The following is a 72,089-nucleotide window of genomic DNA, read 5'->3' on the forward strand; positions in this document are numbered from 1 at the left end:
GGTGAAAGACGACCCATAAAATAAACTGTGCAGCATCCCATGCTGATCCAGCTCCTCTGGTTCTCCTTCCCTCCCTGTGCACACATTGCACCTCCGAGGCCTTTCAGAGAGACAAATCAGCAGAAATTTAACCTCTTTTTTGGGTAGAGGGAAAGAGTTGAGGACAAGAAGAGGCTGAGACCGGCTGTTAGTTTGATTTATGTTGCGACAGACCACGGATTTAAGATCTTGGACCACACAACATTGAAGCCAACCTGCATCCCTCCCAAAAGCAGCAGTCCAGTCCTCCCTCCCAACTTCTCATTTAGCCCCCTTGCCCCAGCACAGCTTTCACAGAGCAACATGACCGGGGTGAGATCTGATCACTTTTATCTCATGGTGCTTTTTTCTAAGCTCATTTCCAGACAGGCTCGTGCCCATTTTGCTGCACAGGCAAAGATGTGCTGTCCCAGTGCTCTGGGTCATGGATCACCCTCTGCTTCTGGGTGTCCCGGTCCTTGTCACCCACACCCGAGGAACAGCACAAGCTTTGGCAGGATTCAGTCCTGAATACAAGAAGCAAAATTCCAGCTGTCTCCCAGACATCCTTGGAATGCCCCAGCTGGAGAGACACTCAACCTCCCTTTTATTTTCCCTCAGTGAGGGATAGCTTGGGTGGTTTGGGGGAGGGTAACAATTAGCAGAGATTCAAACTGCGAACCGGGGTGAATGACAGCCGTAAGACTTCATATTACTCAGTATTAGTTTAATTAAGTCTACAGCCCCACAGTGCACAGATTTTGGCCCTAAGATGAGTTTAAAGGCTCCCCCCTCCCATCTGCTGTGGCTCAGCAAACTGCCCCTTCAAAAACCTCACGCTAAGAGAGATGACAAGCTACGTGACTTCAAAAATATCCCTTAAAAACCCCAGCTTCTTGTCCGCAGGTTATTTTTAACGTGTGTTATCAAACAAGGGGCTTAGATATGGTGAAGCTGGCAAACAGGCTAGGAAAAAAATCAGTATTACAGTCCTTTCGATCCCAATCTATATGCAAAAAATATAGCACAGATGCCTGTACTATGAAGTCGCACTGCTTGAGATTATTTTTTTTTTCCCCCCCCAAATACTATTTGCAGAAAGACACCCTGCATTGCAAATGGCTCTTGCTAACCAGGCTTGTGCTTATTTATTTGGCTGTGCTGACCCCCAGAGTCCATCACTCTGTACGGCACATCCCAACACCGAAACCCGTCGGGTTGCTGACACGCTTCCCACCCGCTGCCGCTGGTTCAGAGAGGTTTTGCTGAAGTGATTGCTCCCACGGGCCGGGGATGATTGCACCCTGACAGCGTGAGGGAAAACAGACATTTACCCCGTGTCGACTCAAATTGCTGCATGCATAAGAAACTGCAGAATTAACCGGATAAGTTAAAAAAACCAAAACCATAGGCATTACAATAAAACCATGTAGAGAAACTCATGGGGAAGCTGTCTGATTATATCTAGTATCTCCAGCCACACACCTGGCAAAACCCAAATTATCCTAGGTAAGCACCAGCTGTGGCAGAAGGGAATCCTATGTTTCTGCAACTGGAGTCAGGAGGAAGCTGATGGTATTTTCCATTTTATATCACACATTTTTAGGACTCTCCATTTTTCTGAAATAATTGTTTACCATATAACAATTATCAAACATACTAATCAACCATTATTAAACACACAGAAAACAGAGATGGATAAATTTGGTTAATTATTCTTAGGTGGTTCCTGCATAAGAGAATTATTGTTTAGATGACAGTTGCAATGTGAAAACCCCTGTAATGGAGACAAAAACTATTCCGGCACAGGAAGACACTGGAAGCCAAGTGACTCTTTTTTTTTTTGAGAAAAAAAAAATTTCTCAATTTCAGAACTCAAGCCAATAAAGCACATACATTAAAGCTCAAAATCCCCAAAAACCAGATGTGATTACAAGATTTACAGGAAGGACAAGGGCAGAGAAAAGGACACACTCAGTGCAGTCCCCACGTGGATGCCACCGAGGCAGCACCGGCTGGCTGAGCCAGCACAGGACACCCCGAGGAGCCCCGTATGTATCTGCAAGACAGTGACCTCCACATCCCGCAGCACTGTCTTCTCCCAACACGTCCTCTCCATCAAGGATTCACCTCGATTCCTCTCGCTGAGCCCTTTCCAGGCTGCCCAGAACAACGTACTGCAGATTCCAGCTGGCAGCGTGGGGCTCCCTGCTCACCTACCAGGGCTCCTACTCGCTGGGTCCCTGCCAGGCTTCATCTACCCAAGTCATGCCAGCCATGAAGAAATACGAGATCCAGCTGGTAAACAGTGACAAGAGAAGTGGGGTAGATGTGCATACAGCCCTATAAAAATTAAACAAACACCAAAAACACCAAAACAAAACCAAGGAGATCATCACATTCCCACCCAGGTAGTCACGGGATGGGGTGGAGTATCTACTCCACCTACAAAGAGGCCAGATGTCTGGGGGGGGAACCGGTGTTCTTTCTGACTCCTGGACAAGTTTGCAGAGGCTGTCACTTTATCTTGTAGAGAAAGGGGAAACTAAAGTGATCTACTCCCTCTGCATTTTTTAATCTTTAAGTTTGACACATCTAGCTCTTTGTATTGTTCAGGAAAGAAATGCTGATTTCGGATCCACTTTGTAAAGTACCAAACAAAACCCAATAATCCTAAGGCTCCAAATAAAGACTTTGTGAATCAATAGTCCCTCTAAACGAAAATAATTGTCAGACTAACACATCTGCAATTTTTGCTTTGGATTTTTGTTTTGGTTTAATTCACTTCCTCCACGCCCTCTCCTTGGTTGGCTTAGGACAAGCCTGAAACTTGGGAAGAGCAATGGAAGTATGTCAAGACCTCACTGATAAGAACTTTCTTCAACCAGCATAGGCTAATTTCATTCTGAGGACTTCAACATCCCTTACGACTGGGACTCCATGCCTCCATGGTGCTACATGCTCCTTAAAACCCCAAGACTATCAAAGATGGGCAAAACACCCTGCTTTACTCCCCTGCAAAGTTATTACCATAATTAACATTCCTGTCTCTCTCCCATCCTGCACAGTGCTTGGGCTGCTTTGGAATTGAAGATACATGGACCTACTTCATGCACAGATTAATGCATCACAAGACCTTCTACCTATATTTCCATAAACTTCATCATGAATGTAAGGTGCAGTCATAATAAATTGGCAATGAATGGTGGATGGCATTCCAGAGTGCAGCTGAGCTGTGAATGGGCAATTATGTCTCTCAGTCTTTGGAAATGGAGTAAAAATTGATATTTCATAAAATATATTATTTACTAAAAATCAAACGAGCCATTAGTCAGTAACATTCGCTCTCTGGGGAGCAGGGAGGGGAGAAAGAGAAGAAAAGGGATGAAAGAAATCTTCAAATCAGTCAAGATATTTGAAGCAAAACAAAATTACGTGGGAAGAGCTGTGCTCCATGAAAACCACCTTAGCTCTAGCGCTTCACCAAGCCTTCTCTCACCCTTGATGCTGAGCTCTTATTGTATTTAGACCTCAGTCACGCGATCTTTTTACTAAAAATTCACAAGGAACTAAGCACTAAATTCAGGAAAGCGAGAAAACAAAGGCAGACTACTAGCTGCCAGGACTGTTTCCTATCCAGTGCTCCCCACATACAGTAACCAGACACATGCCTTGCAGCCACCATTTGCTCTGCATTCCCTATATATCAGTCTGGGAGGGCACATCGTCACAGGTGCAGGCATCTTCACTGCAATACATATTTTCTGCAAACACATATTAATGGCGTGGGTTTGGTTCACAGCACTTATACTGAAAACTGTGGATACACGTAAGTAAAAAAACAACAGAAAAACCTGCCAGACTGGAAGTACTGTTTTGACTCTGTACTTCTTAAGGGGGGGAACAATATTTTGCCCTTTGTTAGCATCAGATTCTTGCCTTGTTCCTTCTTTGATCTAGGATCTAACCGAAGTGTCCTTCTCTTACACATAGCACCAAAAAGATGATACAGTTTTTCTCTTACCCACATATAAGTCTCCTCATGGATGAGGGTTTAAGGCTTGTTTTCTGCACAAGTTTAATATACCTATATACTTTAACTTTTAAAGCTCAATGCCACCTTCAGCCTAAAAAAAAACAAAAGAAAAAAATATTGAAGTTCGTCTTCAGGTAAGAGACATTTTTTACAACCCAGATGGGAATTATCTTCCCTCTCCTCCTAGCACAAGTGGCAACCTGATAAATCTCTTAAAACGTCTACATATCCTCCTGTGAGGGTAGAATCTTTGTTCTTGACTGTACTTCCCAACCTCCACCTTTTTTCTGCACCACCCTTTAGACTGACTCTTGTCTCCTCAGCCACTGCTTGATGAAGCCGTCAGGCTCAGGGGTCAGTGAACAAAGACATCCCCCCCAAATCCTCCCCTGTCACCGGTGTGCTGGACACCTGGTTGGAGCTGCAGTGTGCTCCCCAGCTGCAGGGCTGGTTTTCATTGACACCACGTGCACACAGGGGACAAAGGGAAAGTGCTGAAGCAGGAAAAAAATAAAGAAAAAAAGGAATAATAAATAGCATCCTGGAAATAAAACAGAAGAGTGGTGTTGCTTGATGTATCATTCAGGACCATGTACTAGTCAGAAACCCTGTCTCAGCAAACAGGTGCTATAGCACCAATACATCACCCACGCTGGGACAGCCCCACGGGAGCCAGAACAAGGGCTCCCACCTGCCAACCAGCTGCAGCCCCTCAGCAGCAGCACCTCGGCTGCATCCAGTGCCCCAAAGCATCCCACGGCCAGCGAGATCACAGCATGGAGCCCTACGCTCCTTCACCCCGCACCAGAGGCTGCAATATTTTGCCATTAAACAAGCGTGTTAAACACTGGAACTAGTTAAATGTAAAATAACTATTCAGAAAAATATCCAACTCCAAGGACAGGTTAAGCCAAGAGAAAGTCTGCAATACTGTATCCACAAGGCATCATCTCCTCGGAGGAAAACAGCCTCTACGCTTCAGGGAGAGATCCCTGCGCTTTTTCTTCTTCCAACATAAGTGATTAGGGATGTAGAGAAAAGGCACAACAGAGAAAATGTAAAGACTTCACTGTGACCTTGCACAAATACCACTCTCACCTCTGACACTAGGCTCGTTTGCAGCAAGAGGAGCTGGCATTCACCTCTAGCCAAGCAACAAGCCACTGGTGCAACATGCAGAGCTAAGAGTTTCCATTCCTTTTGTACTTACCATTTCCCCCACAGCTTTGCCGTCACTTAACACGCCCTCTCCTCTGGCTGCAGGCTGTACAACATCCCCTGGAACTGGCTCCAATACATCCCCCTCACAGTCAGCACCAGTTTCCATCACTTCCCCTGCAGCAGTTTTCACAGAAACTACTCTCCTGTCTTCACCTGGTGGAACAAGTTGGTTGGGACTGAAGAGGAGTGTAAGGCATTCCTTGCAATAAAAAAAACAGAAAAAAAAATCCAGAAAAGTGATTCAACTTCCCCAGTGCAAAGCAGCCAGGGAAGGAGTGGAGAGATTCATGCAAGTGAAGGAGCCAACACCTGCAGCTTGAACCAATTATCACAATTAAGGTCTAAGTCATCAAGCAGGTGTTCCTGATTTAAGTAATTGATTCCACCTGGTTTCCCACTTTTTTTAAGGTCGCTCCATGACTCAGCAAACCAGTCACTGCTTGTTCCCAATAGCCACCAGGACCAATTATAGCCATTTTAACAGGTCCATTACCAACACTCTCCTCACGTCACGCTGAACGACTCATATCAGTGACAATGAGATCTTTTGCTCTTGGAATATGCGTCCACCTCTATATGACTAAACATTGGATTTAACTAAGAATATAAAAATAACAGATTAGTTTGTTAGATAAGCCAAACTATTTCCTGTATCTCATTCTTTTGAAAAAGCAGCAAGTTTCACCTTCAAGACACAGCACCTAAAAACGTCCGTAACTAGTAACCAGATTGATTTTTGAAATGTACTGCTTCTTTGGGACAGGCAGCCCACGAGTCCATTCCCACCCCAGGCTCTTGTAAACCACAAACCTTTCAAACCTCCTTTTTCTTCATCTATTGGGTTAAGCTCGGACCATGGGGCACCAGGGCAGATACAGACCAAGGCATGGCCTGTAGCCTTTGTTCTTTGCTAAGCCTGAGCTAAAGGCGGGGTTTAAGAATCGTGGAGGAGAAAACAAAGCCTGTGAGTCACAAACCAACTATCTCATAGGACGCTGCCAGGTGTTTTAGCAGGATGTGGTCGGACTAGAGGATAAAGGGAGAAGCAGTTCTGGGAGTCACAGCCAGCAACTGGTTTCCTAAGATCACATCGGGTGGTAGAGATAGGTCCTAAAATCTTAGCAACTCATTTAGCATAAGACCCTCCAGCCAACTAAACCTTCAAACCTGGTCTGATCTTGGAAGGTCAATTTAGATAAAATCTAACACTCCTGGGACGATTTCATCACGTTCACCTTCCCAGGTAATCACAAATTAAGTGTCCCGGGCTGTTTTCCATTAGTCCACAAATTAGCTGCAACTTATCTACAGCATTTTTTCCACCGAGATGTGTTATCACTTCAGGTCTGTGCAGCTGCCTCAGGGATTTCTGGGCACTGGGACAAAGCTCCAGTGCTCTGGCACATGATGCGTGCCCTGGGATGCTGCAGCAATGTATTAAAGCAGAAGTGATTACATACTTCATATATATGATTGCATTTAAAACTGAACTGATAACATGCAAATGGATAGTTCATGAAACTTTCTTTACACTGGTATGAGGTATTATCCAATTCTCAATTAAATTAGAGCTGTCTGAAGACTGTAGCTCTGTAAATGCTGTAGTTTCCATAAGAGAAAATTCTGTCATGGAAAAAACCAAACCCAAACCCCAGAGTAACTTGGCAGGAGTTCCAGCCTAGGAGGAGGAGCTGCATGCAACGTTTCCCAGTCATTAAGACCTGAGCTCTAATTTGGCTCAGGTGCCTGTAGCTCCAGCTGGAAGGGCGGCTGGCTGAGCTCCCCCGACATGTCACCAAGGTGACTTTGCAAGTACAGGAGCCCTGCAAGGCTGGAAGCTTCATGCTGTTTGCATGGGAGCTGCGTGGTGTTTACAATACACAGAATAGGCAAGATGTGCCAGGTAGGAAAGCTGCAGGGAGGTGGAACGAGGCACCAAGAAGAGATTCGGTTGTGAGTAGAGCATAAAGTAAACCAAAACTTTCTGTTTGTGTCCCAGATCTGCGTGACTTTCCCTTGCTCCTCTGGCAGAAAAGCAGAGCCTAGTAATTTCTTTAGGTAGATTCAGGAAAGCTGAGCTTTGTAGAACAAAGTGCAGGGCAGAAAGAGATGCCCCTTCCCAGGTTAAAACAAGAAAGAAGCAGACAGCATATATACCCAGCTGGAATGCAATTTAAAATGTCCTATGAGCAAGGGCAGTTTTTCTGATGTTGCCTGCACAGGTCTGGCAGCTGGGACTCATCAGGAGAAACGGCTTGTGCTTAAAAATCCGGAATAAATATCAAATAAAGTCTTAGGGTTCATTTCTGTTCCAACACAATTCTGACTTGAAGCACATGATTTAAATTATACTTCAGCATTTGTCCAGTGGGACAAACTCACCATTGGGTGAGATAACATTGTAGGAAGAGTCTAATGTATAGAAGTATGAGGAGGACATTCAAAAATAACCCTTAAATCTCTTATGCTTTAGAGAAGAAGCACAGAATCTTTAGGACAGGCATTGTACAACTTTTAAAGGGCCACTTTAGAAGTTTTACTGATTGAAAAAAAGAGACTGTAACATTTTAAGACTTGTAATTTACCAAGCAATATGCTTAGCAGAATCTGTGGAGGTTCACAATGAAAGAAAGAGAAGGAGAAGACTCGTGATCACATAGTTTGTAAATCGGGGCCAAATCAAATGCATTGAGTGTCAGCAGCTGTGCCAATTAAATCTCATTCAATTTGCTGAACAAGAACATTAACATTAATCACTTTGGCAAATTTCTTAGAATATTTCGTGTCACTAAGTAGTTAAGTGATTTTGTGGTTGTTTACAGTGCAGAATAACATTACATGAAGCAGTATCATTAATCACTGAGCAACTGCAGGATGCTCCAGGAACCACTGTGTGGTTTGTGGCAGTGTTTCCGTAGGGGTCCTGTGCCTCCTACAGGCTACTTTTTTACAGAAGTATCCAAAAGATTTCATTTTTTGAAACTGCAATTATACTTTGCCGTCACACAGCACCCTCAGCACGGCCAAAGAACAAGCCACCAGCCAGGAGAGAAGCAGTTTTGCCTTCTGAAGCCATCACATCCATGTCCCATCTTCAGGCCAGACCATCACTGCTTGGAAAAAGGAGGTCCTATGCAAAATCCCCACTGCAGTTCAGAGCATGGGGATGCAGGGAATCCCTCTTTGGCCATATTTATTCATTTGGGCCTACAGCTAAATAGGTTCATCTTTTGTCAGATGTTTGCAATTTCCACAGCTGAGGTTGTTTTCTGCCCTAGCTCTGATTCTGTTTCCACATGACTCATGTACCAAATTATACAGTATGGTTGTTGCAGAAGAGGCATGTCTCATCCTGGGTTACTTCAAAATGCCTGCTACCCAGCAATAAAAAGGGGAGCTGTTTTTCTGAGCTTGGCATCAGCAACCCAGGCTGCGGTACCCAGCCTGAGAAACACATGGGTGCAGGAGAGTCTGCAGGAGAACAGCAGGAGGGAGCATCACCTGTGAGGGGAAGTGCAGGTGATCAGCTTGTTAGAGAGCATTTATGGGGGAACAGAGCAACTGCCTTCCAGCAGGAAAAGTCTCAACATCAGTGATACTCCCTGGAAACAGCTCCCCTGCACACCAGAGAACCGTGTGGTGTGCTGGCAGAGACAGGGCAGGACCTGAAGAGGCTGATCTCACACAGGACAGCAGTGTGGGGAGATGCCCAGTTCAGTCAGGGATCAGAGCTGCTCTGCTGTACGACCCTGCTGGGTGAGCTTTCCCTATATTTCCTTTCCTCACTGCAAAAGTACTCGCCCTTCTGAGGTGGATGAGGCAAGGTGGGAGCTACTACTGTGTGGTTCTTGCCCTGCCAAGGGGGAAATCTAGGGTGCAACACATGCCAAAAGATTAAAATGTAGGATGCAACAATAATAATAAAAAAAATTCAGGCAGGAAAATGAAGGTAGTGAGATTTCTTGCAGTATGGCAAAGGATTTTCTTTAGCTGCAGCTTCATAGATTTATCAGTTTAAACATGAATAAAAAGGGGCCAACTGTGCAGGAGACAAGTAATTTTGAAATACAATAAGGAATCGTTGCCAAGTCCCCCAGCTGCGTAGAACAACCCACAACATGTCATTTACCTGTTCATCAGATAATTAAATTTCAGGATCTCACATGGTAAATTTGACATCATAGATTGCTGGTAACAGACAAGGCACGAGGAGCATTTCTGGAAAACTAGAGAGGGGACGTGTATCGTAAGCGGAAGACAAAATGCTACTTGTTAAATGTGTTGCCCTTTCCAGTGGTGTAGGAAATGTGTTACTTTATGGTGTTATTAAGAAATATTGAGCCCAGGGGGGTAAATTGTGCTTTTTGTGTTTTCTCTCTTCCCAATCTCATTCACTAAAATTCTCTGACTTCTGCCATCAATGCCCCTAACCACAGGTTTTCCCACCCCCAAGAGAAATGCTCTTCTCCTGCACCCCAGCAGCCAAAAAAAAGCCTTAAACTTCCCTTGGAAAAGGAGCAGCACAAACCGCAGGAAAGCTTCAGAGCCAGGTGTCAGGGCAGCATCTCCTCCAGCAGTTGGACCCCTCAGCATCAGCATGTGTGAGTACCACTGCCCCACTCCAAAGGACACAGGATTTGCTGTAATTGAAGAGGGGGAAAAAAAGCCACATGGAGCAATGAGATTGTTCCTTGCTGTTAGAAGCCAACAAAATCAAAACAGACCCAGAAGAGTTTCATTAGTCCAGTTTTTATTCAAATTAACAGATGGGGAACTACAACGTGATTTTCTTTTATAATATAAATATATATGTTTCTTGAGTCGTTCGTCGCACTGGACAAGAGAATTACTTTGCAAAGTCCTTGGTCCTTCACATTCATGCAGAAAATCTTCAATTTAAAAAATGAGCTTAAACAGTCAACCAACTCATTACGGTATACTGTCAGCTACTGAACCAACAAAGTCTGTTTTACAAAAACAAAGAATTTCACACCCAGGTAAATTATTTCACAATTGTCCATTACTTTTAAGGTTGGTTTTTTTAATACATAAAATTTACAAATTAATATTCTTGATATTTATTTATTGTCACTGTAGAGGAAAATAATTTATAAACCCATAAACAAAGATAAGGGCAGAGGAAAAAAAGTGAATTAACTTATTTCCAGCCTATAATGTCTAATGCACTCCCAAACACTGTAGCTTTGAGCAACAAATCATGCTCCTGTGAATGTGATTTGTGGGCATGATGTTAAGCCAAGGGGCAACTGCTTTGATACTACATTTTACTAGTAATGAATCCCAAAGGTTAAAAACGAGCTGCATTTATCAGTTGAACCATCCTGTTAGCTTGATGAATAAGCATCGCACGTTGCTGGCTATTAAGGATTTTGGTCTCCAAACACTGCAAACGAGAGAACAGTATTAAAGCTTTCATGGTGGTGTCATGCAAATGCTGCCAAATATATTTATGGTAATTACAGTGCTGTATACATCTGTACAAAAAAAGTATTTGGATAAACTGAATGAATGGAAAATTGGTTTTAATCACCCCCAATTTATCTATTAGGCACAAATGGAAAAGATGGACTTGATTCAAACTTGTTTAAACAACAGATTGCTTCAGGCAAATTTATCCTGCTTTACATATGCCTGCCTGTTTGGCCAGCCCAGCAGCCTGCGTACCCACAGGAGATGCCGGTGGCTTTTGTGGGTGCACAACCCCAGGGATGCTCAAGTCACCTTTGGGAAACCCACGGCCAGAATCCCACAGGGGATCAGCACATGGGGGACCCCCAAAAAGAACCAACGACAGGGGAGAGCTGAGGAAAACCTTCATATTTACAAAGGGCCACGGTGAGGGAGTAGCCTGAGTTGGGTTTGTAAAGCTTTTACAAAACCTCCTGCTGTAATTTCAGTGGTTCTGGCAGTCCGGCGGGGGGGGTTGCACGTGCACGCTGTTGTGTGCATGGCATCCTCCTCCTCCAAGCAGCGCCGTGCTCATGCAGGAGCAGAGAAATGAAACTGCTGAGAGACAGCTTGTCCACCAAGCTGACTAGGAAGCAAACACATGGCACAAGAAAATTAAATCAGAGTTTGAAACTGTTGTAAAATTACTAATAATCTAAGAGCGTACTGGTGACTGAGGTAATGAATTTTAATTTATCTCATAATGTTGAGCCCAGTGCTGTCCTTCTAATATGTTGGAATCAACATACGAGCTATTCCAGATCTTAGTTACAACATGTAATATCTTCTGCTGAAAACATAGATTCACACCTACATCACGGCCAGCAAAACCTGCACTGGAGTGTAAGAATTAGATTCAGAATTTAACAGAAGCGTCATTGACGACCATAAAAAGCAATCCAAAAAATTTAAAATTGTCTTATAAAAATATTTACAGTAAAATTTGTTAGCGCTAATGCTACGTTTTCAGTCCTAGAAAAAGGCAATCTTTAAAGGATCTGGCTCAGGTGCTCAGAATTAACAATACAAACACGAAACCACACGCCAAAGATGGACAAATTCAAAAAGCGCTTCAAGGAGGGGGGGATACAGCTGGTTCATCACGTGTTACTGTTATTCATATTGCATAGCTGGAAAACGAGGTCACTTGACTTGCATAACACTGCAACGTTTGAGAAGGAAAGAAAGGAAGGTGTCATTTGCCATTGAGAACTGGCTGCAGCCAGGAACAGCATGGCTTATCCCTGGCAAGGGCTGCGAGTCCTAGCCCTGTCCAGCAAGCTGCAGGCCTAGGCCAGCAGAAATGCCATTTTACAATAGCAGGAAAACACCAAAAACTGTTTTCCTTATAAGCAAGGAAGCTTTATAAAAAGACGTATAGCAGGGGGAAAATTCTCCAACCTTCAAGTACATCCACCTTCCACATCTGACAAACACGGCGAATTTCAAACTTGCATCTCTCTAGCACTAATTACTAGATTTTTATCTCCAGCCCCACAAAAAGTCAGTCTCCAGATAATATTTGCCATTGCTCCTGTGATGCCATGAGTGTGGGGTTAGCTGGTAACCGCTCCCAACTACTGGGCTATAGAGTAGCTCTTTAGCTTTACGTTCCCTGTGTCTATACCAGACCTAAAGAGGGACCAAATGCTTGCCCACCCATCTCAGTCTCGCCAGAGATGCCAACTCTGACCAAAATGCTGTGCCTGTCCCATTTTATCCTCTGTTCCCACCGGCTGCATAAAAGGAAAACACCTTTCAGGGCAGTGAATTTGAGTCAGTGCAACCCAAGGCATCATCTTGTTTCTGTCACTCTGAAGATGCATCTCAGGACTCCGATCTGAAGGCAGCTGCAGACACGGATACATTCCTCAATAGCTTTTACAGTAAGCAACACCTTGGAAAAGAGCAGCATGTCATACCACTATTCTGGCACGTTTCACTGCAGATTGTAGAACTCAAAGCAAAGGGTTTAAAGGGTATTATAAAAAGACTTGATATTTTTTATTCTTTTCAAGACTTCCGAGCTGACATATGGTGGAAGGGTAGGCTTCAAAAACAATACTGCCATGTCTTCGGGCAGTTTGCTTTTCTCAAAACAAGAATTTCCAAAGAGGAGTGGGTGCTACTTCATGTTCCCCATGAAGGTCAGCCCTCTCTGTGGGAGGCACACAGCAAAGGTAGGTGCTGCTTCCCCCCCAGTGAACAGGCACCCACCTTACACAGACCACGTCAGCTCCAACATTTATCTACTTATTTACAGAAGTAGCCCACTCCTCTACAAAAGCTGCACAAGGTGTGATGTAGCCTTAGATCTCTCTGAAATAAATTTTTAAGTATCTTTCTTTTCTACTGTAGAAGGTCACATGGAGTCTTTTTGACAGGAGACCTATGGAAAAGAAGCCAGCAGAAGAGCAGTTAGTGTTGGAGCTCGATAGTAACACAGGCAGATTCTGTCCTGCAGGCCACCTGCCCACTATAAAAAGCCTCAGCTGATCTACAGAGGGGGGAAAAAAAAAAAAGAGAAAAAAAAGAGATAAAATATTTATCTTCATTAGTTCTCTTTAGCTGGGGAGGTTTTTTGGGAGTCCAGCCCTGTATGCAGAAACATTCCAGAGCTCACAAGGACACAAAAAGGTATTTTAAGGTCAAACATCATCTTAAACAGAAAGTGTTAAGAATTTGGGATGTAAGCAAGACAGCTACATTACAGCTGGATCTAGATTTGTCTGTTTTGAATAATCTTATGAATTCTTCATACTAATAGAGGAACACCTTCAGTACAGGCAAAATTAAAATAGCAATTACAGTGACAGTGATTAGCTAATCTCCGTGCTCTGGAAGCATTAAAACACTGCAAGTATTTTACCTTGCTCATTAATCACTGCTTGCGTGACAGAGGGTTCTCACTGTATGTAACGTCTCTACATGAATGGCACCACAAGGTATTTCTTTTAACATCTAAACACGCTATTATGAAATGGCATCGAGACGCTGGACAGAGCTAGAACTGGGGCTTTCAGCACAGCTGAAATGCAGGGGCTGGGAATACTTTCTGTTCAAGCAACAATCGTTTCACAGGAGCAATAAACCCCATCGGTGCAGCACACGTCTTGTGGGGTTGCGAAGTTCTGCGTGGTTCAGGTGCTGAGACTTCAGCCCCAGGGAAGGCACTGCCCAGCAGGTCCCATCACGTACAGCAAACAGCATTCATGGCAAGTAGAAAAAAAAAAAAAATCATCACATGGTATTTATTTCCGCCATACAACAAGCATTTCAGGGATACATACAGCAGTCCAGTGGCATGTACAAACGGATGACTGAGACAGCGTCACACTCAAGCCAGAGCACCCTGTTCCAGTCCGTTTCTGCTGACTGCTTTTCTCAGTTGGTACTCACAAGTTTTTACTGCCAGTAGTAAAGTCCACCCTCCAGGCACAGTGAGTAAATAGTTCAACCGACAATGCGCACCGAGCATCAGTAGTGAAGAAATCCAGAAGGGTTCGTTTTTACTCACAGGCCCAAACGTAGCAGTTTTGTTTCACACAAGAAATTCAGTGCCTGCAGTTCAAGCACAGTGTTTATCTCGGGACACAAGCCATTGAGAAGAACAGTTGATTGCACCACAGATAACAAGCAACACCTCGCGTCTAGCATGGAACATGTCCCCGGAGGGATTTTCGCTTTGCTATGCAATCCACCGCAGAGCAGATGATGTTTTTGACGTATCACTTGTCATGCTAAGACGTTAACAGCGATGAGATGGGTCAAGTCGGAGGTCAGTCATCTTCCCAACACCACCACGGATCCACTGCACTTCTGCTCCTCGCGTTGGCTTGCTCGTGTGTCACAACGGTTTGTGAATCACAGCCACACCTGTGGTAAGAACGGACAGACACAGTTAGCACAGGAGCAGCTCCTGGGCTGAGATGTGACTAAGATCATCCTGCAAAGCCCAAGTCCAGCAACAGGCTAGCAGAGCGCGAGCTGTCTACTATTTCTGTGACTGTTTCTTCTACTGAAAGCAACATAAAACATACAAAAAAGCGAGATTAAAGCTTCAGGAGGCAGAGCCCTCACGTTTAATGACCCCAGCTGCTGCCAGCTCTCCCACTGTTTACCTGCGTAACTTCTCCCCGTGCTCATGCTGGTCGGTAGTAACATCCACTTGTCTGTGATGGGGTTGTAGTATTCCACCGAAGCCAAATTGCAGGAGCCATCATCTCCTCCCACCACGTAGAGGAGACCATTCACCGCACACACACCTCAAAGCAGAGCACAGATGGTTAGACAGGCTAACTCATCCCCCACGACACATCGCCTGCCACATTCTGGTTCGTTCCCAAGCAGAAACCTCATCTTCCATTTTTATCACTTTCTTACAATACTGATGGCTGACATCACTAGCACGTTACTTGAATTAAAAACTACACAGACAACTGCAACCAAACACCATAAAAAGGCTTATTGTGGTTACCTGCATTTCTTCTACACATGTTCATGTCTGCTACTTGTTTCCAGGTGTTTGTTCCTGGATCATAGACTTCCACACTCTTCCTCACTAAGGGACCGTCGTGCCCCCCAGTAGCGTACAGCAGCCCGCTGAGAACACCAACCCCTGCCAAACAGAGCCCAGCGTTAGCCAAACGTACAGGGGAAAGGGCTGCATGTCCCTGGGTCTTCTGCTGGGTATTGCCTTGGCCTCTCCAAGGCATTTCCAAAACAGGGGCCACATGCCTCAAGACCACCTGGGACACGGTCAACTCTCCGCCCAACCATCACATGGCAGTAGAGCAGGCCTGTGCAGTAACACCTGGCTGACGTCCTATCCTACAGGGCTGTGCCCCTTCTCAGGTAGATGTTTGTCAGAGCTCAACAGTCTAGTCCTACAACATTCATCTGCCTTTATTCAATCTCTTTGGACTGATTTGTTTCCTCTTCCCTTTGCTTCCCTCACTGCTGCATCCTACCCCACCTTGTTTTCATCTGCCTGATCTTTTCAGCCATGGAGTCCTTTGCTTTTAGCCTGATTGCATTCAAAGAGCTTTTTTATTTTCTTGCTGCCTTTGTGCCCATGACTTCATCCCTTGGACACTTTTCCTCTTCTCAACAACTTATAGGCTCCGGTTCTTGAAGCTGTTGCTGAGTTCCTCTCCCCCCAACTCCTGCCCCCAAACATGGCAGCAGCCCTTGGCACAGATAAGGTGCCTCCAGTGCCACCTTCCCAGCCACTTTTGCAGGCCCCTGGCTCAATCTCTGGGATCTGAAGGGTGCTTCTGCCTAATACTAAGTAAATTAATTAATTTAAATGTTCACCAATCCATGAGAGTTAAAAGTTCCAGCAACATATCTTTGTTAATTTTAATAGAGGCTTTTGAACTTAACAAGGTGGGATGTTAGTAAAACAGAAACACAGATCCCAATTGCATCATTTCAACCACGGGCATTAACCAACAGGATGGCCCCTGCGCCCTGAAGATGGACTCGTGCTGACGACTGAGGGAAAGGCCCAGAGCCAGAAAGGTGTGTGCAGGGAGGAGAGGGGCTCTACCAGTGTAAACCTGACAGGTTTTCAAGTTTGCCCCTGTGCAAAGATCTTTCCTGTTTGCCACGTGCAGCAGAGGGGAAGGAGAGCACAGGAGCAGCGCAGCGACGGTGAGCTCTCGGAGAGCAGGCACCACCCGGCTCGGCAGCTCCTGTGCCACAGGAACATCTCCCAGTTGTGTGTCACATCCCCAAAACACGATGTGTCACGTTGCTCCGAGCCTTGCCACGGTCAGCAGGAGCACAGACCACAGCAGCCACTGTGCTCCGCTCACAGGACACCAACATGAGGCAGGGAGAGAAACCATCTGCGCGTTATTGTACTTCCCCCACCCAACAACCAGCCAGCACCTGAGACCAATAGACGAATTAAAGATCTGGCAGACACACCACTGTCTGGGGGATGCTGCTGCACATCTACCACCGTCACCTCTCTCTCCTCCAGGTTTTCTTAACTTGCTACTGGCTGGGTTTGGCTTTGACCAGCCGTCTCTCATCCCAAGAGGTGCTACAATCCCAACATGACATTGGGATTCATGGTTCATCTCTGGCAAACGCTGGTTAATTAATCTCTGTCATAAATATCCACCTTACTGGGCCAGTCTGGGTGAGGTACTCCAATACGCACCACTTTGGAAGAGCTGAACACATCCCAGTGTACATCCTGGCCCCAGAGCTGTACAGGGTGCCTCCCAGTTGCCCGGGGAATGGGAATTCACTCAACTGGTGAGGAAAGCCTACTGCATCTGAGCCCAGCAGCCTGGCTTTGCAGCACCTTAGCATTTAACTATATCCAGCCATTAGCAAAAAAATTTAAGAAATCATTTAATCAGTAAAACTAATTTAAGTGGGAAGGTAAAAAAGTAGGAAACAATCTAAGGCTTTTCGACTTACAACTGCCTCTCCCTGCGACGAGACAGACAGGGCCCGCACGGACGGGACATCCCTGCCAGGAGGGGAAAGGGAACCCCCAGCTGGTCCCGCAAATGCGGGCAGCACCCACACATCCACCCAGCACCACTGCCTGGACTGGGGTCCCCCGGGGACTTGGGGACACCCGTCCTCACCTCCACTAGATGTCAGCAGCAGGACGGCAATGCCGGCAGCTCAGCACCGAGTCACTTGGGGAGCTGTCTGACAGGTCCATGGATCTCGCTGCAGCGCCACTGGGATGAGTGGCACGGGGCTGTCCCCTCCCCGGGGGCTGCTGGAGGGGCATCTGGGGGACAACCAGAACTGGAGGAGATCAGCTTTCAGGTTGGGAACAGTAAATCGCAAGGGTATTTGGCAGGCAAGTAAGAGCACTCATTCCTAAAACTGGACTTGCCGTGTGGAGACCTACTTGCAAAGCAGCACTCAGTGTTTCAGACAAAGAACACTCACTAAAATCCATCTCCACGGGCACAAATTGTTTTGGGGTGTTTCAACATGCTGTCAACAACACGAGATACTGTTCTTCTATAAGGTTGCACTGGGCTAGATTAAAGCATCAAGCAGATGCTAAAAACCTCTTCAACTGATTTCAAACCAACAGTGTGTGACCATATTTACCTCACCTGGAGTTATGGAAAAGGTATTAGAGTGAGGAAAGAAAGATGGGATGGAGAGAGCAGCCTCTCAACTACCCAGCTCAGAAGAAATTCCCACCACAGCTTAACCTGCAGGGTCATTTCAGCCCCCACGCAAAGGGCAGCCTCCAGGCTTGGCTACCTCTGGGTAAGTGCCACTTGGGCTACTGCACAATGAGAACTGCACAGCTGGACATCAGGAGGACCCACCGCACACCCGGAGCAGTAGGACCAGTGCTGACACATTCCCTTTCATCTGAAGATGATTTTAAATGGAATGGATAAGAACTTTTATCTCTTTTAGAGAGGAACAGCCCCAGAGAAGACAAGTGCCCACGCGGCCTAACATCACATCATAAACTAGAAACCATCAAGACTAGAATATAATAATATGTCCTTTCCTCTAATCCTCCAGATCACCAACTCCTGTCAGCAAAAGATACACTAAAAAATAACTAGCTTAGCTTGGCCAATCTGAGATGAATTTTCCTTCCTTGACTTGGTCTGCGCATCACGCAGTGAAGATGTGCTTTGTGCTGCAAATCACCCACTGGATGCTTGAAGAAAAGACCCAAAAAGAAAATCCATCTGACAACCCCCAAATGATAGGAGAGGAGGTGCAGCTTGGCTTTCCAGTGCCTGCCTGAGCCTACAGCTGGAGATTTAGAAAGATAACTCTGCTTACAAGAGAGATGCGTCTGTTAGCGAGGCTACTTAGAAACACTGAACATTATTTCATTAATCCAGAAATTAATTTCAGTTTGGCAGATTTTAACCAAGTCAGGAGAGCTGCTAAGAGCTTCCAAGCAATTATGGTTCTTCCCCTCATGGGAAAGCGGGGGGAAATAACAAGTTGTGCTTGCCAGCTCAGCAATGCCCAAACACGCTTTTCCTTCCCTGCCACGAGCAGAGGAGAATCCAGTGACCACCAGCTCTGAAGAACACATCTCGGGGTCTGTACCTGCACCGCTGCGCCGAGTGCTCATGTCGGCTACGTAGGTCCATTCGTTCGTGGCTGGGTTATACTGCTCGACGGTACTAAGGCACTGACGGGACGCTCCATCGTAACCCCCCACGGCATAGAGCTTACCTGGAAGAGACACACATTGGCATCAGCATTACAGCTACGACTGATTTATGTTACCATCACGCCCGACGGCCCCAGGTGAGGATGGATTTTGGCTGAGGAAGGCCCTGGGAGATGTGCCTAAACCCGCTGGAATGTCTGGGGGGAAAATCCTAACAAAAGGGTCTGAAGTAGACTCGCAGACAGGCGGGACTGTTTTTAAAGCTGTTAAAGCTGTCAACTAAGACACGGAAACAACACGACACAACAGCTTAATTAGAAGCCAAAAGCCCGGAGGGTTTTCCAAATGACTTGTTGGCCCAGGAGAAGAGGTAACATCAAAGTGTGTTCTGCTGATCGAGCATTTCCTCCTGTTCAGGTGCCAGAAGGCAAGGTGTGCTGTCAAAGGTCGATACTGTACATTAATTACAATATCACACGAGCAATAAATATGCAATAGCCTGTTGCGTTAATATAATACCTGCATGGAAACCTAGACCTGATTCTGAACAACCTGGGCCAAACCAAAACCAAGCAATGCTGCTAGCACAGCTGCGGCCAGCCTGTTCATTCATGCCAAGTGATCACAACACAGAAGAGACTCCACGGGAGACCCTCAGAGCATGGGATGTCTGTCCCTCCCTACCTCAACTCAGTGCAAGTCTAACACACACCTAGTGAGACCAGGGAAGCACAGTCAGACGTCACAGGACTACACCCTACACGAAACAAGGCTGATGTTCCACCACGTCCTCAGTTCACAGGCCTGACTGATACTCTCTCCTTGTCTCCCTGTATCATCTACCAGCTTGTTTTGCATTTAGGCAGCAATCTCTCTGGGCAGAGAGGGTTTCTTTGTGCTTCTTTAGTACAGCACCTAGCACAAATACATTCTGGTTCAAGATGAGGCCTCTTAGATACTACAACAAACAAATATTAATAAAGCTCAACAAATACACAGGAAAATTCTAACCTAAATTCTTGTACAAAACCCATGAATAAGACCAATTTTCAATCCATAACAGCAGAGCCTGGTGATGCTATGCAATTGTTTGTATGCACATGGGAGTCCCAGCAGCAGTTATCATCTCCAGTCTTACACTTTTGCATCCTCCTGTCTCCTTGACATTTGCAAGGCTCCAAGAACAGGCCAGCTCTTTTCCTTCTCCCTCGGCTCCACTCATGGCCTCCTCAGGCTGTGATCATGAGGAGAGGTCTACAAGGACCAGGTTTACAACCGAGCTCCTTCTGCATCTTCCTGTCTCTATAAACATTTCAAACTCTTATTTGTGCTGTTGGTTCAACCCACACAGTCAGTGAATCAAGGCAAGAGTGCCAGACCAAGCAAGGCAAGATAAAGTTCCCTGGCTAGCAACAATTATTAGATATTTTCAGTACCCACAGACATCAGATCTATCTTTATCATGTTCAGATGAACACTGTGGATTAACTGCAGGCTGCAGCTTGTTCCCTACACCAATATAATCAGCTCTTCTTCCCCATCACATGCCCTCATGTTTTTTATCATGGGCTCCAACATGTGCAACGCTTACGTGCACTTTCAAACAAAGCAAAAGAAAAGGATTTCGTATGTCTCCGGTAGAAAACCTGCCCATAGAAATGCATCTCAGGTACATACCTAAGATTTAATCTGCATTCAAATGATTGCATTCAAATCACTTCAGCAAATCCCAATGACTATCAGCAACCCAGTGCTTCACAAGCATGGGCCAGTTTTGGGGGAGATGCTGCTTAAACAAATATGCAAATTTAGCACAACCACTGCTATTTATTCTAACTTTATCTCCCTCCCTCTTCTCACATAAACACATTTCAAACACCTAAACACATTTCATGCATTTCCCATTCAAACAGGTCAAACCAAACCACTTTAAAGAGCAGTTTATAACAAGGCTTGTGCCAGCAGCTGCTCCACACTGTACTAACTGCAAACTGCTACGCCACGCTGAAGACGAGCTCAAATAAAACCTTTCACTTGCTTCAGAATTGATTTTGCTAAAGAAAAAAAAAAGTTTTCTATTTAAACGGCTCTTCCTCCTGGATCCAAACCAAGCTGCTCAGTTCCAGCTCACTCAAGTTTGGGGCTGACACATCGGTGCCAACCACTGCCACGATCCCTCCGAGCACCCTCTGCACCCACCTCGCTCCCGAGCTGCCGCAGCACCAGCGTTTGCTCTCACCAGTCCTCGCTCCTTTACGAACCAGAGCAAAGCATGCTGTGCATGCCAGTAAGCCTGATGTCAAGAAACATAGGTTTTAGTATTCCTGCCAAACCACCAGCTTGGGGCTGTGGGATGAACTGTGCTCCTGTTTCTCTCTCTGAGCAGATTTTCTGTGATGGGTACTCCATCCACGCAGTGTCTGCTGATAGCAACAGCATTCACTGCACAATACTATGTGTTTTCACTGGCCAGGAGCAGCCCAGGAAGAATAAGGATTCCAAGAAGCCTGCACACACCTAATGGCATTCACAGGCAGGAGGCATGGGCTGGTCTGATACGGGTCTGAGGCTCTTGGAAAGCTACATATGATTTTTCACTAAGATAAAGAGAAGAATAGAAAAAGCTGCAGCAATTACATCATATAAAATAAATCTTTACCAACTAGTCAAGAGAACAGTTCCTACAGTTCCCGCCTATTGCACTTAACCATTCAGGCTTCTGTTTGACACAGTATCATTTGTTTGACGGAAATAGCTGCTGATTTTCTTACCCTCCACAACTCCGACTCCAACACTGCTTCTTCTTGTGTTCATGGGAGCCACAAAAAACCACTCATTGGTTTTATAGCTATAGGCCTCAACTGATGCCAGACCTAGTTAAAAAGGGGATACACAGGTTTTCTAATTAAAAAAAAAGAGAAGAAAAAAAGATTGGTGTTGCACTTTCATCTGCCTTCCACCTCCTCCCAAGCCCATAATTCCCCCCACACTCCTGCAACCCAATTTCCTAGTCCCATGCCTTTCAGGATGGGACCAGCGCGTCAACGCCACCACTTCAGCAGATGGAAAAATTGTTACCCCATCGCCCCTGCCCTGGGACTACTGCCCCTCTGATGTGCTGGGAACACCAAGGTGGAGCAGAGTCCTGATTCCAAGCCCAAAAGTCCCACATCCTTTCAAGTATTTCAAAATATCCATACAAAGGTTTAAAATCTCCCCCAGACCCTCCTGCATTGTACACACCACCACCTGAAATACTTAGTTTAGGACTTAATCAAGTGGCAAAGCTCTACAGCAGAGGCAGAGCTGTGAATCTAAACATGCAGTTATGCCAAGATAAATCCCAGACTCACATACCCCATAAGATGCCTCGCTGGCATTTTATTCATGTTGCTATGAAAAATTTAACTAAAACAAGAAGAAAAAAAATCCCTTTTCAGTCCAGAAAAAGCATATTCATACAGAGAATGAGACTGAAAGAACTGTATTACTAAAGGAAAAAAATAGAGCGAGATTCTCTGCAATTACTGATTGGTCAGAACACGCACGTAGTTAGTTACAACACAGAGTAAACCCAAGCTCTGGCTCTTTCTCTACAATATCACAGAGGAAGGGCGCAGGGATTTTCACTAAAGCTCTTCAGGCTTTGCAGGGGTCTCTGAAAACATTTTTTCAGGTCAGGCACTGCCTGGTTTTTGCTCAGTCACCTACCAGTGCTGCCATCAAAGCCGCCCACTGCGTACAGGAGATCATTGAGCACAGCTGCGCCTAAAGTGCTTCGCCTTTCCTGCATGCTGGCTATGGATGTCCACTGGTCCTTCACACCATCGTACACATCAACCGTCCGTACCCTCAAAGATCCGTTAAAGCCCCCGACAGCATAAACATTGCCAGCCATAAATACCACACCTGATAAAAGGAGGAGAGAGATTTTACGGAGGTTTTACACACAGTTTGGGAAGCGAGTATCATCAGACGTCTGCCAGGGTATATAAGACAGCAGGGAAGAGCAGAACGTGGGCAAGTCTCCGGCATTTTCTGCAGGTTAAGAGCATTAGAGGCAAGTATGATAAAACATACGTGTCGTACGGAAGGTGAAAGGCACATAAATACACGACAACATAAGGCACAGATGGATTTCACACCTGAATGAGTAATTTTCTGAGCCAGAGAGAACACCAAATGGTGATCTACATTCACAGCCTTTCAGATGTCTTCAGAGGAACACTCCCAACTTACTGATCTGCTCTTCATCACCCACGCCTCAGCACTGAGAGGGACTGACTCAGCTCCTTTGATTTTTTCACTAGGAAGCCAGCAAGGAAAATTGGATCCCTGTGAGCTGTCAGGCCAGTGGGATGGGAGAAGGAAGAGAAACACTGATGGAGGAGGAGCCAGAAGAGAGAGATGATGAAGGGGAGACAGTGGCTATGGAGGGCAGACAGGCAGGAACACCCCTCTAGAGAGCAGGGTGTCCACCTGAATGAGAACAATGCATGTCTGTAGAGAAAGAAAAGGAGGGAATGGTAAAAAGAAAGAGCTGCTTGAGGCCAGAGGCACAGAGGAAGGCTGAGGCGTGGGTGATGACTGAGGTCATCCACCCAGCACTGAAGAGCTGCACTAGGAAAACAAAGAAGGTTGCAGCGAAAGTTCCTGTTACCTGCTCTGCATCTCCGGGAGGGAAGCTCAGCAACCTGATCCCACCGCTCCTCCTCAAAATCATAGCACTCCACACTGCGAATGGCTTTGGGCGCTTGCCCACCCACCACAATCATCACCTGGAGAGGGAAGACAAGAGGTAGAAAACCTCAGACACCAGCCCGGGCAGCTGCTCTCTGCAAAGAAACCATCACCACAACCTGGTCAAGAGTAGCTACCAAAACCATGCTGTAAAAGCCTTTGCAGAGACACTTATTTCAGTCAGTTAGATTCCAAGGTGGAAAAGTTATCTCCAATTTAATGCATGCTAAATATGGCAGCCCCATTAACCCTTCCTCATCATTTCCGAGGTGGGCAACCTGCCCTATTTTCCCATGAAACACAAAACCGCTTGGCACCACGGCATATGCAAGACTCACTGCAGAAGTATTTTTAAGTGAAGAAGATCCCAGCGTAATTTCCACAGCCAGCCCACTGTTTAGTCATTATCTCCATGGTGGTGCTAAAAATAATCAATGGCACTTAGCAAATAAAACCTGACAGCTGTGTTGCCACCTGCGGGGAATATGACACTCGGGGAAATCACCAGGACTATTAAAACCCAGGGTGCTGGGCTGCTGAAGGAAGTGATTTGTCAGCTTCATTAAGGCTTCTGGCTGCAATGTGTATGGATGCAAATCTAGTGATTAAACCCTAAATTCCTTAGAGGAGGGAAGATCTACATAAAGGTGATCAGGGGCAATCTCAGGAGTCCAAGAACCGCTCTGCTGGGTCAGGCTAAAGGTCCGCCCAGCCCCAGGCTCCATTCCCACCAATAGCAAGCGGTGGACACTGGTGGAAAAGTGAGAAGTCCTGGATGGTGTGCGGTGTGGTACTTCCCAAATCTGCTCTGTCTGCCACCAGAAGACAAACTCCCCACGGACTTGCTGCCTTGCCCAGGGCCACTGGTCCCAGGAGCCTGCAGCTCAGCACTCGAGGCCTGCCCATCGCTGCTGAGCCCCCGCTGAGCACTGCAAACCAACACGTGCACAGGCAGCATCCAACCCACCTGCACCTACAAACAGCTTGGCCTGCACTTTGTTCCAAACACGTTACCTTCGACCCTCCACAGCTATCAAGAGGGGGATTTGCTCCCCTTATCGCAGCAAATCAGAAGGAGCAAACACTACCCAAGGCAATCTGATTTTTTACAAGGCCAAGGAGATAGAAGCAAGGTAACGGGACTTCAAATATAGTCAAAGAGTAGATGGGAAACTGGTTTTTGCCTCTACAAGGCAGATGTGAGTAGCTGAGAGGATCAGATCGTCACTCAAGGTCACCCGGGTAATGAGCTCAACTCCAATCACAGTTGCTTTGAATGTACAGAGCCAGACAGCAATTTAAGGAACCTGAAGGGTATGAAAATAGTGGGCTGTTTGATCTACAAAAAATGAGAACGTGACATTAGAAAGCAAGTTGAGTCTAAACTAGCAGCCTGACTACTAGCTGTTTGAGAGTCTTCCATGGAAAGCTGCAGAGCTTCACATGATTACAGAATTAAGAGCTTTCACAGCAGACAGTAATCAATCCCTTATCAGTGGGACCAACAGACCAGATGAAAGTTTCTCAGTAACAGGATTGCTAGATCATCACCTTCTCCCCTTTCTTTACAGTTAAAAATAAGGGAGGAAAAACCTGCAGAAGATTTGGGTTTGTACTCATAGGTCATGCTATAGATGATGCCAAGCACCTCTGAACTCGCTGGTTCACCATTCATTTTATCCTTTAGTCCTTGAACAAGGGTCAGTGTCAGCCCTTCGTGACACCCCCAAAGCTACGTCCTACCAACTTCATCTCAGTGCAGGCAGAAGGGCCACAACACATCAGCACACTCTGCAGAACCACAATTTCTCGATGGATATTCTACTATCTAAACATCTGAACAGTGCCTCTCATAGCACATATCTCAGACACCATCCCACAAACCAAGCTCCCGATGATTTGTGCTTAGAAAAATAATACACTGTGGTTTTGATGTCTTACAATCGCTGAAATGCTTGTTAATAACTCCAGCAACAGGCTGGTGAGAGAGCCAAACTGCATTTATCTCCGGGGAAAACAGTTTCTGTTGTCATTTTTTTTCTTCTCTAATAAAGCAGTGGCCAGAGCATCACACCTGCAGGATAAATGCGGGGAGTAATAAAGGTTATTTACTCAGTAGCTGCTTTGAGTCTATTGTCATTTGCCTCAGACTTCCTGCCCGCAGGTCTGGGTGCCACAGCTTCCCGCTTTCCTGGCTTCCGATTATGGATCCAGGAAAAGGAAAGACCCTGAGCACTGCAGGCAGCCGCCTGCTGCTGCTCCACGGGTCCACGATTCTCCAGCCGCAGCTCCAGGGGCAACAGCCATTCACAAAAGCACCTGTAGCTGACAAAATGTTTCAAGAGCAGACCCTTGCCCCTGGGAGCAGAGATCTTGCTTCTCCTAAGGGTTTATCTAAGTTTATCCAACTTAATTATGTAGCCTTGGAGGGCACAGGCAGTACCAGAAGAGGGAGTAAAACACTTCAAAGGATGATCATAAAGTTAGTGAGAGCTAATGTGGCAAGTCCACAAACTCCTTTAAAGGACAGAAAATGCCACCAGTAATAACATGAGGTGACACGAAGCGACAAACTCAGCTTACCTTTGGCAGACTAACAGGAGTCCTTGGCTTTGTTCTGGGATTCTTTATCAGTTGCCTTTGATCCAGAGGAAGCAAATGATATTTCATGGCCTCGATAAGGAAGTCTTTACAGGTATTGTTATTCTTGATTAAAGCTTCTTCTTCAACTGTCTGAGAACACGCACACACATGAAAGATCATTTAAACTGAAGTACTCGGTGGCACAGGTCACAAGGAGCTTTGTGGAAAGAACATGAAACCTGGAATTTCTCTTCCAAAGTACCAACATTTAAAAAAAAAAACCAAAAGGAAAACACAGACTTCCAGCTCTTCCCAAAGAAACACATGCAGTAGTAACATTCAAACTTCTCACTTTTTTTCAGTATCACTCAGGAGTAGCAGTGCTCCCTCTGCCAGACACTTAACTCAGCAGAGGAGAATTCACCGGGAGTCTGGGTACAAAATAAGTAATTTCTTTTATCTGAGTCAGAATTTTCTAAGGAGAGGCAAATTTTTTTACTTGATCAGAAGATACAGTTGAGATTAAAAAAATACATGATGGGTTCATCTTGTGAATACCAATTTTATTTCAACTGCATTGATTGAACTGTATTTCAGTGGTTGGACTGGATGATCTTCAAGGTCTGTTTCAACCTAGATGATTCTGTGATCTTTTTAGACACATGATAAAAGCATAGTCAAAGAGCCCATGTGCCAACCCCTTCTTTGGGGATTCTCAGCTCATTATCGAGGCCCAGATCCCAGGCATTAACTCATGAAGAACAATCTCTAAGCCAGAGAGCATCTCACCTACCAGTCACACAGACCCATCTCTATGTGCAAAACGTATCTTAAGCCAAAATTATCACACATGGTGTGTTTTCACCAAGCTAAATTTACCTGTGTGTTAGGGGGGGAAAAAAAAACAACACATACACTTGTAACACCCCCACCTGGGGTGGTTCTGGGTGAAAAATCCAAAGATATTAACTGCTAAATGCTTCCACCAAGAGGGGCTGGAGCTCTGCTCTCAGCACAGGTCATGTTTACCAGAAAGCTTCCGCACACTCATTAATATCAGATTCCACCCAGTTTTTCTTTTTATTCCTCCATTTACAGACTCAGCAACATGTCAAAATTACCCATCGCAGACACAAACAGCCAAGCCATTGATTAAGGAGCTAACAGCAGCTTAAGTGCAAGTATTAATTACTTATTTGCAGACTAACCTGTACAAGATAATCTCTGGGCAAAAGGGGTAGGCGAACATGCTCCATCAGTTTAGCCATGTGCTCTAAGCGAGATTCCTTCTCATAATTTATCCAAGAAATAACCGCTTCGAAGACCTACACAGATAAAGTACAATTAAACGGAGAAAACTGGCTGGCAGAGTCACGTACCCAAAATCAGAAGCATTATGATTTTAAAATATTGAAGGAAGGAGGTGCAAGATCTCTATCAAACAGATGAGAAAGTCATGACTACGCAGAGCACAAGCACCATGGTAGTGAAGAGGTGAGATGACCATGCATATTAATAAGCCACTTCACATCTAGATGTGCTGTATCACTCTCAAAGCTAAGCATGTCTCCAGGACAATCATATCCCTCTTGAACATTAGTCCTGGAAGGCAGCCAGGAAGCTTCATTAGCCTGCTGACATTTGCACTGAACATTATTCATGAAATCAGCCCCAGCGATTACTCCTGGTAACAGAGATGTCCCCTCCTGAAGGAGTCTCGTCACACAGTAAGTCACTACTCTCGCCATCATATTTAATCACTGCACCAGTTCTCCCCCCTCCCCAAAACCCAACTAGTTTTCAGCACGAGTTCACCCCAGGCACAGGAAAAGCCTTGCCTGCAGCCGCGGAGCCTCTGCACTGTGTGCATTTCACCGCTAAAATCACTCGGATATTCCAGCTGGGAAACAAGGACACACTGGACTTTGAGTCTGAACCAAAATCTAGTTTTACTCCCAGATCCAACCGGTTCAGATAAGCATCCAAACTTTGACTCTGTGACAAACTCCTCGCAAACAACCCCATGCAGCAGGAGCCACGCAGAGCCCTGCGCAATGAACAGACGCGGGCAGAAGCGTCCTATGTGGGCTCCAGCATGAATATGTATGTGCTTATATAACCGTGAGCCTCACTCCTCCCAGAAGAAAGGCTTGAAAATGTCACCGGGAGCGGGAAAGTCTTCCTGAGACACCCAGGAAGGCTAGGAGAGGGGCTGGTGCAGTCTCAGATGCTGCACAGCAGGATCTGGATCACTGCAGTGGAGTTTCCCCACAGAGTCAGAAATAAATTCTGACCCTTAACTCACATCTACTGGCAAAATTCCCCAACTGCTCTCGCTACCCAATTACTCACGGGGGGCTGAGCACAGCCCTCTCCCACAGACCCCAGCCGTCCTGTGCTGCCCCCGAAAAGCATCGCTGGCCCTTTGCCCCAGCACACTCGGCGAGTGCCCTTGGTTTCAACTCCCCTCGGGTCACCAAATGGTCAGGCCAATTTGCACAGATATTTTTTTCTTTCTTTCCATCCCTCCCATCCCTCCCCAAGAAACCATTTTGTTTGGTCCAAGGTCACTAATTTGACAAGATCAACCAGAACTGAGGCCACCATCTCTCTCAGTCCCCAATTGTTGCTGGCAAATGTATTTTTGCAGGAGGCACCGGGCAGACACGTCCTCCCACAAAGGAGAGGCAGAGTGCAAAGGGGTTTCTTCCTCTTAGGCAGAACCATATACTTACTTAAAAAAAAAAAAAAAAAAAAAGCAGTAAAGCACCAGCCTTATTTCCCATGCCAACAAATGCTCCTGCTGAACCGTTTGGAATTCAGGATGCTGCAATGAGGATTTAAGCAACGCAACAGGGAGCCACGTAATCAAGCCCCAGCAAACCCAGATGAAGATAACCACTGCAGAACCTTTGACTATTTTGAAATGAAAATATCTAAATAAACAAACAATTTCACTTTGGCTACAGGGCATTTAAAGTGGAAACTAGGTTGTTGTGAGATTTTCAATTGCAAATGAGTGTGGAAGGAGCATAAAGCAAATGTTTAGCCAAACATGCTTCTCATTAACCTCTTCTGCACAAATGCTGAGCTACAGAACATGTCACAGGACTGGGACATACCCAGGTACAGACCAAGATGACAGCTAACAAGTCTCAAAGGAAGGTAAAGCAAATGTGCACAAGGAATAAACTGCTTCCTTGGTGCTGGAGACTGCTCCTCAGTTAGGCATACACTGAGGCTACCCTGCTGTGCCTATTCTAAAAAAAATAAGAAGAATTTTTTCAAAAATCAGTTTCTGGCACCTTTTGTTGGTGTTGATTCCTAATTTTATGAGGAGGAGAAAAAAAAAACCAAAAAAACACCTTAATCCATAACAGCAATATGTCTATTTAAAGGCCACATCTGTTTCCACTAGTGCCATGCCCTCGCTTCGCAGGCTGTGCCCACCACAGACCTCGAGCAGCTGCTGCTGCTCCCCCAGGAGACCCCCAGGTTTTTCCAGCCGTGCATGACCTGTCACCAGGGTGTGATGAAATGAAGCAGTTACCCACACAGCTTTATTTAGAGCAGAGGCACAGGCTGAGTTAGCAGCTGGCACCTGCCTGGCTATTAAGAGCAGCCCTGAGCTTGGGAGGAGCAGATTTCCCACTGTACGGAGCAAAAGGGGGAAAGCCTGGAATATCCCTTCCACTCACTACCTAAGCAAAGAGCAAGGCCAGATGTCTTCCCAGTCTCTTCAGCCAAAAATCCAGTTGTTAGATACTCTCAGGAGTGAGGACTAAACTGTACATCAGTTTCTACTTAATGTCAGTGGTATGAGACGATGAGCCCATTACTGGACTGTTTAAAATCCTCAAATCAAAATCCCAAACCCTTTAAAAAATTTCTTTTGTCACTGTTCTGAGTTGGCAGGAGCCCCTTCTCAAGGGCTGGAAGCCCCTCCATTTCACAAATCATATATAACTATGAATAAACGTGACTTTTTAGAGTTTTTCCTTGCTTGCACACACTTCTATAATTAAAGAGCTAATTAGGTCAGGTACAGAAAGCATTGATAAAACTGTCTTCAAAGTACTCAGCTATAACAAAAAGAGCATGAAGGGCCTAAAACAAACATTTGCTGTAGGCTGAAAGGGCCCGTGCGACTGCGGAGTCTGGCAACAGCAAGGGGGAAAGGGAGAGAAAGGAGCATAATCTTTGCCTAACAGGGAAAAGTCACCATTGTACAATTGAAACACATTTCTGTGGTAGCAGACAATTTTTGTCGTCCTGACGGCCTATGGATAGGAGTACGCCAAAATTTGTGGAGATAAAAAAAATATATTTTATTAGGCCAATTGATATTATTTGGGAAGGGCGGCAGAGGAAGGGGAGAACACACAAGCTTTTTTGGGCACACATGCCTTGAAGCATTGTAAGGGCAAAACTCCCCTCCCTTTCCCTGGCAGGACTGAGCTATAACATTTCCCACTGACCCAGAGATGGCAACACTGGCTCTCAGGCTGTGGCACAGGTGTGAGACTCGGTCAGAACAGGAACAAGAAAGCCTCTCGTGAAATCTGGCTCTGACAACTTAGCTCTCAAATGTTTGAAGTGCCTACTTACACAATCTTGTTGTTTAAAAATAAATAGCTATCCATCACATGTGCACATGCATACACATAGATAACCTGTGTATGTCTGCACAGATATACACACATATGTATTTATATATATATTTTTTTTTCTAATATATATCTCATACATTAGCAGAGAGAAAGAATAAAGGTCAGGAAAACTGACTGCCTGTCACGAAGTGAACACAACAGCAGCATAGGAGTCTGTCCCCAATTTTCAGCACATATTTCATGTTTACGTTCCAATCCCATTCTCTGCCTCTCTCTTCTGTTATTTGTATCTGTTGTTCTGAACGTGCAGCTTATGCTTACGTTTCCTTCCACTGCCTTGCATTCTCAACTTTTACAATCAGCTAAAGAAATACTGGTTTTGATTGTATAAAGCTCAGATGAGGGGGGGGAGTACTTTGATTTCTCTGGGCACAAGGCCAATAAAAGCTTTTTAACAATGCTGCACAGGACTGGAAAAATTGGTTACTAAACTTGCACTTCCCTTTGCAGGCTGTTTGGCTCACACAAAGCAATTCTGCTGCGAGTTCAGGCCATTTGTTTTTTCCCTTTTTGGCCCTGCCTGTGTGGCACCTCGTAGGACCCCGCCGAGATGCCCACGCTAGCCCCACGCCTGCGGAAAGGAAGCCTCCGAGTTTGCTGGCTCAGGATCTACACGAAGCATCGCTGTACTCACACCTCACGTGGTGCAGGTTTTCTGGCAAGCTTTAGAGTCCCTGTGGGCCCAAACACCCGCCTGTCTGCAGCCCAGAGGGGTACACACACCAGGGGTGCACCAAGCACGCTCAGGTCCAGCTTCACCCCCCAGAATGCACGTGTTCAACAAGGGTCCTGAAGTTACGAGCTCTTCTGTAGTCTCCCACAAGTGTCCATCTCCCCATAGCAACAGTTTGGAGGTGTGCTGAGGGCTCAAGGCACACACCTCTCCCCAGAAACCCGCTGTGGGTCACTCAAGAAGCCCACACCAGAGAAAGGGGCTGGACCTGGTGTTCACCAAGTACTGGTCAACCCTCCTTCCCAGAACTACAGACTAAAGATGTGCTGAACATTTCAGCCACAAAACATCAACCAGTGCCTTTTCTCCCCTCTTCCATTCAAGAAATGGAATTCCAAGAACAATGTTTACTTCCCTCCATTTGGTTGTGGGCCTCCTTTAGTTTTTCTGTCCAACATGCAACAGAAGGCAATACTCTTCCCTGGCCTAATTAAATTCACCTTTTTTTTGAGGTTTTACAGCAGGTAACAAGAGCTTTACACAACAGCAGATGGGAGGTTCCTCGTTTTCCAGAGAGGGAAGGTATTTGGTTCTGGCCCCCAGGGCTTTTGGAAGTGATATGGATCTGAGAATCATTACTTCCTGCAAAGAACAACCAAGTGAAGGTCATTTTTATGTGTTTTTAGGATTCACATTATTTTTAATTTTCCTTTCACGTGAGCTCTGTTGGAAAATGGCCCCTGAAGAGCATAACATGAGAACAGTTCCTGATGTAAGATCTATAAACATTCCAGCATTCTTACATTCACTGTTGCTATACAATTTACTGTACCTTTTCTTCAGAGGAGACCGTGAGCTTGTCACTTGATATTAAACTGCAAACCTGGTCCAGACTAAGGCTAAGAAATTCTTCTCCTAGCATCACCTCAGGGAAGTGCTGCTCTGTTCAACAAATGAAAAGGGGGAACAGAAAATTATAATGAAATCCATGCTTTAAGTCAAGGGAAGGACTACAGCATTCAGAGAACTGCTATTATTACAGCTCTGAGCACTCGAGACAAACAACACGCTGTGACTGCATGACGGAACAGGAACAGAAAATAGTCTCAGAGCAGGTTAAAGGAATTTGATGTTATTTCAAGTAGCACAAGCCCCATGAGACAATTTCATAAATAACACTAAATGGGAGCTTAACTTTTTGAAAAGCCACAAGGTACCTTCCAGTGGCAAATAGGATTAGAAGTGCCAACTGAAAAAAGTGACAACGCTTTTCTGAAGTAGTAAATAAACTGGCCACCTCGAGATTCAGTTCTTGCCCACTTCAACAAGCTAGGCAGCATCAGATCCGCTCAACACCTGGATGAGAGACTCCAGCAAGAGCTCTTGATACGCGTAGGCATTCAAAGGAAAAGCCCACCTTTAACATGAATCGGGCAGTTTGGTGCCCACGCTCAGCAGCAAACAGTGAGGGATCCCAGGGCATCCAGCTGAATTTGTATGTGCGACGGGGGCACAGGGAGAGATGGTCAAGGGGGAGGCTCATCCCACGTACGTGCATGGGATCAGCTCTCCTCCTCTCTGTCCACCTTTTACTTCTTCCCCTCAAATGTGTAAATTTAACCTCTCTCCTGCTCCAAACCCTCAGCACCCATCTTCCCCAGCAGCTTGACCCTTTCCACTCAAGTCTGCAACTGAAGAAGTTTATTTTTCTCTCTTTTTGCCTCCAAATCCCTCCATGTTGTAACTTTGGGAGCCACTTGAAAACCAAATACACATCACTCTTTATAATCCCAAATGGGAAGAATTATGACTGATTGCAATACACGTCCAAAAAAGGATCATCTAATCTGTCAAGCCGTACATCTAGCCGAAGGGCACTAGGAAAGAATTACTTTCTAAAAAATAATTTCTAGGTCAAAACCATTATTAGCCAGTTGCAGACAATTTTAGTTTTGCAAGCATTGGTTACATACACGTCAATTTAATCTCACCTGCCATTTGCTGAGTCTCACTTATCTTTGGTTGAAATACAGAAACACGAATCTCAGACACTTCATCTGAAGCAGCTTTTTTCAAGCTCTAATCTTTAGCTTTGAGAAGCTCAGACTCATGTATTCAAAGAGCTCCCTCCACAGCAAGATCTGCCTCTAGTTTTCACATCTGCAAAGTGCTTTGCCTGCCAAATAGCAGTACCCCAGGGACACAAGCTGGAGTAACTTCCAGAGAGGAGCTCCCTGGAGACTGCACCTGAAACTCCTCACCAATGCTGGTGCTGCAGAGGACACTTGTGCTTCCCCAACCATGGGCCCTACTCGGACTAATGGGGACCAAAACACCACAGCTAAGCCAAAGGCTCTGACTAAAACCAGCAGTATCTGGATGAACTTTAATACTCAGCTGTGTTGGAAATCATATATAAGATCTAATGAACTCTTCTGGCCTTAAATACTCGAGAAACAGGAAATGTTCCCCACACAGTAAGCTGGATGCACTCTGACTTCTGGATACAATCTCCTATTCATTCTGGACTGGCATCTGGCAGTAGAAAGATATTTGATCTCTTGTTATTAGTTGGAAGCAAGTAAAAATATCTACTGATTTGAATTAAGTAACTCGTGCCTGTATCAAGAAGGCTCCTCCACCTACTGAAGTTATCCATTGGCCAGAACTAAGCATTTCTCAAGTAACTGAGCTCATGCATGCATGGACTCTTGAGCTTGGGGACTTCTGTCTTGGTTTAATGCTGTTACATAAATAACATAGTGAAAAGAATTTTAATGGCATTTTTATTAATGGAGTTCCATTAACATTACATGGGCTGTTGTACTAACTGGGACTTATGAAGACCAATAAAACAACAAAGCAGACTTTCTAATTGCCAAACAACCAAATAAATATACAGTGAATGCACTGCTTGTTGGGTTAAAGATTAAAAAGGGCCTGGAAGCAAGGATAATGAGATATTACAAGCAAGCTTTTATACAGTTAACCATTCCTTCCAGGGTACCTTTTCCTCCAGGGGATAATACACCCAAAGCAGCTGAAAAGGTTTTACTTTTATTTGCAGGACAATAGGGGAGGACTTGGTGGGCACGTTTTTATTCCACTGAGCCTACTTATGGTCCAATTAAGGACAAAACCGGACCAAGGGGAACGATGCAGGACAGAGCAGGTGCTCTGGGAGACAGCAGGTGTATTTCTCCCTATACAAATAGACAGAAAAGCAAACTGAGTAGAGAAAACTACTAGCTTGTCCCAAGCAGAGGTCAAGGGCAACTCTGCTGGAGGAGACTGGAAAGTGCCAGGGAGTTAAGAGCATGGGGCTGCTTGGAACATCTTTACATTTACAACACAGAGGAGAAATGCTGAAAGCCATTGCCTCCACCTACTTACTGCAACCAAACACATCCACCCTCGAGGAAACAAGAGTCTGTCCACCCCTGGGGTAAGTGGCCATCACTCCACAGATCAGAGGCTCAAACTGCATGACAATTTTAGCTGAGCATTCCCACTTGTACCCACAAAATTTAATTTTGCCCAGCGCCATTTATTCCTAGAATAAATCCCCAGCATTGCCTACTGTTCTCATGGGGCAGCGCACATGGAGGGGACACCAGCATGCCAACACTGTGCTGTTGAACACACAGCCAAAGAGCTTACTAGGAACATACTAAGGAACTATTCTGTGGGCTGGAATCCAGAGGATCAGGGGTTTTTTACCTCCTTAGGTGTTCCCCTGCAACCCAAACACATTTCATGACTTGCAGCATCACAGAAAGTTGCAAGTCTATAACATGATAAAATATTCCCTTCCTGTTCTAATACTAGAAGCATGAAGAGACCAACCAGGATGTGCTGATCTTGCTCAACCTACGAGTCGCTGTACCTGGAAGCAGGTTTAACTCAGAAAACCCTGCCCTCACCTGCGTAGGCATTTGCCTGTTGCAGCAGTTCAGTACACGCATGCACGTCAGCAAAAGCTCGGATTCCAAGGCAGTTTGTGGGATGCAGCTGGGACTGAAGAAAGTCACAGCAGTTTTTTCTAACATCCATCAATTGCAGTAAACTAGCAGCTGGTAACAAAACCTGTAAAGGCAAGAAAGGGGAATTAGAGTTGGCATCAAAGAAGTTCTGATTCACAGCTTGCACAAATTAGACGCAATTCCTCTACAGACAGGGACACATCGCTGCGGGGTATGAGAAGGAAGGTTAAAGTTTTAGCATTATCCATATGCAGAAGATCCCCATCCGTGCTGTGAGAGATGGAAATGGCTACCCCATGCTGGGCTAAAAGCAGAGCTCTTCTCATGTCTTCTCCCCACAAGACCTCAAGGCAGGTAAAGGGAGGATAAAACACAAGCAATTACAGGTGCACCTGAATTTCTGGCTTTGCTGCAGGTAGGTCCTGCACATAGATGATTTTTCTTTTTCCCTGAACACCTTTATATTGTTTATATGTGTTATCATCACATTCAAAACCCATGGCAGCCCAGCACTCCTCAAAGCCTTGAAACTTTCTTATTTCCAACAAAACCATATTAGCCTGTGAGCAGGGTGCCCCAACTGCCATGTAAAAGAGGGAGTTCACAGGAGCTCAAGCAGGTTTTGGTGACAGCAAAGCTCTCGGGAAAGATGGGACCAACTATTCAAACCAACAACACTCATTTTCACTCACACAAAACACTGTGGTTCACGACTGCATCTGAAAATGAGGTACTGCTTTCTATCTACAAAACTCAGTGCAGAAAAGGGAGACAGAGTGGATCAGAAATGTGACATCTGTTGGAAAAAACACCTTTGAGGCACGTGAGCAGGACAGGAATTAGAAGATAAAGTCAGTTGGGATGTTACAGCCTGGGACATCAGCTACTTCCTTTCTTACATCGTACAGCAACTGCAGACGTGTCTTACTCCAGCTCTTCCACAGCTCTCGCAGCTTCACACATGTCCTTCCAACTGGGCATCTGGGCTCACCATCTGAGCACAGATTTCCGGAAAATTATTTCCGACTCAAAAACCCTAGCAGCTGTTAAACAAAACAAATAAGTTAACGGCATTCACCTCCCTGGATCTCGATGGCAGGGAAGGGAAAAAGATGTCCCCTCCCTGCCCCTGCCCACCTGCACCCACAGTCCTGTTCCACATCAGGGCAGGACACTCACAACCTGCCCCAGGTCTTTTCTAAGCCACTGACATATTCCAGCTCCAGCTCAGCTACACGGTGTCTAACTGCTGCCAAGCAGCCACTCCAACAGGTAACAATAAAAAAACCCCACAAAGCAATTAACCTGTAAGCCCATTTTGGCCCAAGCCTCTTGGTGCTAGAAGGAGATTAGTTTGTGGTTTTGATTAAATCAAGATAGCAATGCTCTCGCATTTTTGAAACCTAGCTGTGAACCACCTTCTATCTAGCTGAACCATCTCCTTGTATCAGCAGAAAGGTGAGCACCGGAGCTGCATAAGGGCTGGGGGTAAAGAAGTCAGACTCCCTGCAAATCATCTCTGGCCAGATACCAGGCAGAGCTTCCTCCATGTACCCCCCACCCATCCAGTGTGCATGCCTGCAAATCCAGGTAGGCTGCTTACCTGTGTTTTGGGATGTTGCCTCTAAAACAGAAGATACTCACTACTACCACTAATACCCACTACAGCCCCTGGACATCCTAGTGCTGCTATTACAGCTTCATGCTGGCTTGAGAGGGCAGAAAGAGCCTTACACCACTGCAGTTATTGGGAAAGGGACATTATCATACAGTACTTTTCAGAAGTAGGATATAAATAGCCTATCAAGAGATGAGTGGATTTTCTCTTTTTTATTTCCCAGCTGAACATCTCGCCACTCATCTTGTTTTTACCAGGGAAGGCGAAAAGCAAGCAAAGGATATCCGCTAGCACAAAGTCTGTTTCCTTTAGAAATAACAAGAGGAAATGCCCTGCCTAAACATGCAGCAGGACCAAACTGCAACCCCATTAATATCCAGGCAAGTGACTCACTTGGGTCAGGATTTGGCTCTTAATATTTGAGCTCCAACCACTGTGAATGATTTAGAGAGCTGGCTGCCCTACCAGATGGGCCTCCATACCAAAACCACACATCTTTTAAAACTATGTCAAAATTACCTGCTATCGCTACTGAAACTTGTTTAGCAAAGAATTCAGTTATGTCCAGGACCTCATCTATGGGGTGTGTGTGTGTATATATGAGCCATAACCATCTCTCTCAGCTGTGCTCCCTCGCTCTGCAGACCGTGCACAAATCTCATGTTTTACACAACATTGCCTGTGCAATTAAATACTTCCATAAACCTTTGATGTCTCCGAACTAGAAACATCTTTCAGCCAAAAGTGTTCTTCAATAGGCAGGGCATTAACTTCAGAGACTGGGGTTAGTTTCCTGCTCTGACACATCCTTGGCCAAAGGTTAACCCACACCATTCCTCCTCTGCAAAATGGGGACAGGAATATTTCCCCAAGACATGGGGAATACATCCCAAGGGGATGTATTAAAGCTTATAAGGAGCTTTGACAGTTTAGTCAAATTGGAAGCCAAGAAAGAGTACTGGCTGTAACCCTCTGCAGCACGTCCAGGGCCACAGCTGGGACTGCACATGGACCCAAAGAGGGAGACAGCTCCCAGGCACCCTCACAGGGGAATCTGTACCCAAGGAAACAAGCAGATGTTGTGTTTGCAAGACAGATTAAATAGTCTGTTTTACATGAACAGCTCTAAACTGCACAAGTATTGGAGATAAAACTACATTACTGTAACGTGGCTCTTCAGTGCAAGGAAGGCAGTTAGGCTTTATCACTCCCCAACTGCTACCAGGCAGTGCAGAGGGTGAACAACAATGCTTCTACCTAAATGCTCCACCTGGGGTGAAATAGCCCAGGGTCAGGCATGGGTGACAGGACCAGGGAGCCACAAAGCCTCTCCAGGGGAAGGACAAAGGATACAGAGGTGAGAGAGGAAACAGGGGAGCAGCTGGCAACTTCCCTCCTGACCCACCTTTTCCAACCTCACCATACAGAGCAGATACACTGTCCCTTGGTTAAACAGCAGGGTAAAACTGTGGAGAATCCACATCAGACCCAGCACAGTCCTCTGAGGTCAAATCCACCAGTTTCTCCTCACCTTTCTGTTAGGCCACTCCAATTTAAAAGACCTTCTATTGGCCTAGGAAGGGCCCCCACCTGCTCTAACACCCCAGAGAAGTCAGCCCTGCTGTTGACCAGGGCTCTCCAGCGCTCCAGGAGGGCTATGCACAGCAAGGAACTTTTGCTTGAGGAGGGAAGATAGTCCTGATTTACTGTGTCTCCTAAAGCTGAGCTGAAAGGCTCTCTGCCTCACGCTGCGCTTGCAACTCCCGTAGTTGCAGCTTTTGGAGTGAACAGGGAGGAGGGAGATGAACTGACCCACTTATCATAACTCTATCATCAAAACTGCATCTGCCACAGATACTCTCCTTCCTTGCTGTGAAGTCCTAAGTCCCCAGGGAGAACTGAGGTGCAGAAGCACACTTCTGAAAAGGAAATGCTACAGCTTCTGGCAAAGCTTTTTTCTTCCTTTCTCAAGCCATTTTTTATTACAATTACTATGCAAAGCTGACAGTTTCAATATCTGTTTCCTCCAGACAGCTGATTTCAGATTTTATTCTTTCTATATGAGCCATATCTCAAGCTGTGGTAGTATACAAGAACACATCACACCTCATTCGTAAGAATGTAATTGCAAAATCAGGTTAATCAGAATTTTTCCCAGGGAATTATTACAACCTTAATGGTAATGACTTAATTGGGAGGGTAATTCTCAGGCTGCCTCCAAGTAATTAAGTGCCATCAGTAAGGATGGGCTGGACACACGGAAGAGGGACTGTAGTCACTGTCTACAGCCAGAGGTCCAGGTGCCTTCACAGGATCACCCTGGAGAACAAGAGGCCTCCTCCTCCTCCCAAATCTCTTCAAACACCTCTGCACATGGACGCTGTGTTGAGCTGCTTCTCCATTGCTGGACTTCACCCATCACTCTTCACTGAGCTGTCAGGTTTGATATGAATGTTGGAAAACAAGCAGCAACGCAGCCAGTTCAGCTGCAAAATCAAGACTTAACTGAAAAATTGAAGGAAGCAGCACATTAAAACTGCCAGCTATTCTGTACAGGTATGAGGAGCAGCAGGTCCTGTTTGACATGTGCATGTGGCTTCCATCCAAGCCAACCAGGGCTGCACGTGAGCACCTGTGAACTTTGTCAAGTCGCTTACTTAAGTTCTGACTTACAGAAACTGCACAGCACAATTTTCTTCCAAATAAGTTTATCGAGCTCCACCTTCAGATGAATGAGAACTTCCCATCATGGATACGAATCTTTACAATCAAACTTGATGTGGGGTGCAACAGAAGAGGAACAGCAGAAGGCAAACAGGGACAGAAATCCCAGGATGGATTTTTTTCTGAGACTACAACATGACTGCAATGAAGACAGAAATTCTTCCATTGCTCCATGCCTTCCAAACAAGTGGGAGGTTAAATCCCAAATGTGTGTTCAGAGGTAAAACACTGCTCAGCCTCTCTATCATCCATTATCCCTGACCCCACCTACTGCTGCCTCTCTATTGCTTTGAAATCTCACTCCAAAAACAAAGTTCCAATGATAAAGCAGGATCGCATTTGTTGGGGTGATTCTCACCCACATACTCCCAATGTTGTTAGAAGAGAGTATTCGCTCCCACAGGAGCTCAGTACTTTCCTTCATCAAGCCAGGGGGGACTGAAAATCCCCTTTACCTGCACATTTGGGACATTCTGTTGAGGAGAAACTGAATGAACTCCCCCCAGTAATTCACTACATAGACAATGATTGGAACTGACTGCACAGGCTTGTTCCCTTGTACACACATCCGTCCTTACTTAAAAGAAAAGAAAAAAAAAAAACCAAACAGAAAAAAAAAACCAACCACAAACCTAAACCAAAACACTCTGTACAATGAAATGACAATCAGCTACAAAAACACGTGCTTAGAAAAAGAGTTTCACTTCCTGAACGCCACACCAGGCCTATAAAAAAAAAAAAAAAAAAAAAAAAAAAAAAAGACAGGTTTCTATTAGAAAGGAAACAACAAAACTACTGTAAAAAGACTTTTTGTTGTGAAGTGCTGGCCGCCACACAGTATTGGAGCACGCTTGGGAACACTCATTCCTGCACTCCATGTTACTGCTCATCTTTTTCTCATTTCAGTTCTGCTCTCATCTTATTTGGCTCACTGACAAGATACTGTCTTTTCATTTATTCACATTCGGGTAGCTTGACTGCATCTGTTTGGTTAATGCCATTTAGCAATCTTTTTTCTTGTAGTTTCTACACTGAAATTACCTGGCACCTATAGCCAGAAATTACTTCTTACAGCTGCTGAGGAAGTCTGAAAAACCCCTGTAAAAATGTCCCTTTATAAATGCATTAGAGCACAGGACACGGCAATAGGAGACCTCAAGAGATACCCTCTGGGACAAGAGAAAAGTCTTACCCTGCCCAAACAAGCCTGTGAAGGAACACCGCTGAAACAACAGTCACTACCACCAAGGCATCCTTCCAGCTGGATGGCCGACACAAAGCTGTGCAGCAGGAGGATGTGACAATGCAAGGGACCAAACCTGCTCACTTCTTCCTAAGACTGACACTGCTAATCCAAACCAGAGACTTCAAGGACGTTAATATTTTGTTGTACATGTTGTTTGCCTTCATTGATGTGAACCTTCCCAATGAATCACAGAATATTCTTTTCTGTAAACTTTTCTTCCTGTGGCTGCAGGTGAATATTAATGTATTTATGGCATTTTGTTCAGGGGCAAAACACCCAGAGACGGGATGGAAATTTCTCTTTAAACTTTCTATTGCTTTTATCACAAAATTATATTAACTTCCGCAAAACATTTTCAGCATGGACATTTTTAAAACATAATGAAATTTGAACTCAGTTAATCTTCCATTAGTTCAGCTTCATTTCTTAGCTCCCATCAATTAATTTACCTCCAACCTAAGGAGTTACTCACAGAGCAGTTATTTAAATAAATCCTGTAGTAAAAAGACCTACTTGACTAGACTGGGAAAAAAACACTATGCCCAAACCTTAGTGTAGTAGTCAAACTTCTATTTTATCTTACAGTCTGAGATACGGAAGCCAAAATATAGACAGGGCTCTTACTTTTTTTTTTTTTTTCAATTCCTAGGCCACGGAAGGCAGGCTTTGGTTAGGTTTTACTTAAAAAGATAGCTTTCCAGTTGCTCAGAAAAGGTAACATCTGGACTTCTTCAGTGACCTTCTGGGCAGGTCTACGCTGCCAAGGCAGAGCAGGACTGAGTTGGCTCTCCAGCCTGCTCCAGCTCCTGCAACGCTGCTTCTGCCCAGGTGCAGCTGCACTCCAGCACCGAGAGGCTCTGGTGGGAACACAGCCAGAGCACACGTAGTCACTTCAAGAAAGCTCCATTCAAGGCAGCCTGACTGGGGCCAGCGCACACCAGATGGTATCCTGAGTGCAGCACGTCCCACGTGCCGAGTGGGTGCTTCTGGGCCACCTAACAACCAGCAGCATGGAAGGAAAGCATACGTTTCAGAACGCACGTGGATATACTCTTCACATTTCCCACAGGAAAAGGGACCAGCCTGAGAGCATGTAAATGTCATTTTTCCTCCAGCAATGGAAGATCCCAGACATCCAAGGAACTCCACCCCAGTTTCCCGCTGAAGTAATGTTATATCTCCCTGACTATAGACTGTAATTAAGAGTGGGTTAGACAGCAGACAGCTCGTCCAGGCTGTGGACAACCAACCCACAGTTGGGTTTGAGCCTCAACTTCTTGGCTGTAATGGCACCTTGAAGGTCTCCTCACTGCTGGTCTTCAGCCTCACCACAGGACAACCAGGGTCCACACTCTACCACTGTGACAACTGCCAGGTTGAGTGCATGCGAGAAAGTCAAGCTTGTAAAACTGGAGGGCAGAACGGGCAAGAAAAATGCACCCCCAGACTTAAGTCACAAAGGATAGCACAGGGCTTAGACTGCAAAGTGGACATAGCTTGGGGTTTTGTCCAAGTTCATGTAGGAAGAACAATGGGTCAGCAAGAACCTGCACCCTCCCTGAGGGACTGGAGCAGAAGAGGATGTTCCATCCACAGAAAAAAACTTTATTTCAAGCCGAACTAGTCTAATTTTGCCATCTTAATTAGGTCAACAGAATGCACACAGCAGCACTGCCCCTCTCTCCTCAGCATCACGGACACAGACTTGTCACCCTGATCAACATCCAAGTCACAGAGAGGAAGACAACAGACTCCAACTGCCATGTGCAAACAAAAATGGAAAACAACCAAAAAGCACGTCTGCACACAAGCTCCCAGCGTCCCTTCCAGAAATCAGTGGCTAAGTGCAGAGCCGTTTTCTTACCACAAATACAAGTGGAATCAAAGAAAAAGCTTTACCAGCAGCCACAGCCACGTGACACAGCAAAATGCTCTTCCTGGGCATCCTGCTTTATCTGTAGGCTGCCTTTCAATTAAAAAAAAAAAAAAAAAAAAAAAAAGAATGCTGTCATTTGAACAATATATTTCACTCAAAGCTCTGCTAAACAACTCAAACTACCCAGAAGAATTTAAAAACTAACAACCAGATTCCTCTGCCATGACCTTAAAAACAACATTTGACTTGCTGCTTGTTTCAGTCTATTTTGACCTTCGACAGACTGACCCACAAGTCAGCACAGCTTCTTGGAAGGCAAATGCCTGCTCTGGTTAGAAAAGCTCGACACAAAAGCTAAATGCAACATGACTTAAGTGCTGGGAAAGCAGCAAAGTGCCTAAAGACTAAACAGAGGCTGGAAGTAACTCTTTTCAAGCTCAACCTTTTGCTTTCTGCAGCCTGAAGAGATCACTCAACCCCCTCAAGGACCTGTGCCTTTAAGTTTCAAAGCTTTTTACTCGGGTGTCCACAGCAGCTGCTGAACCAGACCTACCTGCACGTTCTCTTCCGTGACCTCGATCTCAGCAGTGTAGATGTAATCAATCAGCTTCCTCAGGGTCTGCCCATCAACGTCTTTTATCTCAATCTTCTTGGCTTTACTTTCAGACATGTCTCCTGAAATTCATTGCAAAAGGACAGTTAGTTTGCTTTGCAAGACCTCATTGCAGGCTCTTATTCCCCATACCTCCAGCACATCCTCCTGGTATCTGACTAAAAGACTGCCCTGGCACAAGCTCAATTTCTTGCCAGAAAAGAACGTGCCATGGTTCACCAGTATTCAAACACATATAGGGAATAAAAAAAAAAACAAACCAGCATGACCCTCAACCATGTCTCAGCACAGAGACAGATTCAAAGAGAATGTGGACAAGACAATATTTATTAAAAGTCTTTTTTTAAATGTTATATATATATATGGCTAGATGAGTAAGTTGCAACAGCTGAGTTAGGGTGCTTTGTGGTATACCCTACAATAAAAGCAAGGCAGCATTAGCGTCTTTCTTTAGAAAGCACCTGAAACCTGCTGAGGAAAACGAGCACACATGTCAGCAGTTACATCCAGTGCGCTGCAAGCTTCTCTCCTAAATTACCCTGTTGTAACCTGTTCACACAGTTACAGCTTATGCAAAGCATCTCTGCAGAAGGCTGTATTTCTCATCTCTCACCTTCCCAACCTCACACCTCAGAGGTGAGGCAGCCTTTGGATCCAAACTGTAGCCTTTCTTCAAATAAATAACTTGGAAAAAAAATATGCAGAACTAGAGCAATAATTTCCCCTGTATACTTGTATATACAAGTAAAAGCCGTATCTGTGTAAAAGCCCATACATGAACCAGTGCTTCATGTGCGCCTTCCCCATTGCTGTTGTGGCCAACGCTGCGCAGGCACCACACACACATACCCCATGTGTAACAGGAGCATGCCACAGGAACAAAAGCATGCTGTGAGGAGGAGGAGAAAGGACTCTCGGGGCCCTTCCAGCATCCACGCACAGTGACCTCACCTGGGTTTTAATCACCAATATCTGGAGGAACCACAGAAAAGAAAGAACAAATTCCCGAGCAGAAAGAAAATGGTAAGTGAAGAAACAAAGCTAAACAAAGGCGAGTGTGAAGAAGTGTGAATTCTTAAACCTGGGCATGAGTAATCACTACTCTAAGAAATCTGGTGACTCAGTACTGCTGTAGGATTGAGAGGAAAAATAGTTCCTGCAATCTACGGGAGAAGTAATTACACCCTACATCTCTGTACAGCGTGCAACAAGACATGGCCAGGCACATTAAGTGCACAGCAGAGTTGGATGCTAAATGGGGTCCAAGGCTGAGCAAAATCTAGATCCTGGAAATGGAACTTCGCAGGCTTCACTTATGCCAATAAGGAGGTAAATAAGAGGAGTGGGGTCAGCCCGTAAGTATTAGAAAAGCCAACAATGTCCCAAGAGAAATGTAGACTGCAGTAATATTTGCCCCAAATTCAATTTTTAAAATGAAATAATGAAATGTTATTCAGAGAAGCCCATGAATGCAAATGTATGAGTACAAAGGGATAAACGACCTACATTTGGGAAGCTTTCAAAGCAGGTAGGACTTTTTAATTGACAAAAAAACTGTCAATCTCCTCCACACATTTCCTCACTCCCCCAAAAAAAACATCTCCAGAGATGAGAGCGGGCTTCTGACAACAGGCCAGTCCCCATCAGCCTACGTGGAGGTGCCCGTAAGGAGCACCCAGGCAAACCCCACCCGCAGAGCCAGGGGCAAGCGGAGCAGCCGGAGCCCTGCGGCATCCGTGGGGCAGAGGGGAGGCTCAGACACACACACACCCGGAGAATCGATGCAGAAATAGTTTGGAGGGACCGATCCAATAACGTCATCTGTCTTTGTGGTGTTCATGTGACACAGACAACAAAAATAAAGGCTGTGTGGGCTTTCACACCCACCAGCAAGCTGCCAGCCCTGCATGCTAACGGCCTCCACTGACTCTGCTCTGGTAACAGCCCAGTGCACGATGAGAAAAGGGGAGTCCCGTGTGCTGTGCCCCACGGTCGGATGGGACCCAACCCCTCCGGCCACGCTGGCACGACCCAGTGCCTGCCACCTGCCAGAGGGTGCTGCTCCGGACAGGCCTCTAATGCCGCGGAGCAAGGAAGAACCTAAAGACACCACAAGTGAACCAAGGCAGGGGTTGGTGCAGAGCAGGAGCAGGCCACACACTGCCTCCTCCTCCAAGCACAGACCAAAGGCCAACGCTGCCTCTAACACATGGCAGCAGGCAGAGGAGTGGTGGGTCAACTACAGCATCTCATCGCACATCCCTTTGGAAAAAAAACCCCACATCTTAAAGCCCACAGAACCCAACCCCCAGGATGTCTTTCCTAAGTCAGACTCAAGCCTCACCTACCTTAGTTACAGAATAATTCGAAGCACTAGCATCATCTCTCATACCTAAGGGCTGTGCAGAGAAAGGGCTGCCCTGCACAGACCCCGTCCCCACACCGCTGCGCATGGGCAGACATGAGGGACAGGGCAGAAGGGAGCAAAGGCAGGTAAAACAGGCAGAGTGGCTCCAAGCAGACCCTCTTTAGGGGATAAACTTTGCAGATAGCAGCCCCTCGTGAAGGTAAGCCTTCATGCATCACACTCAACACCCAGCAGTGTTCTCTCCATTCCCCTTGGCTCACAAGGGCAGGGAGAGAGCAGAGCTCTCCTGCTCTGTCACACAGTCAAAACTGCAGCAGCTCACAGCGCCTTGTTTACCCAGCACAGCAGCTTGCCCTGCCTCCTACGTACTGCACTCCAGAGAGACTTCCCAGTGCACAGCTACAGCTTTTGTTGTTTCTGAAGTCAGAGATGTGCTGAAGGAAAACCCGAGTGCGAGGGATAACAAAACCGCAGCCTCTTGCGCATGGGGGCGGGTGCTTTGAAGCAGCACCCCAGCCCTGCAAGGGAGGTTTCTCACTGCTGCTTCCTCCTTCAGCACTTCTGAAGCTTCCCCAGGTATCTCACAGGACCACTCCTAGCAGCATAACTGAAATATCTGTTTCTCTTTCTGAAATGATTGTGTTTTCTTCTAAATGGATAGAAATTCCTGTCCTCAGGCATCCCCGTGTAATGGTGCCAATGAGCACTGGCCACCATCCAAAACGCTCTGGAAAGTCCCTACAGGAATGGGCACTCGGTCCCATTTCTCCTTCAGTAATGGAAGATACAAGTGGAAGATGTGCCTGATCATTTTCGGACTTCCCAGGGCTATTTCAAAGAGGAATGCATAACCAGAAGACACTAGATGGTTTAGAAAAGACCCCAAGGTCATCACAAGGTTATTCATAAGCCCCAAGTCAGGCCCAACCAACAGGGACAGGGCCTGCAGAGCAAACATCAGGCAAAGGTGGATGAGCTGGGGGTCTCAGTTCGGTTACCACTGACCACTCACCACCACGTGGCTGCCGGCGCTGTTGGGGGACCCCCCCAGCTCCCCAGTACTCCTCCAGTGGGGACTCAGCGTGCACAAGCAGCTCCTGCCCAGTCCTGCAAACACCCACATGGTGCACCTGCCCCCAAGTCATTGGGTTGCATCGCTGATCCAGACCTTAGAAATTTGGGACTAGCAAGGCCAAAAGCGAAGGAAAAACTGGTCTTTGCCTGACCTACTGCCCCCCGGGGACATGTCAGAGGGAAGGGACTGGCAGGCACCAAGGCTGTCACCCAGCCCAGCCACATGACAGCGGTTAGCTGCTTACTGTTTAACTCACAGCGTGAGGGATTACACGGCCCGGAGAATTCCTCCATGGAAACATGAGCAGCCCTGCACCACCACCTTCCCGCTCAGATGACCTCTAAGGATTAGAGGGTTTTTCCAACAATTTTTCTTTTTTAAACTTCTCGTCAGCAACAAGCATCACAAGCACTCACAAGTCCTCCTCGAGGTTCCCTGTGCAAACAGTTGCCTCTGAGCAGCGTTTGCTCCTCTGCCTCGGCACCACGGCCAATACCCGCTTCCACGGTGCAGAGTCAGTGCCCTAGAAAACACAAATCTCTCCACCTTAGCTCACCACACTGACAAAGCCACCATGGCGAAACCTCACATCTCGTCTCACATTCAGACAACTGTTTACACAGGAGATTTTTGCCCCCCCCCCCGCCTCCATTACAGAAAGGGAAAAAAGCTTCCCAAATGACAAGTTTCCTAAGAAATGCTGTGTTCTGCTTCCAGTAAAGCAAATAAAACAAAGTCAAGGCTTTTAAAAGGAAGAAGCCACCTCTAGACCACAGGCAAAGGAAAACCAAGGAAGGAGAAAACCCCCAAACCTCATTTATGCTGAAGCTGAGGGACAGTAACAACCATTCCCTGAAGCATACAATCACTTTCTTTGTATTTAGTTAAGTCAGTTCCTATCCTGGAAAGGAGGACAAGGAAAATGAGGGAAGCTGTGGAGCTCCTGACCAAACTGATTTTACTAGAATGACTTAAATAAGCTGGTCACTTCTCTGCCTTGGGATTGGCACAGCTTTTTTTGCTGCCCCACCTGGGCACAGCCTCCAAAGGGCACCTGCTATAGGGATCAGGTGATTGGAGCAAGAATTTCATCCTCTTCTTCCCTTCACACTGATGTTGCATCTGCCATTACCAAAATATATCGACTGCAGCAACACACCCTGCAAAAAGGCATGGCTGCTAAAGCACACTGGGATCGGGAGAACAACAGTGTTATTTTGGGCAGCAGCAAAAAAGTGCCATGGGAGATTAAACATCCGTGACTGCAAATCAGCATCAGCAGGGCTGAGCCTTGAAACTACAACTCCTGTGCCAGCAACTTCTTTGATGTGCACCATGAACATTTAGGGCACGGCACACGTGCTTGATGTTAATGATGTGTTTTCCTGACCCAAGGTCTTATAAAGGGAGCAAAAAAAAAAAATAACCAACGCAAAAAGCAGTGAGCCAAATCTCATAGTAGTAACCTCCCTGCGACTTATACGCTACCTGCTCACCCCACACCCAAACAACCACCCCATACCCACGTACCGTGCCTCAAAGAATTAGTGAAGGATGACCAGCACCATCCATGGAGCGTACCAAACTGCAGACCTAACCGTACTCTACCTCTCGAGGAAACCCTTTCCTCGCCATGCCTACTGCCTGGGCTGCTGCTCCTGCCAGAGACACAGCCAGAAGCCTCTGGGTTTGCAGTGGCCCATTCAACCCAAGTCCAGTGTCTGGTGTCAAGAAGAGTACCTGTAAACATCGCACAAAAATAAGGGCTGCAGGCCGCAAGGACCACGCGGTGGGCTTCCATCTCCACAGTTTCGGCCACAATCACCACATCACAGAGGAGCCGCTTGCTGGAAAAACACCAGAAAAGATAAAGATCATTTCAGAACTACTGGTCAGGCAAAAAAAGCTACAATCGGTAGAGCCTGGAAAGGCAAGCAGAGGACAAGGCACCTGAGCTGCTGTCAAATCCCAGGGGAAGGCCCCCTGCTCCTTCAGCTACCAGCTCCTGCCAGTGTTTGCCTACAAAGCAAAGCCTGGGTCCTCCTGATGCTGCAGCCCTGCCTGTGGTTCTGCTTTTCCCAGGAAAAAAAAAAAAACAACAAACACACACTGGAAGACAAACTAGGCATGCATACTGTCCGGAGAACTGACGGGGTAAGGGGCTCCTTCCACCTCTCTCAAGTAAGCAGGGCTTGGAGAAGGCACAGGAGAGCTTAAGAGTTTGGGCACTACCTGGAGCCAAGCTGTAGTACAGCTGTAAAACAAGAAATAGCTGTGCAAAGGAGCACCAGCAGCACTTTAATCCTTCCACAGGGAAAAGGTAGAGTGGAAAAATAAAGTTATTTCTGTACTTCCTTCCATGTTTAGTCCTAAAGAACACGACCACCAAAACATCTGGCACTGACCAGCACAGAGGCTGCCTCCGCCGTCTCCCAGTGAGGAGATGTCAATCACTGGAGTTTATCCATGGGCCTGAGAACTTTTTACCACATGAATTAGTCTGGGATTAAGAGTCACTGGAATAAAGCATAGGGTTCCAAACAGAAACCAAAAAAACTTCTGAGCTCCCCCACTGACTCATTGTACAGCTTTGGAAAAGTCACTTCATTAACTACTGACCTTTTCTACTAGCCCCGCGTATGTCCTTTGAGGATTCATTAGTTAATGTTTGCACAGGGCTTCTGAGATGCCGACAGCTAGAAGTGCTCGGCCTCCCAATACCTTGGTTTAAGATGTTTGAGCATACAAATGCAAAATAAGGGTGTTCTTTTCAAATGTCAAGCCTGGAAAAAGGATCAGCGTCTGTAAATCTAGATGTCGCCTTCTCTTCAGAAGTGCTTATTACCACGCTGCACTTTGTCTTTTGGAAACTGCGTATCAAATAAACACACAGACAGCTTCTAATGGACTAGGTATGGCTCCTCTCCTCCATATATTAGAATACCTGAACAAAACATCTGTGAAACGGAGGGTTATAGTTGGAAAACAGTAAGAAAGTAGGAACTTTAGTAGTCTGTGCTCTACATTCCCCCCAGTTTGGAAGGGATGATGGCAATGAAGCTTGCTCTTTAACAGCCTCTTAATGGAGGCTTCTTCATTTCATTCATCTTAAGTGAAAAGTGCTCTGTTCAGTTCCTCTTTGGACTAGAGTTATTTAGAGTACCACTCATGAAATTAATTTCATCTACATCTGAAAGCTCAAAATTTCAAGTGAGCAGTGTATAACAAATAGGCTAAAGGCTTAGCAAAAATTCTTCTAGACCCTCTGTATGAGATTTCTGGATGCATCTGAATGGAGGCATGATTATTCAAGGTAGCTATTTACACCGATTGTTGACAGCTTAACAGATCGCAAGCTCAATGCACATACAATAGCCGTGAGAACTGTATATTCCAGAACAGCAGCAGGAGCTGACAAAAAGGAATACCCCAGAAGAAGAAAACATCAAACAGATGCTTAAGGGCAGCTTTCAGTCTTCCATGTCTTATCACTTCGGTATTGCACAAGATCTAGCTAACCACAGGCACTAAGAAACATTGTCCATCTCCAGCTATTCCCACTACGCTTCAATTAACAAAGGAATAATAGCAGCACAATAGATTTCTGAATATAGCTGCACAAACCATTATTTTCAGATCCTTTGCTTTTAGTACAAAGAACAGACTAGAGGGATGCCAATTAAAAAAAAAAAACAAAAAACACACCACACAACAACACACCGAAACATACTCCACTTTACGTAATTGTTACAAGGGAAAGATATTTGTTCCATTTTCTGTTCCTATGCATCTGAGAATTGCTGTCAGACATCTGTGGAAGGAGACATTTCTAATTCTTCTCCACACTGGAGAACATGTATATTGAGAAATTACTTAATCCACAGAAGAGGTGGCTATTACAGCATCTTTTGAGGACTTTGTGGATTGTGAGGGAGCGCATACATCCGTGCGTACGGCAGGTATTTTCCATAGGAATTCTTTTTAAAAATGGATTTCTAAGTCTCTATTTGAATGGCAAGGGACTGAACTAGCCAGGGAAGCGCTCGCTGAACTTCTGTCTGCTTTAACCACTGCCACCACATTGCTGATGTGATGACAGCGGCTCCTGAAAACCGCTTGCTGCTATTTTTTCAGCCTCCATTCTCCCTATACCCACACAGCTGTGTAGAGACCAAGGTGTTCTCTTTTAACCAATATCAGGATTTTCAAATTTGCAAGTAGAGAGCTGACATTCTTCCCGAGTTGTTGCTTTTTTTTCACTCCCTACTTTGGAGTGCTAAGCCCAGACTGAATAGCACTGCTAGTTAAAGAGAGTAAGAACTGTTCATTAATAATCTTTGGTCTGTAATTATGTGTAGGTGTCTTAATGTCTGTAATGTTCTATTATTGGTTTTCAGACCATTAGCTCAGTTAAGAACATAGTTTACAGCTGAATTTGCTGTAAGTAATGGAAAAGACTAAGTGAATTATCATCTGTAAATGAAGGCTATTGCTCATATAATGTTTTTGAGCCGTAGCTGGCCTCCTTCTGCTTGGAAAATAGAGTGATCTGAGATTGGGAAGAGTAATCCACCACAAAAGGGCTGTATTTTAGCTGTCTCTTCCTACTTGTTGATTAATTCCCTACAAGCAATTATTAGCTGTGACAAAGATGGCACAGATTTTTTTTAAGTCTCCCAGAAGCCCTTCTGTTCCAATCAGCGTGTTTCTACTAAACCAGAGAGGGTGCCCATTAAGTCAAAAGTGTACCTCCGCAATTCATTCATGACCTTGAATGCCTTTCTCATGTGAGAGGGGTTGACTGTCACTGTGCGCTGGTCCTTTTCGTCTTCAGCTGCCTCAGAGGATCGGGAACTCTGCTTAATGCTAAAAACAGGGACAAAAAAAAAGGAGTAGAAAGTTTGATTCAATGATAAAAAAAAAAAGTATCAGAAAACTGCAGCACAGGGATTACGCATGGAGTTACTTGCATGTTTGTTAGTTGGCTCAGGTTCACTGTATGAAGAGCATCACAAAATGCAACTACTTCTGCATGGATGTTGAAAGCCAACTCAATCCACATTTCAGTCAGGGAAGGAAAGGAAAAAGTGCCAAACACTTGAGGACAAAGCCCAGCCTTACAGGCTTCGGGCCAGGAAAGCAGTATAAGTTGAAATTCAAGCCAGAACATAATTGCCTCACTGAATAGAAATAGACTTCAGCACTAGGAACTACAGGAGTACCACAGATACTTTAACATCCATATAGAGAAAGAGAAATTTAGCCTTCAATGTCCCATCTGAAAATCTCAAGCATGCAATACGTGATTTGTACCTTCTTCTATAGAGGCAAGTAGAAAAGGACTGTTAATACTCCCTGCACAGCTTCCAAAGCATTAGCTTTACAGAGGCCACATCCATTTCCATTTCAGAAATAGGTCTATTTAGTGTCACTGAAACGTACAGAATGAATTATTAAAGCAGACCTTCCTACCAGAACCACCAGCTCTAGCGGTAACGTCAGACCAGATGCACCCAGCTATGTGCTGTGTTTAACCAGGCCAACAGGTGCCTAAGGCACATACGCGTCCTCATTACTGTGTTGGGAACACTGGCTCTCTATACAGAATTGACATCAGGTCGATATCTCTACCTCGCTGATCTGAAAGTGTGCGAAATCACTCAGAGCTAAAGGTTTCCACCTCCGAAAAAAGCAGCATTTAGAGTCAGGTCCCTGTTCTGCTTCCACCCACGGCTCACCCCTCAAACTTGCCAGCAGGCAAAGGCAAACAAGAAGAGTCAAACAAGGTCATCCACATCGAAAGCCAACCCCAAGAGAATGGCAGACCTCAGGCTGTAACCCCATGGTCACCACACACCAGACGGGAGACCTTCTCAGAGTCTTCCTTCCAAAGGACCATCTCCCTCAGCTTCATGTTCCTCCCTGCCACCTTTATTACAGAATCACAGAATCATCTCAGTTGGAAAAGACTTTGAAGATCACCCAGTCCAACCATTAACCTAACACTGACAGTTCCCAACTACACCAGATCCCTCAGCGCTATGTTGACTCTACTCTTACACCCCTCCAGGGATGGGGACTCCACCACTTCCCTGGGCAGCCCATTCCAATGCCCAACAAGCCCTTCTGGAAAGAAACGCTTCCTAATATCCAGTCTAAACCTTCCCTAGTGCAACTTGAGGCCATTACCTCTTGTCCTGTTGCTTATCACTTGGTTAAAGAGGCTCATCCCCAGCTCCCTGCAACCTCCTTTCAGGTAGCTGTAGAGGGTGAAGAGGTCTCCCCTCAGCCTCCTCTTCTTTATTTGGGCTTGCATCACAATCAAAAAGGCTGAATCAGGTTAAACCAGTATTCTGAGCAGTTTAGCATCTTGACTTAACTGGTGACCAGAAGATGATGCCTGAAGGAGGGTACAAAGCCAGGGAAGTGCAAGGATCCTTCCCCAGAAAACCTGCCACCCTCTGCTAAAGTGTGTATGCATGCACATAGATATCTATAGACACATATACCCCCACACAACGTGTGTTTGAAAAAACAGTTATTCAGAATTTACAACACCTTGACAGTTTGAAGCCCTTGGTGAACATTACACCCTCGCTGTTGCCTGGTCCCGACTGGTGACTGTTACCAGCACCATGTCCCTTGAGCCTACACGAAGCTCTTTGCCCCCCCAGCTGTCCTTGGTGGGTTGCATTGTCCTTCTTCTAGAAACAAGACACTGATTAGCAGCCAAGCTGCACACAGCTCGAATACATGCCTGCATACCGAGCAGCCTCCAGCTTTGTGTCCGAGACAAAGGTTAATGCCCCAAACCAGCCAAGTTCAATCCTTTCACTTTGCTGAGCAAGTGAAATATTTTCAGTCATAAGTGAAGCCACAAGGCTGAGCACAACATCACTCAGCACATGTCCCAGTGAGGGAGACGAGTTCCCAGACCATGTTACAGTCATCATCCAATTAGCTTAGTTTGGCCAGATTAAAAGAAAAAAAAAAAAAAATCAGAAAGTAGAATGCCTCTTGTTACATGTTCAGTATTCAAGGGACTGGTACCAGGCAACAAGACAACCAGCTTTTCTGTCCCCGAAGAAAGCTGGACTCATCCTGCGCCGCACGTACCGCCAGCGGCACTCACGGGCACAGAGCAGCGGCAGCACTTGGCTCTGCCCCAGGTCTGCACACCCCAGCGAGGGGGTTTCCTTGCTCCAGGGACACAGCCAAATTCAGCTAAGCCTCAGTGCTGTATCTACCAAAAGCCCTGGTTGAAATCTTAGGCCAAGTGAAGTTTGGCCACAGCTTTAAACCCCCCAGTGTAAACCCTTGCTTTTTAATCAGCTAAACCTGCCCTCGCGGCACACCGGCTCCAGGGAGGGAAAGTGCAAGGGACTGAGCTTTCAGTCTCCAAAGCTGAAACGTGTACAGGAAGCAAACAAAAAACAAACAAAAAAGAAAGAAAAAGGAATAAAAAGAAAGTGAAACCAAAAGGGAACGTCAGGGACAGCGGTACCCATCACTCTGGTGTGGGACAGCTGGACCGCTGCGGGACACCGCTTCGGTCATCCTCAAAGACAGACCTTGCGGGATGCAAAATAAAGCAACACACACAAAAAATCATGGGGCTTCTTTAATAAGAAAAAGCACACTGCTGAGATTTATTTATTAGCACTCCAGTGCCGGAGACCAAAGATTTATTATGTTCAAACTTTTCTGCTGGCAAAAAGATACCGTTCAAAGGACATGGCAAGTTTCATTGAACACCAAAGTAAATATCAGATCAACAAGCCTTCATAAAACCTCAACTCCACCGTTTGTGTATTTTAAAAGCAAAACCACTGCTTCAGCATTTGTGAAAAAGATTAGTCAGTTCTTCCTAAAACGTATGAAAAGTAACCTTTTAAAAAGCATCCTAAAAGACATCCTCAGCTTTATTAACAGGGGTGGATTTCACATTTTGCCAAAGGCTCGCCATAACAAAATACTGCCGATGGTCTGGTTAAAAACTTGCTTAAAAAAAAAAAAAAATCAAGATATGCTATTTAAAGTTTTTCCAAATGACTCATAAAAAACACATTTGAAAAATTAATGGCCAAGAGCCTTTAACTCATCTTTGAGACTGACTCAGCTTCCACAGAACCGTGTTCCAGTAATGGACTGAGGATGATTTTATCTGCAAGGAAGATTTCACACCCCCATGCACTCACTCTCAGAGATCACCAGCACATTTCCAACATAAAAATGCAGGAACCTAAATGCTCCAAGCAAATGCAACCTGCCACAAAGCAAAAGCTACCCCTGACAAGACTAAAACAGTGCATTGGCACAGCCCTCTTCTGAGTCTTTTTTTCCCCACAACCCTAAGAATTGTTTCACTTATTACACTGTTACTATATTAACGGAGCAAAGCAACAGAGGAACAGGGTCCTCAGATGAAAGCTCACCTGGACGTGCCCTGCACCCCGTGACCACAGAGCCTTTCCCCCCCGCACCCCTGCGTTTGCCTAGCTGCTGTCCCACCACGCCGGTGGGACTCGCAAGCCGGCTGCCAGGAGCAATTTGTTCTATTCCTGGGCTATCCGAGGCCATGCACCAAGTGAACGAACAAATGGTCTCATTCCCCTGGGCCAGATGAACATCCTTGTTAGGGACACAGCAGGATTCTCCTAAAATAAGCCAAGAGGCTCTTCCTTTCAGAGCGCGCCAACCCCACCGCCACCTCCTGTGTGGCCTTTCAACGCTGTCCCCAAGTAGAACAAACGAACCCCGATTTGAAAGTTCTCAATTAAGCCAGTGGAGCTAATCACAACCCCATTTACACTGTGTTCCTCCTCTCCAAGAGCCACTGGCAGGGCTTGGCTCAATCTACCCTTGGCTCAACAGCACAGCTCCTGCCTGAGCACGGCTGCGGAACAACCAACAGAAAGGTATTTTAAAAACCCATAACCCATAGCTCTGCTGCATGCATGTATCAACTATAAAGTTGGGTTGCCTTAGTTACCAGCAGTAATTACAGACGTCTTTGTAGATTATGTGGAAGAATAAAAGCCTTCCTTAGAGCTAAACTGTCCCCTGGCAAGATTATTGCCGTGCAGAGAGCTGGTAAACCCCAGGAACAAAAATCCTGGCTTTGCCAAAACCAATTCTACCACTGGCTTTACTGGAGCCAGGAGTTCACCCTAAAGGAGGGGTAGATCTCAAATGCACTCTCCTCCGGAGCAGAGAAGGATGAGCTTCTGCTCATGTTTCTGGGAGAACAGTGGCTGGGCTCAGCTCCTAGCCCACACAGGGGCACCACAAAGTCCCTCTCCACCAGGCTCTCACATTGGAGAGATGAGGGGACTCCAGACATGTCCCGTCCAGCCCAGCCTCATCCTGCTGTGCAGCACTGGGGGGGTGGGGGGTGTCCCTGGGAGCTGCTCTTATCTCCTGCCTGTGCACCACAGGCTTTGGTTTGTTCTCCTGGGTTGTCCCGTTACACCATGGAGCTTCAGCCCCCCAAGGTTGGACAAAGAGTCAACAGGGCTCAGTGACATGCTCTCCCGCAGTGCGGGCAATCCAGCACCCTCACAGGCACTTATATTTACTTAAAAGTGACATACTAACTACAAATTTTCAAAGCCTATGGAGCTTCTTGTGATATACGTTACAATCATCGCCATAAAATATTAATGTTCACTCTCTGATAGAGTCCTGATCTAAAAATCTGACAGATGCCCAACAGCAGTTACTAGTGTTCAAAACTCAAATGCCTCTACTAAGATATATGGAGACCAAACTATTAATTTAGTCATAGCAAAATGAAAAAACATTTCACCTTAGCTAGCGTCATTCCCTGTTTAGAATCAATGGCCAAAATCATGGCACAAATACATTATGCCCATTGGTTTTACTCCTCAAGTCAGGCAGACACAGTAAGAAAAAGGTGTCACTATAATGGCATATTTATAAAAATCTCAATCTCTGAATAGGTATATACAACATAAAAAAAAAATGTGACTAAAGGAATACAAATACTGACATGGATTTTGGGTGGATTTCAGAGAAACATATTATCATTAAAAATATGGAAAGGATTACTTTTTTAATAGCAATATTATTTCCCCATTTTGTTGAATTTTTTCAGTGCCTGTATCAACATGGAGACATTAGCTTCGAAAAACACACAACTGGTATCTACAGATCCCCAAAAGGATATTCATAGCAAAGGAGACTTCAGGAACTATGGAGAAGAAAAGTCTTTGCTGACAGTAATGGAAACAACATAAAATAACTCAATCATGACAATACCATTTGCTTTCAAAAGCAAATACTGTATTTCTTAAATACTATGAGGAGAATACCCCTACTCAAAGATAAAAGTTAAAATTACAGGTGTTTTAATAGTTAACCAACAAAAAAATTCCAGGGGTTTTTTTTTTCCATTTAAGCTCAGACACATCTTGCAAATTCAGAACCAGAGTACCATGCTGATGATACAGCCTTACGTAATTTCTCCATAAAATGAAAGTCCCTATCAGCACATTAAAAGAAAATCAGGATTCTGAAATAATTTCTTGCCAAATGTGAATGTTTCAGATTAAATCCCCCTTGTGCCCAGGCTGCTTCTGCCCACGTGCAATGACATGGGCACATGATACCACTGAACAACTTGGATGTGCAAGTTATCAGGATATTTGAGTCCGGGCAGGCTTGGGACCAGAGTCAGAGGTGATGCAAGCACCAATAACGTGTTCCTCACCTACTAGAAAAATGGAAAAAAACAATAACATTAAAAACCAGGGAGAATTATGCTGTCATGAAAGTCACAGAGTGTAAAATTTGAGGCCTAATCTATATGACACAGATCGAAGTTGAAATGCAGGACAAATGTACAAAAGCAGGAACAGAACCAGCTATGGTGCTCACCCACCAAGGTCATTTTTTAACACCTCCTCCCAGGACTTGCCCCGAACAGGCAAAGCAGCCTCAGCACAGTCCCACACAACATGCCCTTTTGAACCCAAAAGGAGGAGAATATTTCCAGCTTTCCTTGCCAAGAGTCAAACCCCACACCATTACTGCCTGCGACCAGTTCAGGAACACCTTCCTCTTCCCGAAAATTAGAACTACAAGCAGCAATTTGGGTAATCATTCCTCACTTCCAGAGGAAGAGAAAATGCTGATGGGGACAGTCCTTCATGCACTGACAACAGATGGTCTGGAAAAAAAAAAGGAATAGGCAAAACAGTCCAGGTACTTTTCCGGTGACTTTTTCACCGCTGTATCCCCAGCAAAAGGCTTCCAGCCAAAATGAGACCATTGCTGGTAACCATAAAAAAAGTTAATAAGTAATAGTGCCAAGGATGATCCCAGCCTAGGGTATCAAAACAGCTCCGCTCCACTTCCTCAAACACTAGACTCATTTATACACATAAAGAAAAAAAGAAGGAAAACCCACTCCATGGGCTAGAATCTAGCAGGACAAGCAAAGATTTCAAGGCACCTGAAATTAGTTAATAGCTGGACTAATATTCAGAGGTAGCCATGCACACCCTTACGGGAAGCAGAAGCCCTACAAAGGCATTTAAAGAGCGATGTGACAGACAAAGTTTTGTTCTGCACATTAAATAACACAAACAATTGCAACCCTTGAGTCACAGAAGGGTAGAAGGCTGCCCTTCAGAGCTGGGAAAGCAACTCCTACAGGCTGCTGCGAGTGTTTTGCCTCAACAGAGGGAAAATTTCCAGAATTTGGGGGTTGACCCCAGCTTAATTTTCCAATGGATCATATTTAAACAAAACTCCTATCAAGCCCTGACGATTAGCACTACCAGCAGGTCAAGCCCTCTCTCTTGTTTCCCCACTCCCTGCAGGGTCACCAGCACAAAAGGAAGCACTCAGCATATCCTGTGGTGTTGTTTTGGTGTTGGTTTTTTTTTAATACCAAAAAAACCCACCCAAACCAGCTTAATGTTTAGTTTTGAAGCAGTACAAGTGAGCTTCTGGTGTGTGAAAGGCACCCTGAGAGAGGGGAGGAAAAACGAAGAGCAAAACCACTGAACATCTCTCCGGCGTCTGTGAAGTCCCTGTGCAGCAACAACCTCCTTTATGCATTCAGTGGACATGAGGTCGATCCTGCAAGCACTTTTGTACACAGGTTTTGGAGCAAAATAGCTGTCTTGCAGGAAATAAAGTATACATGGCCCAGCTACCATGAGGGGGAGACACGGGATTCCCCCCCCAAAAAAAAAAAAAAAAAAAAAAAAAAAAAATCACAGAAAGCGTGGTCAGAGAGTGGAACAGGCTGCCCAGGGAGGGGGGAGTCCCCATCCCTGGGTGTGTTTAAGGGCCATATGGATGAGCTGGAGGGGGATGTGGGGTAAGGGAGAACTTTGTAGAGTCGGGCTGAGGGTTGGACTCGGTGATCCCGAAGCGCTTTTCCAACCTGAATAATTCTGGGATTCTATGACCGGCCTCCTGCTGACGAGGGAGAGGGTCCCAGCCCCCCTAGGTCTCCCCACTCCCTCAGCAAAAAGCAGGATCTAGCCTCCAGTTCCCGAATTTATAAAAAAAATCAAGCAGTCCCTCTGTGCAACCCATCAGGCCAAATACAAGCTGTGTTAGGCAAGCTGGGTCCTTCTAAGCTGCAGGTGCTATTTAGCCTAAAGCACTGGACTAAATCACACTTGCCATTTTTTATTCCAATTGATACAAACGCAGGGGGTTTTACATAATTTTTTTGGTCTCATTTTCTCAATCTTATTCTGTAACAACGGGGCCCTAGAGGTTAATTACAATAAAGGCAAGAACCATTTGCTTTCTTCATTACTCTTCCATTCACAAAATGTTCTAGTGCCAAGGAAAGAGATAAGTCGAAGTACCAAGAGATTTCTCTTGCAACATGACATTCCATCTCTCTGTAAATAAATCACCTCACTCTTCTACATTTCATAGAATCGTAGAATTGTTTAGATTGGAAAAGACCTTTAAGATCATCGAGTCCAACTGTTAACCTCACCCTGCCCAGTCCACCACTAAACCACGTCCCTAAACACCACATGTACACATCTTTTAAATGCCTCCAGGGATGGTGATGCAACCACTTCCCTGGGCAGCCTGTTCCAGTGCTTATCAACCCTTGCAGGGAAGAAATTTTTCCTAATAGCCAACCTAAACCTCCCGTGGTGCAACTTGAGGCCATTCCCTCTTTTCCTATCACTTGTTACTTGGGAGAAGAGAGCAACCCCCACCTCGCTACAACCTCCTTCCAGTTAGTTGTAGAGAGTGATAAGGTCTCCCCTGAGGCTCCTTTTCTCCAGACCCACCCCGAGAACACCCCCAGTTCCCTCAGCCACTCCCCATCAGACCTGTGCTCCAGTGTTGTTGCCCTTCTCTGGACACTCTCCAGCACCTCAATGTCTTTCTTTTAGGGAGGGGCCCAAAACTGAACCCAGTATTCAAGGTGCGGCCTCACCAGGACCAAGCACAGAGGGACAATCCCTGTCCTAGTCGTGCTGGCCACACTATTCCTGATACAAGCCACGATGCTATTGGCCTTCTTGGCCACCTGGGCACACTGCTGTCTTATATCCAGCCGGCTGCTGACCAACACCCCCAGGTCCTTTTCCACCAGGCAGATTTCCAGTCGCTCTGCCCCAAGCCTGTAGCGTTGCAGGGGGTTGTTGAGACCCGAGCGCAGGACCCAGCACTCAGCCTTGTTGAACCTCATACAATTGGCCTTGGCCCATCGATTCAGCCTGTCCAGACCCCTCTGTAGAGCTTTCCTATGCTCACTCAGATCAACATTCCCCCCAACTTGGTGTCACCTGCAAACTGAGGGGGCACTCAATCCCCTCATCCAGATCATCGATAAAGATATTAAACAGACCTGGCCCCAGCACTGAGCCCTGGGGAACACCACTTGTGACCAGCCACCAACTGGATTTATCTCCATTCACCACCACTCCTTCTCCTCAAACCATGTCCTCAGCCGAAGTTTCATACATCTTTTAAAATGTATCAGCAATGAGGATCGAACAGATGCTATTGTACCCTTCACATGAGGGTTTCAAAAGCTTTTTGAAAATCTTCACTGGTCATCACCCCCATTCTTCGGATAAGAAAACTTAACACACCTAGAAGTTAAAGGAGTTTATCAAAGTCGCATGGGGATGGAGAGTCAAGAGTCCTGCTCTTTAAAGACCATTTGCCAACCTCCCCATAAACAGATAAAGCCACGAAGTCAAACCTCACACAGGATTCAGGCCGAATTCCTGCATCTTCCCTCTGAGAATCCTGTTAAAATCCCAGTTTAACATCCAGTTTCTCAAGTACTTCCCCATTGTCCATTCAGCCTTACACTCTTGATGCACAACTTGCAAAACTGCGAGACATAAGTTCAAACCAGAGAAATAGTAACTATACTAAAAATGGTATAATTTACCTAGAAAACGAGGGCTAGAGATTGTTTCCATTGAGTAAACCCCTCAGAAACCATCAAAAGTCCAGACACAAGAGCAGGTCCTGAAATAGCTGTGAAGTACCTGTGTATTTTTATTAACACATAGCTTTTAAATAACAAAATATTAAGCTTTCACCATAAAAATCTCCATCTCACTTCAGTCAACCTGGGAACTAGGCTCAACCTAGGTTGAACCAAACCAGCAATACCTTCTTACATGCTTTGCCCCACTGGCCTGTGTACTGCTGGATTCTATAAATGCCAATAGCAACCACAGAAAAGCGAATCCCAGTGACAGACAACAGCAAACTGGTGAATATTCCTTGCTGGAATGGGACAAAAGCATGTTCCAGTAGAGATTACCTTTATATCAGCCTTGCAAAATAATCGTGATTGGGTAACAACCCCAATAAAACAAGAAAGAAATTTTTGTAAATGCAAAGATTGGTATCTTGAAAAAGCACCCAGATAAAAGAAATTAGTAACACCTAATGGGTGGAATTTCTCCAGCCTCTTTCAAAATTCCTAATCGTCCTAAATTCCTCCCACATCTAATCTACCTTCAATCACTGACAACCATATAAGCTATGCTCAGAGCAGGGAAGTCCAGAGAATGCCCGTTCCAGCCAGTACCACCATCCCTTGGCCCACCAAAACCTTTCCAGATCCCTGCAACAATCTTCAGATCTACAGTGGAAGACCAAATCCCCCAACTCTAATGAGCCATAGGGAGAGGAGAAATCAAAGCATTGCCAGTGCCCCTATGACAGCAAGGAATTTCTTCAATAAAAATGCCAGGAAGGGAGGGAATGAAAACAATCCCTGCCAATCTGATCCAAAACTCTCTCCTGGACCAAGGTCTGGCAGCTGGTTTAGCCCCGAGGTTGTAAGTAAAGCACATCGAGTGCTTCCGAGAATTCAATTCTGTGAAGAGTACCAGTATGCTCGGACAACACCCTGTCAATCTCCACAGCTTCAGCAGAAGCCAGAAAGAGCCCCCTCCCCAAAACCCAGCAGAAAGCAAACTGCATCAAGGCAGGAAAAAAACCCTTCCAGGCTCAGCAAGGCAAACTGCAAGAGCCCCAGATCACAGGATCATACAGTGCAAACAACGATTCAGGAACCCTTCCCTCCCCTGTAGATCCCCATTTCCAGGTATATGCCAATACACACATTCCAGAGATCCACGTCATAAACAATTTGCTATCTGTAGAACCTCTCCTTTTTAGTTGCATGAGTCCCTCCACCAAACTGTTAATCAAGTTTCTTAAAAAACTATGGCTTCTACACTGAAGAGCTGTGAAAGGTGTACATAAAACACTGTATTCATGGAAGCTTCCAATGCTGCATCTTCTCAGCCTAAATTATTTTTCATTCTGTTTTATTTAAATATTTTTAATAAAGATATATGGGGTTTTATATATATTTATAAATGTATATACTAAGTGTATATATATATTTATATTTGAGTGGCCAACCTGATCTAATCCTCAAGCTGGTCCTGCTTTGAGGGGTGTCTCAACCATAGTGCCTCCAGAAGTCCCTTCCAACTAAACTTACTCCATCATTCTAATTAAGTAAATATTAGACAGATCTGTATTTAGACCACATTTTCTGGAATATGGTCCACTAAGGAAATTAATATAACAAAACCAGTGAAAGATATCTACTGAAATAGATGCCTTGGCATCTCACTGAAGTCACTTGGAGGTGGCACTCGGGTGCTGCACTGGCTCCCAATGGACCCAGAGCACAAGGCACCTTGGCAGAGAGTCCTGAAGGTATCTGCTGCCCAACCACTGCCAGAATTTAGAGTGTGCCATATTGCTTTCACACAATAAAACCAAAACAGCAGCTAAAGTTTAGCTACTACAGCAACCCACGGGGATCCAAGTTACCACAAGGCTCCAAAGGAAGCTCCAAGAGACCTTCTAGGTAGGGACCTTCCCAGAGCAGGAATCAGGGGTGTTTTGGCATCTGAAGCTTACAGGGTAAGAGATTCCCACCAAAGCACTGTTTTCTGAAGCGTGTGATTTGTAGAGGTTGAGGGCTGGAGCATCCACCCCCGCCCTCTGCCCCCCCAAGATCCTGCTCCCCAGGGGGAGATGCTGCAGAAGCCATCAGCACCCCCCCCAGCCTCCGGGACTGTTGCCCTCTGCTGGTAGATGTCCCACTTTCACACTCCTGTCTGCTGCAGGCCCGCACAATTGGGGTGTATGAAATACGTTTTCCTTTACTCTTCAACATCAATCACCTTTCCTATAAAAACAGTGGGTTTACTTCCCTAGCTTCATCATAACGTTGCCACCTTCAGAACAACAACGTCTGGCCACCTTCACCCCCAGGCTGTGATTTCTGGGGTTAAGCCATTGTATCCCTCACCTTACACAGCAGTAACAGATGAGCTGAAAATGTTCTTCCTGCTCCTCCTCTTACTCTTTCCTGTAGCATAAGCAATTGATGTCACCCGCAGTCAGCTACGGCAGAGGCACAGACTTCCTGCCCTGCAGTCATACGTATTTATCAGAAACTTGCTGGAAGGTTTTCAGATAGAGCACTCAAAAGGAAAAATTAACATTCAGGAAGAAAGCTGTAAAAACAACTGTTGTGGGCACTGGAACAAAGGCAAAAGCCAGAATTCAGATGCCTAAATACTATCAAGTTTCTCTGCCTCATGATGCCATAGTTTTGACTCCAATTTCTGCCGCTACTGAAGCGTACAGTTCTTGCTACAGCCTGAACACATGGACTTGAGAAAAAGTTTAGGCTATGGTCCAAAATTTTTTCCCCCAAATTTTTGCTTAAGTGTTAACATATAATTTTAATGTGATTCTTTGTCTTTATAATATAACCCTCAATGTTTCCACTACTACCTTCCATAATAAGGGGAAACTTCCCATATGCTTCATTAATATGTTGTATGACTTAATTAGTATTTGTATACTGTAACTGAGACCAACATAAACAAACCTCAATCAGGATCTTGCCACCCCAACTCAAGTCTCTTTACTATTACTCCCTGTACACTCATTGCCTTGCTCTCTTGATTTTTTTTTTTTTTTTAATTTCAGTTTTTGTTCTTTGCAAAAGCCAAGAAACACAGTCCACCACCCTAGTATTGTAACACGTTGCAACATTAACACGAATGAGTAAATCACACAGCTGCCACAAGCTGCCGATTTAGGCCAGATTGTTTCTGCAGGCACATTATTTTACCTGAACAGAAAAAGCTCTCGTGCAGCATGCCTTCCTCGCAGACAATGGATTGTCCTTCATTATCCTGCTTGGTATTTTCTTGGCGAAACCCTTTTTCTGCTCAATCTCCATAGCATATTCAGAGTGGGAACTGTATGTCAGGGGCTCAGCTCGGGTTTCTGTTCACTTACAGGACTTTTGTGGTGTGCTTTTCAGGGCTCAGCTTTCCCATCCTCGCTCTCCACAGCGAAGTGCACCCTGTGAGGGAGAAAGAAAACACGCTTTGAGAAGTCATCAGAGAGCGTGTAGCACCAGCTCATTGCGACACTTTTGGCCTAGAGCAGCACCAGCAATAAACCAAGCCCAGCTCTTCCTTCCCAGTTTTCCTTCCAAAGGCGATGTTTCTCAACTCCCTCTCAGCTGACTCCGTAGTAGACAGAAAACAAGAGCTCCCCATTGCCACCAGCTACACACAAACCCAACGTAACTCTTCCAAAACACACGTGGTGCTGATTCATCAGCAACTCATGCCTCAAAGAGGCTTTAAAAGTAACACTGGTACCACAGAGCAGAATCCCAGATTCTAGCTGGAGCCGAGTGAGTAGAAGAGAACTCTCAGTAACAACTTCTAAGTGATACGATTACAGAAGAAATAATTTGCCTACATTTAAAATTGCAGAAAATAGTGGATGAGTGGGCAGGTTACTGCAAATGGTTGAAACCCACCCCTTGTGCTCCCAAGGCTCTCTTTCCCAGGAGGCTGTATATATCTATATATCTCCATGAAAATAACAGTAGAAAGCTTGTATTACTTCTCTTGCAGATACACTTTGCTAAATATCCTGTGCAAGAGGCATTAGCAATTACAGCTACAACCATCCTGCAGTCCAGCAGTGATCTCAGGGGGAGAAGTCCTGAACTTGCAATCAGACAGGACTCAGAGCAGCTCTCTCCAATACACAGAGCATCATTATGCCAGCAGGGGTGGAAAGAGAAATTAAACAAGTCCAAATGAAATCACACAGTGAAGGACTTTAGCCGAATTTGTTACCCAGTAAACTTAAAAGATTACTCAAACGTGAAAAGCTACTAGATAACCACAGAGAGAGAGAATTGGGAATTTAGCATCATAAATCTTTCACGACTCTGCAACCCAGACAGGGAGTGGTCCGTGAGCCCGAAACCAGAGGACATCCCTTTTGAGAAGGGAGGGGACCCAGAGGATGAAATAGGAGTATACTATTTCAAAACACAGCTGCTAAGTGCTGTGCTTTTATACAACAGCCAGGTAAGCACAGGCTCCCCCCAGGGCCATGCCCTGCCCATGTTGTGTGTTCATCAGGGTGTGTGGCTGGGAGAGGGAGGCTTTCCACTGAAGCTGTGTTAGCATGCAGTAAAGAAAACAAGATTATTGACCCACAGAGAAAGAGAACAAGTAAAAAGAGCATGAACCTCCAGTCCCAAACACACTACTCATGCATTTTATCCAGCGTTGCTTTAATCCAAATCTACGCTGGAAATAGGGGCTGGACTCCTGGTCTTTCTTCCCAACCAGTGCCTGCTGGGACTAGACTCATGCTTCCTTCCCTCCAGGATTTTGCAGAAATCCAAATTTCTTACAAAATAGAAAAAGTCCATTGTAAAACCACAGAAAGCAGGAAAAGTTACAGACAGAAGAGACTGAAATGATATTCATCTTTTATATTGACTAGATTACAGACTAACAGTATATTTTCAGATTTGTAACTTCACATGCCTTTCAAATTTAAAACAGTATTCCCAGTGAGAACAGGGTTTCTGCGAGACAAACTAGTTGGCAGTTGCATGGTATAAAGCAGCATTCAAACAACCAGATTTCAGATTCGTCAGCTCATTCTGCTTCTAAGGAATTTTTCTGCAATGTTCATCAGTGATTTATACTTTGATGGTAGTAAGCAAACGCACATCTTGGACACATTTCCAGCCAGAAACTTAATCCCTTTCTAAACTGGCATCGATTCCTTACTGCATTACACATGGAAAGATATTTATAGTAGCTTAATGAAAGTAGTATGTATCAAAATTATACATAGCTCTACATAGTGTAATTCAATTTATTTTTTTCTTTTTTTTTTAAGGAAGAGCTGTTCTTTCCAAATCTGTGTTATTTTCCATTTGTGAAAGCATTCAGGGATGAAACTCTATGCATCAGACTAAGAGGGTTAATATCCAGATGCCTCAGACAGATGGCATTATTAGTCTCACTGGGCTTGACATCTAGTTTTCAAAGTTAAGGAGCTTTGGTTACTTGGATGCCTGACAATCTGAGAATAGCCAGCGCTCTAAGCTTGATGCTTTCTATAATAGCAATAGGCAATGCCACAGCTTTGACTAACAGACTTTTAGCCCCTCAAAAAGTTATACCAACATCAACTGCAGAGACAAAGTACCAGAAAATGCTGTCGCAGCTTTTAGTTTAGGACTCCTACTGGCAAATGCTGAACCAAGGACAGAGATCAGTACCTGAATTTTATTTTTTATGGGTTTTTTGGTGGGTTTCTGTGGGGTTTTTTGCTACAGCCTAGACCTGAATTGTTCCATCTTTTTAACTGTTCAGCAGATAGAACTACAGGAAATAGAAGAATCTAAAGAATGTGTCTCTTCTGCACCAAACTACAGCTTTACAGACCTTGCTCTTTGAGTGTTCTCACTACCCATTTTCCCCATGAGATGGATTAGATGTTTTTAAGGGGAATACAGATATGATTAAAACACTCAGAACCATACAAACAACAGGTATCGGTTCAAAAGTGACTATGTATTTCCTCCCCTTTACACTTAACTGAAATTGAGGTGTTCTGGGAGTAGAGAAGGGAAAAAGACTAGGATTTGTGAAAGGAACATCAAGGAGGAAAGCACTCAACTCCATCAGCTCCTTTACAAGTCCTAGTATCAGGTAAATGATAGAAAAGTCCTAGTAAAGATATATAGCAGAAAGACTTCATCTTGTTATAATACACATCTGACACCCATCAACAGTTGTACTTACAGTACAAATAAATACTCATTAAAGATAAATGGAAGTAAAGGTAACATGTTTGTATACATGCACATACCAGAAATAATAGAATCACAATACTTCAATAGGAGCCCTAAAAAAAGCCCAATCAACAAAGCAAACAGTGCTTGCTCAGACTGGCTCTAAACTCCCTATGGTGTGCTTGCATTGTGAAATACATTTTAAAGTGAAGCAGGGGTGTGACTGTTTTATTCATTTAAGAAATACAAAAATAACAAGCAGAAAAATCTTCTTTAAGGGTTGCATACACCAGATCACATAGTTATGCAAAAAAATATAATAAATAACCCATTGTTTTGTAAACTACACCTCGGGCTAAGGTGAAAGACTGAAATTTTGGGGGGTCACACTTTCAATCACCTAACATTAATTCAAGGTATTATATATAGACAGTTTGAAAAACATACTGGAAATGCCTTCTTCCTGTTAGACTTTGAAAGCAGAAGTATGTATAACAATGTATACTACATAAATGTGGTACAAACTGCTGATTATGTGGTAAACAGTAATCCACATAGCTACAACAGGACAAGCAATCCTTTTTAGGCGACTCGTATAAGCTACCTTCTATTAGAAAACCAGTCACCTCACAGACTGCAGGAGCAAAATCCCGTTCTCACAAAATGCACCACGTTTGTTTACTGTTTGCGTATCAGAAAGGTGCCCTTCAGTGTTACTTTTTAGAGATTAATTAACAATTTAAACCAAACTTTTGCATTTTAGAAAGAATAAAGAAGCTGCTCTATTTTCAGACTTGAATGGGGGTCCTCCGCACCACTCAGGCTCAGACCCTTTTCAGCAGCAAGAGGAATGCCATTATACTGTGACAATAGTATCAGCTGACAGGGCAGGATAATAAACCAGTGTTCTGACCTACACTATCCACTTAGGTCTTTCAATGCTAAATGAAAGCAAAATTTGCTTTACAGAAGGGATCTAAGTTGGGAGGGGGGGAACACAGGGAGGGAAGAAACACAATAAAGCATCTGAGAACTTTAAAATACACTTTTAACCATCTTAAATATTTTGGCTACACTGATCATTAAGTATGTATGCACAAAGTATTTGACAAGAGTTCCAGCACATCTGCCAGTGCCCGCCACTGGCCTCCTGGCAGGTCTGCGCTCCTGTAAGCAGAACTGGGACTCCCAAGAGCCAGCAGTGCAGCTCTGCTGCTTGCAACTATTTCAACACACAACACAAACCCAAACACTTGCTCAATTCTGAAGGGTAAAATTGTCCGCCTAAGGATACTACACAAGCCTGCAGGGCAAGGCACAGCTTTTATTTTGCAAGTCCATCCAAGCTGTAATACAGTCAGTGACCCACAGAGATTTACTATTATCAAAGCTGTTTCAGCTGTTAGTGCTGTTATAAACTACCCTTTCGTCACCCAATGGTAAAACAAACAAGCGAGAGGTGCTTCCACTGACTTGTGCAAGTACCAATTCATTACGTATACAGGTGTTTAGCATGTCTCTTTAATGCAGTAGTCATCAGTATTATAAAATTGTATGTTAGGCTAATTTTATTAGCCAAATAAAATTTACAAGTCACACAAGAAGCAGAATCAAGAACAAATTATACTTTAGACATGAATATCCATTACCATTAAAAAACTGTGCACATGACAACACGCTGAACTATACTGTGCTACCACAGCCTCTGAAAAGCCTTGTTTGGGGGATTTTTTTGCTCATGCAGATTACAAAAATAAAAAGAACATCTGTGTTTTAAGAAAACTAATGCACTTTTACTTTCATTATTTAAATCCTGAAAGTAAACTCATTGCTCTCACTTCCTATTTCTCACAAGTGAAACCAACACAATCCAACAATCATTCCTGAGAAGGCCATTCAATTAAGATCATTTCTGACACATATACCTCAGAACAAGACTACAAACTAAGGAACAAACTAAAGTTACTTTATTTCTCTATGACCCTTCTAGAGCAACTCTGCAGTCACCAACTTCTTTATTTACATGCCAGCATCTTAGTTCTTCCTATGCAGCTCTATGCAGACAAATCCACCCAGGGATGAGAAAATTACTAAATACCATTAAATACATAAGCAAAGCTTTAACAACAAATCTCTTCTGTTTACGAGGAACTGTACTAAAAACAGGTTTATATTCAAAGAAGAGTTCTTTAACGCTATCTCATACAGACTGGCATCTTGCTATATGCATGGTACATCCCAGCATTGCTGCCCCTTATTAAACAAGCACTTCCACGAGCCTCTCAAGCATTACCTGCATTGTCACAAGAAGTCCTTGCTCCCAAGAGACAAGAGGTCAGTAGAGCAAGTCCCACCTACTCAAGACACTCACCACAGAACTTTGTTAAACAGATGACAATCATTTGACAGAGAAATTACGTAGCATACTCCCTAATACAGGTGCAACTTCTGGGTTCTCCTTTTTATTCTCAAAGACACTAGTCCTACAAGGGAATATTACATATAGGTAACCAAACAGCATGTTTCAGTACAATTCTCAAAATCAAAAAAAAACTGTCAAGATTTCACACATGAAGTCACTTTTACAAAAAAAACCTACTTGTTTCTAGTATCAGTACATTTTTTCATGGCACGTAACACGTGCAAATACCATAAAGCTATAGCTGGTGCACAAATCTTTACCTTCAAGTCAAATGACAAGCCACATCACAGAAGTGCATTTAACTATTTCTTTCAAAACCAGGCTGTCCCTTGATAAGGTTAAGGCAATTCACCACTGCAAGGGACTAACTAGATCATATGCCCAAACTAACACAAGACCTAGAACTCGGTAATCTGTTTCAGTTGCAAAAAGGAAAGCCGTGCTTCAAGTGAAGTTTGAGGATGACTGTCCAACAGGGTTTTAAAGTGCAAAGGTAAAGTAAAAAAACTTCAAGCCCAGTGAACTAAAACCAACCACCTGAAGCTGCCCGCCAACAAGAGCTGGCACTTGCAGTGTTTCACAAATACTTCTCTGAAATGACTTGCACCTTCAACAACGTATCGATGATACTGGTTCACAACGGAGGCAACAAGCTTCTGAGATAAAATAATTACAATATAATTGCAAATAGCAAGTTACTTGGAACCTACTTATAAAAACTACGCCAGAGAACCAGTTTCACACTGAGCCATAAATTATCACAATCAAGAGGAAACTCTGTTCTCAGTTTAAATCCTGATAATACCAAAAGGTTGTCCTGTTTATTTAAGCTCACATAGGTAACTAAGTTAATGCTAATTTTATTTCTAATAGCAACAAAAGCACTTATTTCAACTAAAACTAGCATCTGGTTAGATTGACATCAAAATTACTGACAATACCTTGAAATTGCATGCAAAATCCCTCAGCCCAGAAGCACAAAGCCCTAGACGTTTAACTTCCCACTGGAATCAGTGGGAATTATACACCTAGTATCTTGTATATCCGGAGCAAAGCACAAAAATCAGCTTTTAAGATGCAGTCCCATAAAGCATCAGCATTAAAGACTAAGTGCTTCAAAACCTGAAGTCAAAATAACTTTGTACTTTTTAAATCCATGCCCCGTATCATACATACTCTCACTCAAGCATGTAAGGAATTCAGATCTTTATTTGATATCCATAAACCCATAAACGTTGCTATTCTATATTTCTATGCAGGAAGGCAGTTTTCCCCTAAAACATTATGCTTTTTAATAAACAACAAACTTTAATTCTATTGCGTGAAAGGGCTACAAATATACATTTGTTAATCAAGCAGACTACACATATATTTTTGCTTTACAACTGGCACCTATGTTACTGGTACACTTAGCTGGCTCATTTATCATAGCACTTTGCCCATGTAGTTTAGATTATCGCTTTTTGAAATATGGGCAATTGCAATTCTTAAAAAAAAAAAAAAAAAAACAAAAAAACCAAACAAACCAAAAACCAAAAAACCGTGCTGAGGCAGGTATTGCAAATCCACTCCTTTTTTCCAGTCAGTACTCATGGAGCCCATCTTTATTCACATGCAGGTGTCATCGTATTCTACACCAGTCATCTAGTGGCATAAAATAACTTTCAAAAGTCTAGTACAATTGTTAGCGAACCAATTTTACTCCTGCTGTAACGAAGCCTGCAGCAAGGGGCTGCCATCCTGTCGGTAGATGGTGCTGCGAGAGATTCTCGGGGAACTTTTAACGAAGGACAATAGTTCAGAGTGAAAAGTCTGTTAACCCGGTACTATGAAAACAAGTATGCGTTTAATAGAAGGGACAAATGTCGACCCTTTCCTGGAAGGAATCATACACAGACAAACCGATAAGAGGACTTGAAACTAAGCAATCAGAAATTCTGAACATTTTATATGAATGAAGCACATGC

At 44.8% G+C, this 72,089-nt stretch overlaps 1 protein-coding gene across 2 annotated transcripts; it reads right to left on the minus strand.

Moving 5' to 3' along the window:
• Positions 1-10,024: 10,024 nt before the first annotated feature.
• Positions 10,025-55,508, minus strand: KLHL3 (kelch like family member 3). 2 transcript variants are annotated; one of them, XM_026858134.1, is made up of 15 exons: positions 55,489-55,508; positions 51,803-51,919; positions 48,794-48,900; positions 43,551-43,672; positions 35,474-35,636; positions 32,383-32,492; positions 27,416-27,532; positions 26,208-26,357; positions 23,545-23,662; positions 22,596-22,793; positions 21,656-21,757; positions 18,818-18,946; positions 15,222-15,362; positions 14,866-15,009; positions 10,025-14,620 (listed from the first exon to the last, which is right to left on the minus strand). In XM_026858134.1, exons 2-15 carry the CDS (start codon positions 51,838-51,840, stop codon positions 14,592-14,594), a joined length of 1,668 nt encoding a protein of 555 aa, XP_026713935.1. In that variant the 5' UTR covers positions 51,841-51,919; positions 55,489-55,508; the 3' UTR covers positions 10,025-14,591. The 2 variants fall into 2 exon arrangements, with proteins under 2 accessions (XP_026713935.1, XP_026713934.1); XM_026858133.1 differs by lacking the exon at positions 55,489-55,508 and having other exon boundaries at positions 51,823-51,898.
• Positions 55,509-72,089: the final 16,581 nt, after the last annotated feature.

Source organism: Athene cunicularia (assembly GCF_003259725.1).
Source record: "Athene cunicularia isolate RWA chromosome 13 unlocalized genomic scaffold, athCun1 chr13_part1, whole genome shotgun sequence".
NCBI classification, from domain to species: Eukaryota; Metazoa; Chordata; class Aves; order Strigiformes; family Strigidae; genus Athene; species Athene cunicularia.

What these genes read in the sequence shown, in the direction of transcription:
- KLHL3 (XM_026858134.1), bottom strand. Translation starts at nt 51,840, where the DNA reads ATGAGAAAGGCATTCAAGGTCATGAATGAATTGCGGAG. An exon ending in TCACGGAAGAGAACGTGCAG is followed by an intron (nt 35,637 to 43,550) that starts GTAGGTCTGGTT and finishes TTGCCTTTACAG; the next exon opens with GTTTTGTTACCAGCTGCTAG. An exon ending in CTCCCGGAGATGCAGAGCAG is followed by an intron (nt 22,794 to 23,544) that starts GTAACAGGAACT and finishes TCCTTTTATCAG; the next exon opens with GTGTGGTATTTATGGCTGGC.